This window comes from Peromyscus eremicus, chromosome 17 (genome assembly GCF_949786415.1).
Source record: "Peromyscus eremicus chromosome 17, PerEre_H2_v1, whole genome shotgun sequence".
Lineage (NCBI taxonomy): Eukaryota > Metazoa > Chordata > Mammalia > Rodentia > Cricetidae > Peromyscus > Peromyscus eremicus.
Window position 1 is genome coordinate 53,069,141 of NC_081433.1, and position 71,640 is coordinate 53,140,780.

At 45.4% G+C, this 71,640-nt stretch overlaps 3 protein-coding genes across 4 annotated transcripts; 1 reads left to right on the top strand and 2 right to left on the bottom strand.

Moving 5' to 3' along the window:
• Positions 1–19,862: 19,862 nt before the first annotated feature.
• Tmem192 (transmembrane protein 192) lies at positions 19,863–38,432 on the top strand. 2 transcript variants are annotated; one of them, XM_059244602.1, is made up of 6 exons: positions 19,863–19,995; positions 26,628–26,774; positions 29,094–29,358; positions 33,135–33,269; positions 34,505–34,607; positions 38,253–38,432. In XM_059244602.1, the coding sequence occupies exons 1-6, from the start codon at positions 19,969–19,971 to the stop codon at positions 38,374–38,376; spliced, it is 801 nt and encodes a 266-aa protein (XP_059100585.1). In that variant the 5' UTR covers positions 19,863–19,968; the 3' UTR covers positions 38,377–38,432. The 2 variants fall into 2 exon arrangements, with proteins under 2 accessions (XP_059100585.1, XP_059100586.1); XM_059244603.1 differs by lacking the exon at positions 33,135–33,269.
• A 6,509-nt stretch (positions 38,433–44,941) lies between these two features.
• Positions 44,942–46,327, bottom strand: Trim75 (tripartite motif containing 75). The gene has a single exon (XM_059244466.1). The coding sequence runs from the start codon at positions 46,325–46,327 to the stop codon at positions 44,942–44,944; it is 1,386 nt and encodes a 461-aa protein (XP_059100449.1).
• Positions 46,328–60,278: 13,951 nt separating this feature from the next.
• On the bottom strand, positions 60,279–61,712 carry Trim60 (tripartite motif containing 60). Its single transcript, XM_059244467.1, has one exon. The coding sequence runs from the start codon at positions 61,710–61,712 to the stop codon at positions 60,279–60,281; it is 1,434 nt and encodes a 477-aa protein (XP_059100450.1).
• Between the last annotated feature and the right edge of the window lie 9,928 nt (positions 61,713–71,640).

Genomic DNA, 71,640 nt, shown 5'->3' on the forward strand with positions numbered 1-71,640 from the left:
TGTATACCCCGGATAACTTTATCTTCTGCCAGCATCCTGCCAGGTCCAGGTGTTCTCTCCAAATCTGCATCCCAGACAGCTTCAAAGTGGCTACCCCCAGGTGGTCCAGACTCACAGATTGCTTCAACTAGGCCTGCACTTTCCTAGCACTGGACTGCCCCACAGAGGCTGGACAACAAGTGAAACCACCAGTATCCCAGCACTTGGCCAGCATCCCAGCTTTCTTGGGCCCCCAAAGATACTGACACCCCCCCCCCGCCCCGACAACAGGAAGCAGTCTCCAGAACATGGCGCCCTTGTTCCCACCTCACCTGCTACCCTTTCCTATTTCCTCACCTTTTTATAATCAACAAGGGGAGGAATGTTAGTCCCAGCAGCTTGCCTTGCCCATGGCAGCAGCAGTTACATCATCACCTGCTGATGACATTTCCAACGTCAGCCACTCGACACTTACACCCCTTAAAAGTGCCTGGCCATCACAGTCCTCTCTTGCCTTGTTCTGTCTGTCTGTCTGTCTGTCTGTCTGCTCGCCTGCCTCTCTCATGCCCCCACTCTGAGATGTCCCATCACTCTTTTGCCCTCCTTCTCCCCCCAATAAACCGCTTGCACTAATTCTGTTGACAGGATGTGTTTTAGTGGCATGCCTTGGCAGGGCCCCCTGAAAGTATCCTTTGTGCGGCTTTTTATCTTCCCAATATCCATATTCTCACCCACAATTCTAGTTGAATATGAGCTGAGTATGGCAGCATGCACATATATTCCCAGCACCTGGTATGTGAAGGCAGGAAGAACATGAGTTCAAGGCCAGCCTGGACTATCTGGTAAGACTTTTGTCTCAAGCGCCTTTACCCACCGCCTACTGAGCCCTCTCACCGTGCTGGCTGGCAGTTAGGGGATTACAGAATGACCTCGTGAACCATGGCCTTGTAAACTCCAGAGACAGTTTCGCTCACCCGTTAGTTTTCATCACAACTTTCCAAGATAAACTTGTCCTTCCTTGTCACAGCCTGTGTAAATGGCTGCCTATGATCAATGGCAGGTCCATAAAAATAGCACCGGCTTGAAACAAGGCCCGTCAATTACCAATGGCTATGGCAAAAAGCTACTGCTCTCTCGCTCTCTCTCTCTCTCTCTCTCTCTCTCTCTCTCTCTCTCTCTCTCTCTCTCTTTTGGTTTTTTGAGACAGGGTTTCTCTGTGTAGTTTTGGTGCCTGTCCTGGATCTTGCTCTGTTGACCAGGCTGGCCTCGAACTCACAGAGATCTGCTTGGCTCTGCTTCTTGAGTGCTGGGATTAAAGGCGTGTGCCACCACTGTCGGGCATGGCTGCTGGTCTCTTAATATTAGGTAAGTTTCCTGAGATGGCTACTATGCATGAGGAAAAGTTGTAAGCATCAATTGTGTGCTACTGACTCCTTTAGAATTTCCTACAACTCTGTAAGGTAAATATGATTAACGTTTCCATTTACTAAATGGAAAAAATTCAACGTGCTATCCAGTAAGGACAGCAATACAAACAAAAAAGACATAGGCACACATAGCCATGGTGGCATGAGCCTGTAATCCCAGCACTCAGAAGGCTGAGCCAAGAGTACTGTGAATCCAAGACCAGACTTAGTTCTGTGCAAGTTCAAGGCTAGCTTGGGCTATCTGACAAGACACTGTCTCAAAAAGAATAACTGGGGTAAGGGATTCAGTTGGAGGGGACAGATGGAAGGGCGATCGAAGAAGGAAGGAATAAGAACCAAGTATAGTGACATATATGTATGAAGAGACCATGCTGAAACACTGGATGCTAACCTTAAAATCTAATAAAAGACCCTTATTCCTTTTTAAAAAAAGATATTATTATTACCCCTTAAGACAGACCCATGTTATGTCCTTCAATAGCAAAGTATTTGCCTAGTGTGTGCCCTAGTACCATGGTAGTGGGAGTGGGTGTGGGTGTGGGTTTGGGTGTGAGTGTTGGGAGTGGGTATGGGAGTTGGGGCGGGTGTGAGACTGCCTCAAATTTTAAAGCAGATAGGCTTGGTTAGTTACCTCAGTCTCTCCATTGTCTCCTTTGAAGCTGAAGTGTGGAAGCTTGGGTTTTTTTTTTTTTTCTCGGTAGTCAATTCTAAGGTATGTTACCTTAAATGCCTTATCTGAATGCCCCAGGACTATCATGCCTCTGTAAGAATCCCGTGGGCGGAGAGCTAGAACCTCTCAGACTAAAGTAAGTGATGAAACATCTCATGACCTGAAAGGCCCGGAACAGAGCCTGATTTTATTCAGTGTGAGGGCAAAGCTGCTTGAGCATTTTGAACAAAGGAACATCATAATTTGATTTTCGCTTCTCACTGATCACTGTGACTAATGTATAGAAAACAGGCTGGGATGAGAATTGGGACTGAAACAAAGACATCGCTAACAAAGCCACTGAAATACCCAGGAGCTCTGGGCACTGCGGCACGGGCTGTAATCCCAGCCCTTGGCGCTGCAGGCAGAGATTCAGGCCAGCCTGGGCTGTATGAGAACTTGGCAAAATAAACCACAAGCAAACAACTAAACAGAACTAGTCCAGGTAAGAAGTGGTAATGGCCTGGGCTAGGGTGATAGTAGAGGGGGAGGGGGGAGGGGGATCAATTTTTGATGTATCTTATGACTAGAGCCAATCGGACTATGTGGCTTGGATATAGGCTAGCTCCAAGTTTGTTGACCTTCAGAGCTGTTAGAAAAGTTTTTGCTTTTCTGGTTTTCACCGAAAAGAACATTTATAGTCACATAGTTCACAGATTTTTTTCCAAGTATTTTGAAATTATATGTTAGATGTGGGTCAACTTTGGGGTGACAAAGGTTTTTTTGTTCTTTTAACAAACTCACTAACACATTGTAATTGGTTATTAGGTCCTAAAACTTGAACATGCAGAGAACTACCTAGGTGCTGGGATGCATAGGGAAACACATGTTGCTGGGCTTCATTCCAGTCTCCATCAGATGTGGTACACAGTTGTAATCCTTGTACTTGGGAGGCAGGATCTGCAGGAAGATCGGGAGTTCAAAGTCAGTCTCAGCAAGGGAGCAAGATCCAGGCCAGCCTGGGCTGTGTAAGACATTGTCACAAAACAAAACCCCACCCCTGCCTCCCGCCCATTTCCATCTCCCCTCTCCCCCCACCCCCACCCCCAAGAAAGAAAGAATACCAAGTTTCTAAGCTGAGAAATTCTGAAGCAGAACCCAAGAATTCCTGTCTCTGACAAATTTCCAAGCAGTGCAGCTGCTACTTTTGTTTCTGCTGGACCAAAGTCTTGGAGAATGAAGTTTGAGGGGAGACAGCCCATCATGGCATGGCAGCAGGTCACATCACACCTGGGAAGTCAGGATGCAGAGAGCAAAGGGCAACTTTTCTATCTAATGATACAGAGAAATCTGCAGGAAAGAAGGGTAGAAAGTAAGGGGCTGAGAAATGGTCCAGCAGTGAAGAGCACTTAGTGCTCTTGCAGAGGACCGGGGTTCAGTGTCAGCACCCACATGGCATCTCACAACCTTCTGTAACTCCAGCTCTAGGGCATGTGATACCTCTTCTGACCTCCCCCAATTCCTGTGTGTATGTGATGTACATTCACACTCAAGAATACACATACATATTATATATATATAAAAATAGAAAGTTGAAGGATTTTTGTGCTTTTTTAATCATTTGGAGCAACAGAAACTAGCTAACTCTTCCCCCTAAACCATAGAAACTGCAGAAATGTGAGCTCCAGCCCTAAACTAAATATAAACACCATGTTTCAAATACTTGCAAATCACTTCCCTTTCCTTCCTCTTTTGGAAACAGATGACAGGAAATCTTAAACATTGTTTCAAAAGTAGATGGAGCAAGCCAGTGTTTATAATACGAGAGTCCAAACAATTCTGCTCTTGATTCTTCTTGTCACTGTTATCTAATTATGAGGGGTAAGTATTGGAAAAGCTCCTCAGGATTGCTCTGGGTGGGGCTGGGCTGGCTTGCTTGCTAACTTGTTAAGGGCATTTGCTGCTCTTTCAGAGGACTTGGGTTTGATTCCCAGCACCCACATAGGGCAGTTCACAACTGCCTGTATCTCCAGGTCCAGGGGATCCAACACCCTGTTCTGGACTTCACCGGTACACACACACACACACAGTCTCTGAAACAGGTAAGGATATCTAGAGAGGTGCTATGTATACCAAGTATGTCAAACACCAAACTTTGAAGTAGGATTGGAAGAGGACAGGAAACTGTAATAGTTCTACTCCCATCTTAAACTTTTTTTTTTTAGTTTATGTGTATGTCTGTGTACCACATGTGTACCTGACATTCTCAAGGGCAGAAGAAGGTTTTGGGGACCCCTGGAACTGGAATTTCAGATGGTTGTGAGCCACTATATGGGCACTGGGAATCAAACCCATGTCCTCTGTAAGAGCAGCCAGTGCTTTTAACTGCTAAGCCCTCTCTTCTCTCCAGCCCCCCTATGTTTTTTGGGTTTTTTCTTTTTTTCTTTATTCTTCTCTCATATAAAACATTCTGATCAACATTTTCCCTCCCTTCTCTCCTCCCAGCCCCCTCCCCTCACGCACACCTCCCCTCTCTCCCAGATCCACTCCTCCATTTCCCTTCAGAGAAGAGCAGGACTCCCAGGGATATCGACCAAACATGACATAACAAGTTGCAATCGAACTAGGCACCTCCCCTCATATTAAGGCTGGATGAGGCAACCTAGTAGGAGGAAAAGGGTCCCAAAGGCGGGCAAAAGAGTCAGAGATAGCCCTTGCTCTGACTGTTAGGAGCCCCCAAGAACTCCAAGCTGCACAACCATCACAGACATGCAGAGGATCTAGATCAGACCCCTGCAGGCTCCCTGATTGTTGGGTCAGTCTCTGTGAGCTCCTATGAGCCCTGCTTAGTTGATTCTGTGGCTGTGTTCTTAACCCTTCTGGCTCCTACAATCCTTCCTCCCCCTCTTCCACAGGATTCCCCTAGCTCTGTCTAATGCTTGGCAGCAGTTCTCTGTATCTGCTCCCCCTCAGTTGCTGGATGAATCCTCTCTGATGATGATTATGCTAAGTTCCAATCTGTAAGTATAATAGAGTATCATTAGGAATCATTTCATTGACTGTTGGTTATTTTGTTTTGTTTGTTTGTTTTGTTTGTTTGTTTTGTTTTTTGTTTGATCATGTTTGGTTTTATCCTAGGTCTCTGAGCAATCCAGGCAGGGCTTAGGCATGGGTTCCCTCTCATGGCAGGGGGCTCAAAAGTTGGACTAGTAATTGGTTGGTGACTCCCACAATTTCTGTGCCATCTTTACCCCAGCATATCTTGCAGGCAGGACAAATTGTAGGTTGAAGTTTTTGTGGCTGGGCTGGTGTTCAAATCCCTCCACCAAAAGCCTTGCCTGGTTACAGAAGATGGGCCACTTCAGGCTCCATATCCCCCATGACTAGGAGTCTTTGCTGAGGTCACCCTCATGGATTCCTAGGAGTTTCCATTACACTAGATTTGTACCTTGACCCTGAAATGCCTTCCAATTTCAGTAATCTCAGTACTCTCTCCCTCCAGCCCCCACCTGATCCCATCTGTTCCCATCCCCACCTGCCCCTAGTCTACCTGCAAAATCTGTTCTAGTTCCCATTCCCAGAGAGATCCATGCATCCTTCTTGAGCCCTCCTTTTTACTTAGCCTCGCTGGGTCTGTGGATTATAGCATGATTATCCTTTACTTTATAGCTAATATCCACTTATACGTGAGTACATACCATGTTTGTCTTTCTGGTCTGGGTTACCTCACTCAGGATGATCTTTCTAATTTCATGCATTTGCCTGAAAATTTCATGGTGTCATTGTTTTTAACAGATGAATAATACTCCATTGTGCAAATGAATCACATTTTCTTTATCCATCCTTTGGTTGAGAGACATCTAGGTTGTTTCCAGTTTCTGGCTACTGTGAATGAAGCTGAAATGAATATGGTTGAGCAAATATCCTTGTGGTATGATTGAGCATCCTTTGGGTATATGCCCAAGATTGCTATAGCTTGGTCTTGAGCTAGATTGAGTCCCAATTTTCTGACAAACTGCCATATTAATTTCCAAAGTGACTGTACAAGTTTGCACTCTCACCAGCAATGAAGGAGTGTTCCCCTTGCTCCACATCCTCTCCAGCATGAGCTGTCACTTGTGGTTTTGATCTTAGCCATTCTGACAGGTGTAAGTTGTAATCTCAGAGTCATTTTGATTTGCATTTCCCTGATGGCTAAGGAAGTTGAATATTTTTTTAAGTGTTTCTCAGCCATTTGAGATTCCTCTGTTGAGAATTCTGTTTAGATCTGTACCCCATTTTTAAATTGGATTATTTAGTTTGTTAATGTCTAGTTTCTTGAGTTCTTTATGTGTTTTGGAGATCAGCCCTCTGTCAGATGTGGAGCTGGTGAAGATCTTTTCCCATTCTATAAGCTGTTTTTTCTATTGACAATGTCCTTTGCCTTACGGAAGCTTTTCAGTTTCATGAGGTCCCATTTATTGTCAGTTTTGCACCTGAACTGTCGATGTTCTGTTCAGGAAGTTGTCTCCTGGGCCCACACATTCAAGGGTATTCCCCCTTTCTCTTCTATCAGGTTCAGTGCATCTGCTTTTATGTTGAGGTCTTTGGTCCACTTGGCCTTGAGTTTTGTGCAGGGTGATAGATATGGATTGTGGTTCTCCTTCTTTTTGGGGGATCATTGGCCACTGGTCCATGAAGGGAGAGAGAGCAGAAGTGAATGAACAGGGTTGGGTCAGGAGGCATGTGAGTCAATGGAGATAGCTCTCTGAGGAGACAGTTTAAGTGTTACAGCTCCACTTTATTCTAGAAAGACAGAGGGATATAAAGGATGGGGACAGTGGCTGGGGCATCACCTAATTCACATTAAACAGCGTGTTCCTATCATCAAGCTCCTAGTACAAGTCCTAGTTACCATATGGGCAGCAGGGGGAGAGCTCTAACAGGGAACAACACCAAGGGTGACACTAGAGATAAATCGGCCTCCAGGCTTAGGGACAGCTTTCAGATAAGGTCAGGCCTCCAGACCTAGAGACACTCCTCAAATAAGGGCAGGTAGAGAGCAGGAAGTCTCACTGGGGAAGAACTCATCCATGTTGCCAAGCTTGGAGAGAACTGTCAGACATGGTAGACTGCGACCTTTGACCAGTAGGCCCTCCCAACATGGATCTATTTGCATTCTTCTACATACCAACATCCAGTTACACCAGCACCATTTGTTGAAGATGCCTTCTTTTTTCCATTGTATATTTCTGGCTTCTTTACCAAAACTCAGATGTCCATGGGTGGGCGGATTTATGTCTGGGTCTTAGATGTTATTCCATTGATCAACCTATCTGTTTTTATGTCAATTCCATGTCATTTTTATTACTATAGTTCTGTAGTACTGCGTGAAGTCAGGGATGGTGATTCCTCCAGAAGTTCTTTTATTGTACAGGATTGTTTTGGCTATCCTGGATTTTTGTTTGCCCATATGAAGCTGAGTATTGTTCCTTCTAGGTCTGTAAAGAATTGTTTTGGAATTTTGATGGGGATTGCATTGAATCTGTAGAGTGCTTTTGGTAAGATGGCCATTTTTTACTATGTTAATCCTGCCGATCCATGAGCATGGGAGATCTTTCCGTCTTCTGATATCTGAAGTTCTTGTCATATAGGTCTTTCACTTTCTTGGTCAGAGTTACACTAAGATGTTTTATATTACTTGTGGCTATTGTGAAGAGTGTTGTTTTCCTGATTTTTTCCTCAGCCTGTTTGTCATTTGTGTATAGAAAGGTTATTGATTTTCTTGAATTAATCTTGTATCCAGCCACTTTCATGAAGGTGTTTATCAGCTGTAGAAGTTCTCTGGTAAAATTTTTGGGGTCACTTATGTATACTACCATATCATCTACAAGTAGTGATACTTTGACTTCTTCCTTTCCAATTTGTATCCCCCAATCTCCTTTTGTTGCCTTATTGCTCTAGCTAGAACTTCAAGTACTATATTGAATAGATATGAAGAAAGTGGACAGCCTTTTCTTGTTCTTAATTTTAGCGGATTTGCTTTGAGTTTCTCTCCATTTAATTTGATGTTGACTATAGGCTTGCTGTAAATTGCCTGATCTCTCCAAGACTTTTATCATGAAGGGGTGTTGGATTTTGTCAAAGGCTTTTTCAGCGTCTAATGAGATGATTGCATGTTTTTTCTTTCAGTTTGTTTATGTGGTGAATTACATTGACAGATTTTTGTTGAACTATCCCTGTATCTCTGAGATCAATCCTACTTGATCATGGCAGATGATCTTTTTGATATGTTCTTGGCTTCAGATTGTCTGTATTTTATTGAATTTTTTTCATTCGTGTTCATGGGGGAAATTGGTCTGTTTATTCTCTTTCTTTGTTGAATCTTTGTGGGTTTTGGATATCAGGGTGACTGTGGACTCATAAAATGAATTTGGTGATGTTCTTTCTGTTTCTATTTTGTGGAATAATTTGAGGAGTATTAGTATTAGCTCTCCTTTGAAAGTCTGGTAGAATTCTGCTCTAAAATCATCTAGCCCTGGGCTTTTTGTTTGGAAGACTTTTAATGACTGTTCTATTTCATTAAGGGTTATAGTTTTATTTAAATTGTTTTCTGATCTTAATTTAACTTTGGTAAGTGGTATCTATCAAGAAAATTGTCCATTTCTTTTAGATTTTTCCAATTTTGTGGAGTACAAGTTTTTGACACATGGCCTAATGATTCTTTGGATTTCTTCTGTATCTGTTGTTACATTCCCTTTTTTATGTCTCAGTTTGTTAATTTGGATATTCTCTCTCTGTCTTCTAGTTAGTTTGGATAAGGGCTTGTCTATCTTGTTGATTTTTCTCAAAGAACCAACTCTTTGTTTCATTGATTCTTTGTATTGTTCTCTTTATTTCTATTTTATTGATTTCAGCCCTCAGTTTGATTATTTCCTGTCATCTACTCCTCTTGGGTGTGTTTGCTTCTTTATGTTCTAGAGCTTTCAGGTATGCTGTTAAGTTGCTAGGATGAGATTTTTCCAAACTCTTTATGAAGGCACTTAGTGCTGTGAACTTTCCTGTTAGCATGGCTCTCAGTGTGTCCCGTAAGTTTGAATATATTGTGCATTCATTTTCATTGAATTCTAGGAAGTCTTTAATTTCTTTATTTATTCTGCTTTGACCCAGTAGTCATTCATAGAGAGTTGTTCAATTTCCCTGAGTTTGCAGGTTTTCTGTTGTTGCTTTTGTTGAAATCCAGCTTTAATCCGTGGTGGTCTGATAGGATACAGGGGATTATTTCAATTTTCTTATATCTGTTGAGACTTGCTTTGTGACTGAGTATGTGGTCAGTTTTGAAGAAAGTTCAGTGAGGTGCTGAGAGGAAGGTGTATTCTTTTTAGTTTGGGTGAAATGTTCTGTAGATATCTGTTAGGTCTATTTGATTCATCATGTCTGTTAGTTCCATTATTTCTGTTTAGTTTTTGTCTGGATAACACCTGTCCATTGGTGTGAGTGGGGTGTTGAAGTCTCCAACTATTAATGTGTGAGGTTTCATGTGTGATTTAAGCTTTAGTAATGTTTCTTTTACAAATGTGAGTGTTTTTGTGTTTGGGGCATAGATGTTGAGAATTGAGACATCATCTTGGTGGATTTGTGATCTGCTAGAGCATGTGAAGGGGCCAGTCCTGCTGACCTAAAACAGCAGGGTCTCCATGATACAGGACAACAGGATATCCAAGAGGAGCCCCAATGAGAGCCCATTATCAGTGGTGTAGCAGAAACCAAAGGCCTCAAGCCAGATCAATGACTTGTGGAACACTTGCAGTAAAGATGAATGGACTAAAGGGTAAAATGTGTGACTCGACGGGCCATACTGCAGCTTCCAAGACAAAATTCTTCTTCTTCTTCTTCTTCTTCTTCTTCTTCTTCTTCTTCTTCTTCTTCTTCTTCTTCTTCTTCCTCTCCTTCTTGTTCTTGTTCTTGTTCTTGTTCTTGTTCTTGTTCTTGTTGTTGTTGTTGTTGTTGTTGTTGTTCTTCTTCTTCTTCTTCTTCTTCTTCTTCTTCTTCTTCTTCTTCTTCTTCCCCCTCCTCCTCCTTTTTTTCTTCTTCATTTTGTTAGTTTGTTTGGTTTGGTTTTTGGTTTTTCTTTTAAGTTTGATTTTGATTTGGGGAGGAGGTTTCAAGGGCAAAGGGATTAGAATGCATGATGCAAAACCCACAAAGAATCAATAAAAGTTAAAAAAATAAGTCATCTAAGATTTCTCTATAAAGGCAGTGGGTTGAAGAAAATGTTAAATCCACAAAATTCTTAACACAAAACATCTGGGAAATCTGGGACACCATGAAAAGACCAAACCTAACAATAATAGGGATAGAAGAAGGAGAAGAACCCCAGCTCATAGGTCTTTAATCCCAGTACTCGGGAGGCAGAAGCAGGTGGATCTCTGAATTCGAGGCCAGCCTGATCTACAAAAGGAGTTCCAGGACAGCCAGAGCTATGTAGGGAGACTATGTCTCAAAAATAAGCAAACAAAACACACACACACAGAGTGTGTGTCATAATTAAACCTATTATTTTGCCTGGTGTGGTGATGTACACCTGTAATTCCAACACTCGGGAGGATGAAGCGGGAGGCTTGGCACAAATTTAATGCCAGCGTGCATCGTGCAGTAAGGTTTTTGTTTTGTTTTTCCAGTTTGAGTTATATAGTGAGACTCTATCTCAAAAAAACAAAGCAGAGGGCTGGAGAGAGGGCTCAGTGGTTAAGAGCACCGGCTGCTCTCCCAGAGGACTGAGGTTTGGTTCCCAGCATCCCTACGGTTGTACACAAACAGACCAAGACTCCAGTTTAAGGGGATCCAACCACCTCTTCTGGTCTCCATGAGTACCAGGCCACACAGAATGCAGGGATATACATACAGACAAAAACTACTCACATACATATAATTAAATAAATCTTAAAAAAAAAAACCCAAAAACCCAAGATGGACATGGTGGTACACACCTTTAGTCACAACATTGGGGAGGCAGAGGCAGGTGGATCTCTGTGAGTTTGAGGCCAGCCTGGTCTACAGAGTGAGTTCCAGGACAGCCAGTGCTACCTGTCTCAAAAAATAACAAACAAAAATAATAATAATAAAATAACATCAAATAGCAATAAAAATTGCTTCAAACAATTACTATGTGCTAATTAAAACACAAAGTCTGGAGAGACAGCTCTATCAGTGAAGGACCTGAACTGGATCCCCAGAGCCCACGTAAAAATGCTGGACATAAGCCGGGTGGTGGTGGTGCACGCCTTTAATCCCAGCACTTGGGAGGCTGACATGGTGGCATGCACTATAAACTCAATACTTGGGGACACAGAGACATGAGGATCCTGGGTCTTGTGTGCCAGCCAGTCTAAACTAGTTGATAAGCTTCGGTCCAAGTTGTCCTCTGACCTACATATACACACACAGACACAGACACACATTTAAAAAAAAAGGAAGAAAAATTCACCTTTTCTATTGGTGTGATAAGACAGTATGACCAAGACAACTTATAGAAGGAAGGGTTTCTACAGGGCTTACAGTTCCAGAAGGGTGGCAGCAGGCAGGTGGATGAGGCATTGGAACAGCTGCAGAGAGCTTACATCCAGATCCACAAACAGGAAACACACAAAGAGAGAGCACCCTGGGAATGGTGCTAGTCTTCTGAAACCTCAAGGTCAGCCCCCAGTGACACACCTCCTCCAACAAGGCCACTCCTCTTAATCCTTCCCGAACAATTCCACCAACTGCTGACCTAGGATTCTAACATGAGCTTGTGGGGGCCATTCTCAGTATATCACCACACCTTCTCAGAGGTGGAGAAAGCCCAGGATGTGGCTTTCACATGAGCTCACGCTTTGCTAGAGCTCTGAGTGTTCAAAGCGTCTACTTTATCTGAGTCTGGCTTTCTTTTCTGCAAAATGAGTGTAATGTCCCTTACTTTCGTATCAGCACTTGGTATTAGTGTGTGTACAATGAACATCAACTCTCTTTTCCGGTTCTTCTTGTTAAAGGGAAAGTCAAAGACCTAGACTTTCTTTTCTCAAAGCCACAGTTAAAGAATTTTGGTCGCTCTCCCTGGTTTCATGCTTCTGCACCCTCACCTGCACCTGGCAGACATAGTGACCGCTAATAGGATACTCAAAAGTCTGGCCTTGGCGACCTGTTGATGGTGAGATTGGGGCCAATAGTTGAAGTCTCCCCCTCTTAAGGGGTGTGATGTACAGCTCACTATATTGCACAGAGTGGTCTCTTTTAGACTGAAATGATCCTCCTGCCTCAGCTTCCCCATTGCCTGGGCTTTTGAGTCTATGTTACTCTGTTCCTTGGAACACTTACATTTTTTAATTCCGTCTTCGGGCGTAGTAGTGAAGCTGCAGTTCCAGCATTTGGCAGGCAGAGGCAGGAGGATCGCCCAAGTTTGAGGCCAGCTTTGTCTGCCTAGTGAGTTCCCCGCCAGACAGGGCTACATAGCAGAAAGATTGAAATTGATTAAATTCTGTCGATAGACGTTTCGATGTATCTACCTCCTATAGCTAAGGGCGACACTAAATTCTTCTCGAAGCATAGCTCGCTTCGCTTTCATAGGAGTCACTCAAAAGCCTCTTCAAATATACCACCAAAAGGAAGCCTGAACATCCACCTCAAAGGCTTAGCCAGAAATTGAATTTTTGATACAGTTTACAGCGGCGTTATCTGCGTCCGACTAACAGGGGAACAGCGCCGCTCAGTGGGTAGAGTGGAAACTGCACCACTAAACACCAGCGGGCTCTGGGCAAATTTAAAATGGTCATAGCTTCAGGCCAGTCACCTCCTGGAAGCTTACGCATAGTTCTCAGTCCCAAATGACACCATGTGAATCACAGCTTTCCCTGGCTCCATTGCTGGAACCCAGGGAGCAGCTACTGGTGTGGTGGAGGGGCGCAGAGCTCTATAGGAGGCGATGTAAAGAGGTGGAGAAACGGTATCATCACAGGGCCTGGGAGATAGTTCAGCTGGAAGGGTCAGAAGACCTGAGTTGGATCTGCCGACCCACATGGGCGGGAGAGACCTGGTCCCAGAGGTTGTCCTCTAATCTCGACATGTGCACCATGATACTCATGACTCCTCCACCTCACCCCACACGTGCACCATAATTAAAACAAAAACAAAAACAAAAAACAGTTTTTTGTTTCTGTTTTTGCTTCTCTTTGTAGCATCCCTGGCTTGTCCTAGCTCTGTTGACCAGGTTGGCCTTGAACTCACAGAGATCTGCCTGCCTCTGCTTCCTGAGTGCTGGGGGATTAAAGGCGTGTGGCACCAGGGCAGGCAAGAAAAAATGTTTTTAAAAATACAAAGAGGAAGGAAAAGAACAGGAACACTCACAGTGTGAGTACACACACACACACACACACACACACACACACCCATGAAAGTAAAAGGTGATCAGTTGGGAAAAGTAAGGGAATAGAAGAGGCGGGAGGAGACAACGCTAGTGGGAAGGTGTGATCTAATACATTACGTTCGTGCACGAAAATGTCATGATGACACATGATTATGCACAATTAATATATAATAAAAGAAAAAAGAGTTCTTTGTTTGTAGAGAAGAAGTATTTTGGAGGAGTGCGAAGGGCTTGGTGACACACAACTGCAATCCCAGAACTTTCTGGGGAGGTGGAGGCAGGAGGATCAGAAGTTCAGTGTTACCCTTGGCCACAGAATCAGGTGGAGTCCAACCTGGACTACACGAGACCCTGTCTCAACAAAGGTATATATATATATATATATATATATATATATATATATATATAGAGAGAGAGAGAGAGAGAGAGAGAATATATATATATATATATATATATATATATATATATATATATATATATAGAGAGAGAGAGAGAGAGAGAGAGAGAGAGAGAGAGAGAGAGAGGTGTGTGTAAGCTATTTGGGGAAGAGTTAGGGCATCGAGGAATTGCTCAGACAACAAACTGTGAGCTACACACCTATACTGAAAATAAGGAGAAATGTTCCTTTGGGTTTTTAGCAAATGAGAGAAACATGGAGGAAAGAAAAGGACAGAGCCAGCGAGACAGAAGCTGGAGAAGGCCCTGCACTCCGGCCCTCGCCCCTCAGGAAATTCTACAGAATCAATAAACATCTGGTGTAGACTGGCTTCTTGCAGGAGAGTAATGGCAGGAGGGAAATGTGGGCTCCTTCTGAAAGTTTCTTCCACAGCGCTATCTGCTCACCCTCTGCTGTGAGGTGGTTGGTGACCATGATGAGCCACAGGACACTCACCAGTCTCGCCCATGAGCCTCCATTTCTCAGCCTCCTAGGCTCTAGGTTGCGTAACTGGATGATTATGATGATTAATCTTGAGTGTCAACTTGATGGGACTTAGAATCACCATGGAAACAACCTCTGGGGATGTGTAAAGGAAGCTTTTAGACTAGATGGAGATAGAAAGACCTACCGTAAACATGGACAGCACCATTCCATGGCCTGGGATCTTGAACTGAATACAAAGAGCAAAGGACCTGAGCACGGCACTCACCCCCTGTGACCTGAGCACCAGCTCCATCCCTGAGACCTGAGCACCAGCTCCATCCCTGTGACCTGAGCACCAGCTCCATCCCTGTGACCTGAGCACCAGCTCCATCCCTGTGACCTGAGCACCAGCTCCATCCCTGTGACCTGAACACCAGCTCCATCCCTGAGACCCGAACACCAGCTCCATCCCTGTGACCTGAACACCAGCTCCATTCCTGAGACCTGAGCACCAGCTCCATCCCTGTGACCTGAGTACCAGCTCCATCCCTCTGACCTGAGCACCAGCTCCATCCTCCTGTGCTTTCTGATTGGAGACAATGTAACAGACTGCCTGGAACTCCTGCTGTCTGAGTATCCTCCACAGTGGACTGTGCACATGAACTATGAACCTAAACCTTTCTTCTTTAAGTTACTTTTGCCTGATAGTCTGTCCCCAAAACAAGAAAATAATCGATACATTGACCAAAGGCTGGATCTCAGATTGTAGGCATGTGACTGTCCAAAAGCCTACTTAGAGGTGGGGCTATGAGACAGGTGTGAGGGTGATCACCCCATCTCAAGGAGTGATGAGCCAAAACTTCATTATGCCATTTGCTAAAGCAATGCACTGAATTTAGCACCGGCAGGGAGAATCATCTAATCAGGGAGATTGAGCAGAGTGGTTTTCGCCTGCTTAGGATGATGCTGAACTTAATCAAAAGGCATTTATTAAGTACTTAATTGCACTCAGTGCAGTGCTGGATGCCCAGAAAGAGCATTGCATGCACCTGGCCCCTCCTCCCTAGCAATGTATAATATGGAGAAGTCGAGAGACTGGGTGGAGGGGGCAGGAAGGAAGCCAGCATTTCATGAGTTCCTCAAGTGTAGCAGTCTTACGCAAAGGAAGAGATTTCTTTTTCAGCGTTGGAGATTGAAGTCACTCTACCTCAAGCCCGTGAGGCAAGCATCTACCACTAATCTACCTGTCAGCCCTCACCCTCCTTTTAGAAATATCACTTTGTCCGTTTTACAGATAAGGAAAAGTGCTGGATCGCAAATTCTAGCTGAGTTTGGTGATTCCAAGGCTCTTCACTCAACATTGATTTGCCCTGGAAGGAGGGCAGATTGACCAGAAAACATGTGCTTAGAATAAAAGGCCTCTTTAAAACTGCAAGACATGGCTGAGGAGATGGCTAGGCCAGGAAAAGCACTCGCCATACAAGCTGATGGCCTGAGTTTGGTCGCTGGAACCCACGGTGGAAGAAGAAAAACTGTTGTGAGTTGTTCTCTGACCTCCACACACTGTGTGTCATGCATATACCCATGCGTTCACACATTCATGAGTGCACACACACACACACACAATAATAACACATACAGATGATAATGAACTATACAATAAAAGCTGGTACAGCGGCTCATGCCCATAATCCCAGTGCCTGTGTGATAGAAACAGAAACACCTGGAGTTCAAGGTCATCCTCTCAACTGCATAGCAAATTCAAGGCCAACTTGAACTTCATGAGACTCCATTTGAAAAAGAAAAGAAAAATCGAACGAGAGAACAAAATAAAGAGAAAGATGCCATGCTGTGGCGGCATACGTCTTTAATCCCAGCACTCAGGGGGTAGAGGCAGGCGGATCTCTGAGTTTGAGGCCAGCCTGGTCTACAGAGTGAGTTCCCAGACAGCCAAGGCTGCTACACAGAGAAACCCTGTCTTGAAAAACCAAAAAAAAGAAAGAAAGAAAGAAAGAAAGAAAGAAAAAGAAAAAAGAAAAAGGAAGAAAGGAAGAGAAAAAAAGGAAAGATGGCAATGAGAGAGAGAGAGAAAGGGAAAGAAAGAGGAAGGAAGGGAGGGACGGAGGGAGGAAGGGGGTAGTGGCCCAGGTCTGTAATCTTAGCACTGGGGAGAAGGAAGTAGGAAGATCAGGAGGTCAAGGTCATCTCTGGTTACAGAATGAATTGGAAGGCAGCCTTGGCTACACAAGACTCGGCCTCTAAAAACAAAAGAAAAGAAGTCCAACAGTGTGGTGGTATTGTGCTCCCCAAAATATTGTACACTCTAATAAACTTATCTGGGGTCAGAGACAGAACAGCCACAATATTAAACATAGAGGTTAGGCAGTGGTAGCACACGCCTTTAATCCTAGCATTCCAGAGGCAGAAATTTGTCTGGATCTCTGTGAGTTCAAGGCCACAAGGATACAGCCAGGCATGGTGACACACGCCTTTAATCCCAGAAAGTGAGCCTTTAATCCCAGGGAGTGATGGCAGAAAGCAGAAAGATATATAAGGCGTGAAGACCAGAAACTAGAAGCATTTGGCTGGTTAAGCTTTTGGGTTTTGAGCAGCAGTTCAGCTGAGATTCATTCTGGATGAGGACTCAGAGGCTTCCAGTCTGAGGAAACAGGATCAGCTGAGGAACTGTCGAGGTGAGGAAGCTGTGGTTGGTTCTGCTTCTCTGATCTTCCAGCATTCACCCCAATAACTGGCCTCAGGTTCGATTTTATTAATAAGAACTTTTAAGATCCCTGCTACACAACAGCTAAACTAGAACTCTGGATTTAAGTTTTCTTATTTTTAAAATGTATTTAAATGTTTGTCTTACTTGTTATTATTCTGTGGGGTGGGGATACCCTTGGCATGCTTCTAGAAGGTCAGAGGACAACATTGTGGAGTAGCAGGTTCTCTCCTGCTCCCTTTACAGGGGTTTGGGGGATTGAACTCAAGGCCTCAGGTGAGGCTAGCAAAGCATGCACCTTTATCTGCTGAACCACTACAGTCTAACTTTCCTTATCCTTATCAAATATAAAATATTCTTCCTTATAAAAAATAAAAGTCAAAGATGGGCGGGGGTGGTGCACACTTTTAGTCCCTGCACTAGGGAGGCAGAGGCAGGCGGATCTCTGTGAGTTCAAGGCCAGCCTGGGCTACTGTGTGAATCTAGGACAGCCAGGGCTACACAGAGAAACAACGTCTTGAAAACAAGACAAAACAAAAGAATAAAAAATAAAGGAGAGAGAGAGATTGATTCTTCAGGAGTGGAGGAATTGGTAAGTGACACATGCTCCGGTAAGTGTGTGATCCTAAACTCATGGCACACACACACACACACACACACACACTCACCACACACACTCACACACACACACACTCACCACACACACTCACACACACACACTCACCACACACACTCACACACACACACACTCACACACACTCACACACACACACACTCACCACACACACTCACACACACCACACACACTCACCACACACCACACACCACACTCACACACACACACCCACACACACACCACACTCACACCCCCACCACACACCCCCACACACACCACACTCACACATACACACACCACACTCACCACACACACTCACACACACACACACACACTCACCACACACACTCACACACACTCACACACACACACACTCACCACACACACTCACACACACACACACTCACCACACACACTCACACACACACTCACACACACTCACACACACACACACACACACACACACGCACAGACACACAGACACACACACACACACACACAGACGCACAGACGCACCACATCACAGACGTGAAAGCAGAAATGGGACTACTTGGGGAAAGACCCCTCCTTCAGTGGGAGAGGACAAGAGAAGGCATGCGTGATACTATGATCAGAATATATTATACACATATATGAAAATGTCATAATGAAACCTATTATTACATACAATTAACAGGCGCCAGTAAAAGCTTTTTTTTTTTTTTTTTTTTTTTTTTTTTTTTTTTTTTAAGAATAAAGGCCAATTAAAACTATGCAGTACATAAGGAAGAATGCTTTGAGGTCTTGGGGGTTATTTCTTTCCAGTGCCTGCAGAGAGGCCTCAGAGGGAGAGAAGGAAGCAACACGCTTCAGCTAGTTTTTCCAGGACATATGGAGGCATTCTTTCCGATGGACAAGTCCAGTCGGCGTCAATGACCTTTACCCTCTAATTCTTCTTCACCCACAGTCCTTGAGCACTCTTCTTTATTTCTTCATGAGATAGTCTCACAGAACCCAGGCTTGCCTCTAACTCATTAAAAGCCTGGCCTTGAACTCATGATCCTCCCGCCTCTACCAAGTCCTAGGGCTAGAGATGTGTGCCACCACACCCAGTTTGATTCCATAAATATAACTAAAACTCAGGCTGCAGAGGTGGCTCAGCGCTTAAAATGCACTAACCCAGAGGACCTGGGTTTCATTCCCAGCACCCACATGGCAGCTCACAACTGTCTCTAACTTCGGTGCCAGAGGATCCAATGACCTCTTCTGGCCTCCCTGGGCAACAGGCATGCACTTGGTGCACAGATACACACAGATTCTAAAGTAAAACACTCATACACATACAATAAAAACAATTAAAAATAAACACTTCGTATATAAAACAAAACAACTCATCAGGCGTGACGGCACACACTCGTAATGCCAGGTGTCAGTGGGCGAAGGCCGGAGGACCAGGGATTCAAGGTCAGTTTCAGAGCACATCAATTCCTAGGTCAGCATGAGTAACAGGAGACCTTGTTTTAATAAAAAATTGAGGGCTGGCAAATGGCCCTTGCTACCAAGCCTGGGACTCATATGGTGGAAGAAAAGAACTGACTCAATCTTGGGCCAAGGATGGTGGCGCACGCCTTTAATCAGAGCAGTCGGGAGACAGAGACAGGAGAATCTCTGAGAGTTCAAGGCCAGTCTGGTCTGCATGGTGAGTTCCAGGACAGTCAGGACCCTGTCTCAAGAAAGTGTGGGGTGGGGTCGGGTGGGGTGGGGTGGGGTGGGGAACGACGATGACAGATACAAAACCCCTAAGCCCCTAAAACATCTAACTGCTTTGCTTCTCTGTGGAGACACCTGTGAATCATGTTACAGAAACCGGAATCTTTATTCCAGTGCGGTCCCTCTACAGGTGGAGTTACGATTTTACTGCGTCTTTTTCCAAGTCATGGCTGCAAACAAATACTGCGCCATAGAAATAACGTTTTAAAGGGAAGCATTTGCCGATCATGTTCAAACGGCTCCACTAGAAATTCGTCCTTCAATTGCTAAATCTCTGATCCACAGGTCAAGCAACGGTCTAGGGGAGATCCACCACCAACCATCCCCCGCCCCAAGAAACGCCTGGGCCAGAACGACGCCCGAGCTGGAGACTGGCGGGGGAAGGCCACGCCCCCTGACTGCTGATCGGCTGATTTCGATAGAGGGGCGTGGCCTTGGGCAGTCGGGGCGGGGCGAGCGCAGAAGTGGGTGTGTCCGGGGCGGGGGCGCGCAGGTCCCCGAAGGTGCGACTGTCCCGGGCCCTGGGTGCCCGGGCGCCGGTGGAGAGGTCAGGCTGGCGGGGTATCGGCCCGCGACGGCGGGGCATGGCGGCGGGCGGCAGGCTGGAGGACGTGAGTGAGGCGCCGAGCCCTGTCCCCGCCATCCCCGCTTCCTGTGCTGGGCTCAGCGGGGCGGAGACTGCGGGCTGCGAGCGACCCAGAGCCGCAGCGGCCTGGACCGTAGGGGACGCTGGGTGCGGGGGTGGGGGTGGGAGGATCGCGGGCCCGGGGATCCTTTCCGGATCGAAGTCGGAGGGACGCGTCCCGGTGGCCGCCAGGGTCCCTTCGGTCGGCGGCTCACGTGCACCGCGCGTCTTTGGTTCCGGAACTGGGAGCTTCACGTGATGCGCGCTGGCCTGACAGTCCTTCCTGAGGGAGGCTGGCAGGCCGGTGGCGGCTTGCAAACCCCCCCCGCGAGCCCGACTCCTATCTGTGGGTCCTGTGGGTCTTCCTGCGGTGGCTGGAGAGAGGACCCGGGACCTGGAGTGGCTGTGGTGCGGGGCTGAACTCCAGCATCCCTCGGGGACGACCTGTAGCTCTCATCTCCCAGAAACCCAGATTGGAGGGGGGAAAAAAAAAAACAATATCATGTGCTGTTTTGAATGTAGGCATGGTAGGAACAGAAAGATGTTTTAATCTTAGATAGATGCAAACTTAATTGGTTTTTGTTTTTGTTTTTGTTTTTTCTAAAGTACGCGGTGGCCCAGTTCACGGTGTAGCCGGTATAGAACGATAATACAATTGCAAAAATCTTGTGTTTGAAAGTTTATTAAGACACTATGATTAAATGTTGATTTGAAATTGGATGGGGGGGACACTTGGGGAGGAAACATGCGTTTGAAAATTCCTGCCCTTGAGAAATGCAAGGCTGACATTTCGTGAGCACACTGACCCGAGCTAATAACTAAAAAGAACATCACCTTGGTCTTAGTTCTAAAGTCCATCCAGAAAAGCAAGGTACCAGACGTATCAGAGCTTAGATTCTTGTGTCCGTGGTTCCTGCAGTCATTTATTTTAGACTTACTGTGTAGCCCTAGCTGGCTTGGTACTTACTATTTAGCCTAATCTGACCTCAAATTTGCCAAACTGTTCCCCAACTCAACCTCTTTAGTGCTGGGAAAGCAGGAGTGCCTCACCACACCTAGCTAGTTAAATTCCCCCACCCCCAGCTGAGGACCAAACCCTGACCCTGGGGTCAGCTTTAACCCCTCTGCTAGTTAAATTTTCTGGATGAAATAAATATGTTTCTAACAGTAAGACTGGAAAAAAAAAACTAGTTTTATTTTTCAATTGAGAAAATGGAAAACTAATACATGGAAACTCAAGACTCATGTATTAAAGCAAAGCCCGTTGCTTTTGAAATTTTAAGAATGAGATTTCATGGGCTGGCAATTACAGAGGAAATAAATATCTAAGAGGAAAAGTGAATGGTTTAGAAAAAAAACAAGCAGCAAGTGTTTCTTGGGGCTGAGCTGCCCTGGAGTTCTTGGATACGTCAGTTTCAGGGGTACAGTCCTGATGTTTCCTTCAACAGACAGTTGGTGATGATTATTTTGCCAACAGTTAAATAGCTGAATGACTATGGACCTGAGTAGGTTGCCTGCTTTGGGTATTTTGTAGATAACAAAGCGCACATTTAATGAGCTAAGTGCATGGACTGTGTTGCAAGCCCAGACACTCAAGTGAGTTGGCGAACTAATGGTTCATTTATATAGACACTCAAGTGAGTCAGTGAACTAATGGCTCATTTATAACGAACAGGACTTGGTGCAGATTCGGGTGAATTAACACCCAGGGCTCTGCGAGGACCCAAACGAGGGCAGCTCAGAGTGTCTGCAATGACAGGAGTCACTTTGGAGTCTACCCTGGGGTCAGCGTGCAGCTGTCAACTTACCTAGTGTCTGTCTTTGCTTCGCACTTCTTGTGGAGAGTAGGTTGGACAAACCATCTTTGGTTCTTTGACTACGCCCAGACCAGGAGAGAGAGAGGGAAAAGAGTTAAAGATATTCCCTCAGGGTTTTTGTTTTGTTTTTTTACAGGCTCACACTAACTCAGGCTCACAGGAATCCTTCTGCTGAAGCCTCACATATGCTGAGGTTATAAACAAGCATGCGCCACCATACCTGGGTCCCAGTAAGGCTTAATGCAACATTGTCATCGGGTCCCCAAAGGAAGCAGTTACTGGGGGGGGGGGGGAGTGAAGAGAGAGTGTTTGGGCCAAAACAATAAAAACAATAGGTCAGTTCTTTTGGTAGTAGTAATTCACTCAGTTGTAAGTAGTGGAATGGGCTGGGCCTACTTGGTAGAGTTCTTACTTCCCTAGCTTGCACATAGCCCAGAACTCAACGCCACATAAACCAGGCATGGCAGCACACATCTATAAGCCCAGCACTGAGGAGGTAAGGGCTAGAGCATCGTAAGTTCAAGGTCACCCTTGGCTTTAGGGAGCTATAGGGAGTTCATAGAAGAAACGAAGGAATAATTTATAGTTCTGAGGATGCAGCTCAGTGTTAGAGCACTTGCTTCATATGTGTGAGGTCCTAGGTTTGGAAAAATAAAAATAAAAATAAAAATAAAAATAAAAAAACCAGACTTGTAAGAAGACAGATAAAATGGGACTAATGATGAGCAGATTGAAACTGATTCAGAAACAACACAGAAATAGGTAGAAAGAGCAAAGAGAAAATAGAACTGTTCTAATGTTCAAAAGCTTGAAGTTGACCTGCTTGTCAGGTGACGAGCTAGGAATGACCAGGAGAAGGTGAGGGTGTGTTGTGAGAGGCAGGGAGCTGGGGAAGAACAGGGAGGAGCCACAGCTCTTACTACCTCTGGTCAGAGTTGGTCCCGCCTCCTTATGTCCTTATTGCTTCTCCTGATGAGCGACTGATGCCCGTGAGTGAGTTGTGGAAACCCGCAAAGACAGATGTGGAGCGTACACTGATTCCTGCACCAGTGTTTGCTGAGTGTGTCCGTAAGACAGACAAGTAAGAGGTGGGAATTGGTAAATCCAATATAGTCTACCAGGAAAGGTGGATAAATAGGCAGGCTTTGGAAAAAATAAAGAAGGGGGAAAGTCATTAGTGGACAGTATGACAGGGGAGTTACACATAATGCTTTGGAAACAGAGATAGAGATGTGGCATGCTCCAGATCTCAGGTATCCAGGAAGGCTCCCTGGTGGGAATTGCCCTATCTGAGCACATAAGCATGCTTAGACATTAGCTGAGGGGCAAATTGGCAAGGTCCCATGTTCTTCAGATAGAGAAAATGCTCAAGGAAGACGGTGTTGGGAACAGAAACAACCAGAATTGTAAGCTAGCCTGTGATGCATGCTTGCTATCACAATACTCAGAGGCAAGAGATTCACCACAAGTTGAGTTTAAGTTAGGAAGTTCTTCGTCAGCCAGACCTACCTAGAGGGAGCCCCTCTCAAAACACAAACAAAATCGTCAGAATTGTACCATAGATTTCAGTAAATAAAGTGGACGCTTCTAAGCGATTGAATACACAGGGCACTGTAGCAGCATTAGGTGCCCGAGTCTGAAAACTGAGCAGCACCCCAGACCTGGGTCACACTTTAGATTTCCACATGTAAATCTAGTATTGAGTTTTGACCCCAGGGCCTCACACATGTGAGCCAAGAGCTCTACCCTTGAGGTATTATCACCCCTCATATTCCTTCACTCTTTAAAAATAAGCGTGTGTGTGTGTGTGTGTGTGTGTGTGTGTATGTGTGAATTTATTGTATCTATATGAGTGTTAGACTGCATGCTTCTATGTGTGCCATGTACATGCCCGAGGAAGTCAGGAGAAAGACCGGGTCCCCTGGAAGTCGGGATCTAGGTTTACAGATGGTTGTGAGCCATCATGTTGGTGCTGGGAACCAAACTCAGATCCTCTAGAAAAGCAACAAGTACTCTTAACTGCTGAGCCATGGCTCGCTCCGGCCTTCATTATTCTTTTTGAGATAGGATCTCACTAACTTGCCAGCCTAGAACTCACTATGTAGTCCAGGCTAGCCTTCAATGGCCCTCGATCTTATGGCCTCTGCTTCCCAAGTGCTGAGATTCTGGGCAGGTGACACTGTCCCCATACATACCAGTGTCCACTAAGAGTCTGAGATTGAGACACGCCTCATTTGTATGCAGCAGAGAATGGGAAGTAATGTGACTGCAGACACAGCACCTTTAAACATGGCTGGAATAGCACCCAGGACTCGACTGACAGCTAGACATTTTTGTGGAGACTAATTCCTATAAACTCATGTCTCCCTAATGGTTCCACGGAGTGATGTTCCTACTGGCACTTAGAATATTTCTGTTAAAATCAAAAACTTGTTTTAGTCACTTTTGGAAGAAATGAGGTGGTGGGTGCTGGGGATAGACCCCAGTTTCTCAGACATGCTAGGTGAACACTGACCACTGAGCCACACCCCCCCAGGCTCTCTTTAAGGCATTCTTAGTAAGGCCGATTTTCAAAGTATTGTAGAACACCAGGCAGTTTAATAATTGCATCTGTGGCCTAGTGTGGTGGTGCATGCCTACAGTTCCAGTGGGTACAGACAGGAGGATCAGGTTCAAGGCTAGCTTCGACTGTACGTGTATGTAATGTATGAATTGATCACATCCGCCCCTCACCTTCCCTCTGAGTTCACTCTTTCCCATCAGTGGTCCCCTAACCACCTTCATGTCCTCCCCCTCGTCTTCCTCCTCCTCTTCTTTTTATATAACCCACTGAGCCTTAATTAGTGCTCTCTGCCCGTGCATGGGTGTAAGCACATCTACTTGAGCATGGTCAGTCTACCAGTAGCTATCCTCCCGAACAAAAATGACTTTCCCTCTCTCCCCAAGCCGAGCTCTTTGGCTCGGATGAGGCTTACATTTTGAAGGCTTAATGAAATAGGTTGAAGCCGGACACGGTGGCATATACCTATAATCTCAGTACATGAAGTGTGGAGACTAGAGGATTGCTTTAGCACAGGAGTTTGAGACCAGCCTGAGCAAATTAGGGAGACCTTATTGCAATTTAAAAAAAATAGGTTGCTTAAATTATACCATGTATTACTTTGTTCTGGAATTATAGAAATTAATGAAATAGTGGACATGGTGGTGTACATTTTTAATTCTGGTACTCTGGAGGCAGAGACACATGGATCTCTGTGTTTCAGGCTAGCCTGGTCTCTATAGTGAGTTCTAGGACATCGAGGGCTATGTAGAAAGAGACTCTGTCTCAAAAAAAAAAAAAAAAAAAGAAAGAAAAAAAGAAAAAGAAAAAGAAAAGGAAAGGAAAAAATGAAATGAAATAAAACTACTTCTAGTCGGGCGGTGGTGGCGCACGCCTTTAATCCCAGCACTCGGAGGCAGAGCCAGGTGGATCTCTGTGAGTTCGAGGCCAGCCTGGGCTACCAAGTGAGTTCCAGGAAAGGCGCAAAGCTACACAGAGAAACCCTGTCTCGAAAAACAAAAAAAAAAAAAAAAAAAAAAAAAAAAAAAACAAACAAAAAAAAAACTACTTCTATGGGACTAAGTGTAGTAACACATTTTTTTAATCCCAGCACTTGGGAGTTAGAAGCAGATCTCTGTGAGCTGGAGGCTATCTGGTCTACAGAGCAAGTCCATTCTAGCCAGAGCTAAATAGTGAGACCCTGTCTTAAAAAAAAAAGGTTCTTTCATGGCTTCCAAAGCATGAGTTGGAAGCCAGTCTGGCCTACACAGTGAGTTCAAAGTCAGCATGGGGTGTAGCGAGGGTAAGAAAGACCCTGTCTCAAGCCTCACAACTTTAATCCCTATGCTCGGGAAGCAGATGAACCTCTGTGAAAGATTGTTTTAATAAAAGTTTTGCCAGCCGGGCAGTGGTGGTTGCACACCTTTAATCCCAACACTCTGGAGGCAGATCTCTGTGGGTTCAAGGCCAGCTTGGTCTACAGAGTGAGTTGGACAGCCAGGGATACACAGAGAAACCCTGTCTCGAAACAAATAAAAACCAAATAAATAAGATAAAATTTTTGACAACTCATATGGCATTACCTAAAGGGTAGTAATTTTTCAAAGTTTAGTTTAGGTGGGGTAGTTCTGCCTCTGGTGTGTGCAGTGTTTTTTGTTGTTGATTTTGTGTGTGTGTGTGTGTGTGTGTGTGTGTGTGTGTGTGTGTGGTGTTAAGCATTGGAGCCAGGACCTCATTGTGTGGAGGAAGCTCTCTACCACTAAGCTACACCCCAGGCCCTTGGGGTTTTTGTTGGTTGGTTTGTTTTGTTTTGTTTTGTTTTTGCAGTGCAGGGAACCAAAGCCAGGGTGTCACATATGCTGGCCGAGCACTCTACTCCTGAGCTATCTCCCCAGCTCATTTTGTCTTTGTAGAAAAAGCGACTGCTCAGTATCCTAGGCTGGTACTAGACTCAAGTTCTGGGTTACTCTGTCTTAGCCTCCCAAGTACTGAGGTCATAGTTGTGTGTCACAAACAATACAAAAATCATACAAAGTAGTTTTAAAAGTTCCAGGTGTGACGGCTCATACCTGGAATCCCAGCACTCAAGAGGCAGAGGCAGGTGGATCCCTGTGAGTTCAAGGCCAGCCTGGTCTACAGAGCAAGTTCCAGGATAGCCAGGGCTACACAGAGAAACCTTGTCTTGAAAAACCTAAAGAAAGAACAGAAAGAGAAACATGACCCAGAAAGTCTTGCTGTAACTTGTGTGTTTTTGCCTCACAGGGTTCCTTGGAGATCCTTCAAAGTATTGATGATGACCCGCTTCTGGACACCCAGCCTCTCCCACACCACTCCTTACATGCTCACTTTAGACCCAGATTCCACCCTCTTCCTACGGTCATCATAGCGAATCTTCTGTTGTTTATACATGTGAGTTTAGTGCAGCGCTGCTCTTTCTAAAAGCACACCAGCATGGAGGTGGCGAGATGGCCCAGTCATAAGATATGCTTGAGGAGCTGGGTCCCCCCTCCAACGGGAGGACTACGCTCCCAACAATGGGGAGGTGGACACAGGAGGAACCCTGGGACTCTGGCAAGCCTCATCTAATAGGAGGTGAGCCCCAGATCCTCCTGAGAGACTCCATCTCCAAAACCAAACAAGGCAGATGTCTCCCAAAGAACAACACCTGCATTGTCCTCTGACCCCACCCCCCACCCACCCCCCACCCCACCCCACCCCCGCATACACACGTGTGCACACACAGCGGGTGTAAGCTCTTTGGGGGAGGGTATTTGGGGTATATCTATCAACTTTTAAACTGTATTTTATATATATTTTATATATATATATATATGTTGGGTTTTTTTTTTGAGATAGGGTTTCTCTGTGCAGCTTTGGTGCCTGTCCTGGATCTCACTCTGTAGATCAGGCTGGCCTCAGACTCACAGAGATCTACCTGGCTCTGCCTCTCGAGTGCTGGGATATGTGTATTTTTGTACAAATTTTTGTGCCCATACTTCAAAGAATGGATTGTAGAGATGTTTGCATGGCAGTGTGATTGTCATACTAAGAAATCACAAAGTACCTGGTATTCTGCATTCCAGGCTAGCTGATCTATGAATAAAAACACTGCCTCCAAACAGGGTAGAAGGAGAGAATCCACTCTAGAAAAATTGTCCTCTGATGTCCATATTTATGTCCTAGAAAAGTGCACACACACATGCACAATAAATTCATAAGTTAAAGCCAAGCTTAGTGACACACGCCTGTAATTCCAGCACTTGGAAGCAGAGGCAGGCAGTCTCTGTGAGTTTAAGGCTAGCCTGAGCTACAAATCAAGTTCAGGCCAGTCAGGGCTGTACAGTGAGACCCTGTCTCAAAAAAAAAAAAAAAACCAACAACAACAACAAAAAAAAACATGCCTGTAATGTTGACAATTAGCAGGCCGAGATCAAAGAAGAAGTCAGTCTGGGCTGCATACTAAGACCTTAGCCTTTTGATAAATTCATGTGAATTCGTTCATTAGCATATATGCAGGTCCATGTTAATTTAAATTGATTACCTATTTAATTTTAATACTCTGTCATTCCTTTTCTAAGTTCCCCATTCATCAGACTTCATTAGAAGGTGGACTGTGCCCCAAGAGACCGGCTCTGGAGGACAGGATGATACATTCTAGCAAGCTCTGAGTTCTGCTGACTGCTGACAGATCTCCCATGTCACAGCCGAGACTCATTGCTGCACAGCTTTCTCATTTGACTATGTTATGGTCCTCTGTCCAATCAGTAGAGGCCAGCTTATGGGCCAGCGGGTGATAATGCCTTCAAGTATTTGGACATGCACATGGAATGCTTTTTTCCCCCTTTTTTTAAAGTCAAGGTCTCAATTTGTAGAATTCAGAGATCTTCTGTATATAATTTTATTAGTTCGTAATTTTTTTATTTTTAATTATGTGGGGAGGGGGAGTGCAGATGTCCTTGGAGGCTAGAAGAGAGTATCTGATCCTCCGGGGCTTGACATGGGTGCTGGGGACCGAACCCTTGAGGTCCTCTGCCAGAGCTGTTTGCACTCTTAGCTGCTGACCCATCTCTCCAGTCCTTATTAATTGCCTCTGAGATAACCAACTCCTTTTATACCTCTTTTTTTTTTTTAATAAAAGAGAGAAAGGCATGAAAGTTCAACATTCCGTGATCATCTTAAATGGGATTTAGGGCGATTTTATTTTCTTATTTGTGATTTTGTCTGTGTTCTAGATTTCTTGCATTTTTCTCTTTCAAATTGGCCGTGGGATCTCCCTGTATAGCCCAGGCTGACCTCGAATTCTCCAGCCTCCTGAGTGTTCGGATGACAGACATATGTCTCTGTGCCCAGCTCCTACAGTTCTTCAGAGTGCTTTTGGTAAAAAGCTTGTACAATCATTTGTCAGAGTAGGATGGCCTAAGTCACACAGCCTTTTAGGAAATGGCAGTTCCTGTTTCCTAAACCCATATATTTATGCTAATTTTTTATTACACTGATGTGTGAGAGTGTACGTTCACACCCGTGTGCATGCAGGTACGTGTGCCACAGCACACGCTGAAGTCAGGACAGCTGGCAGGAGTCAGTTCTCTCCTCCCACCGTGTAGATCCGGGGAGTCACACTCAGGTTGTCAGTCATGGTGACAAGTCCCTTGGCCCACCGAGTCATCTCACTGGTCCTGACCGCATCCTACACATTGACTGTGAATCCTCCTGCTTTTCTTCCCACAGGTTGTGTTTGTTACTTTGGCGTTTTTAACAGGCGTGCTGTGTTCGTACCCTAATCCGAATGAAGACAAGTGTCCAGAAAACTACACCAGCCCACTGAAAGTCCAGACGGTCATCATCCTTGGGAAAGTCAGCCTGTGGGTTCTGCATGTGCTTCTTGACCGCTACCTCCACTACCACCACAGCAAAGTCAGAGGCCGCGGCTATTCCCAGATCTACCGGTCTACGAGGCGTCTCAAAACACTCCCCCTCATGGTCCACTCTTCTGGTAAGCCTTGCGTCTCTCAGCTGCTCTGCAGCTTGAGTGCCAAAGGTGATAAAAGGACATGTGGAATTAGACTTTATTGATTTTAGAATCAAATATAGTCTCTTTTTGCGAGTGATACATATTGTAGCCGCTATCCTGAAGTTTTCTTTTGGTGGGAAGAGGGACTGAACCCAAAGCTTGGGGCATCTCCGCAAGCACTCTCCGACTGTGCTCTGTCCCACCTGCCTCTTGAAGCTTTTCCTCCAGTCTCTGCTGTTTTGATATAGGAGCTCACTGTGTCTTGTAGGCTGGCATTCCCAGAGCTCTCTTTTCCATCAGGCTAGCCTCCAACTAATGGCAATCCTCCCGGAGTCTCTGCCTCCCAAGTCAGTGCTAGAATTACAAATTTTGTGTCACCATGCTGGGCAGATAGCCTTAATTTTCGTTTGAAATTTCTATTTGCTGTGGATGTGATATGAGTGCATCCCTTTTCCAAATGTAGAATTTTCCACCTTTTTGGAACCAGCCAGCTGACTTGCTCCAGGAGGAAGGATGCTGCCTGCTGCTGTTGATATTTCTGAGGATTAGAAAAGGTCTCTGTACTTACAAGGTGGAGGCAGGAGGCCCCGGAGTTCAAGGCCAGCCTGGGCTACATGAGAGACCTTATCTTAAACAAACAAACAAACAAACAAACAAACAAACAAAAACCTCACCCCATAAAAGGATTTTTAAAATGAAGTTCAGTGATTTTTTTTTGTGCTATAGGAAATAATGATAACAATTTGCTAGGAGATAGACAAATAAGCTATATTATTCAAAACAGAAAACTCAAAACCACCTGTGTCTTAAGCCTGGCCTCACCAGGCCTAGGCCTGCCACCTGGGAGACCGAGCAGGAGAATCACAGTGTTAAGGCTTGCTTGGGCTACAGGGTGTGTGAAGGTTACCCCGGGTAACTTAGTGTCGAGGAGCAGCAACTCCAGTGCTTCTGGAATAGGCACTCCTACCCCGAGGAGAGTGGAAGAGAGGAGCTGTCAGCAGGGGACCAAAGTGGGCACAGCTCCTGAAAGGCCTCCGTCCTGGGTCCAGTTTGCATTCCTGTTTTATACTCTAAAAACGACAAGGCGATTTTCCAGAGGCGTACATGGCAGTCAGCAGGTTGTTAAAGACAACAAGCCATGGTTTCAGCTGTTTCTCCAGGTCGTCATGTCCCAGGTAGCAAGGGAAGTTGTGCTTGGCATATAGGCAGGACAAGCAGTGCTTTAAATAAGTCCCTAAATAAATCAGTGAGTCAATATCTAATGATCGGTCTTTTCTACCTTATTCTACTTCATTAGTGTCTTAGGGTTCTGTTGCTGTAAAGAGACACCATGACCGTGGCAACTCTTATAAAAGAAAACATTTCATTGGGGCTGGCTTACAGGTTCAGAGGTTTAGTCCATTGTCATCATGGCAGGAAGCATGGCAGCTCACAGGCAAACATGGTGCTGGAGAAGGAGCCTAGAGTTCTACGTCCAGATTGGCAGGCAGCAGGAAGAGAGAGATACATTGGGTCTGGCTTGAGCATCTGAAACCTCAAAGCCCATCCCCAGTGACACATTCCTCCAACAAGACCACACCTACTCCAACAAGCTCACACCTCCTAATAGTACCACTCCCTGTGAGCCTATGGGGGCTATTGTCATTCAAACCATCACAATTAGTAAGACCCTACCACAAAACAAAACGTAAAAATCGGATTCAGAATACACTTGTGATGAAGTACTTGCTTATCTTGCACAAGGCCCTAGGTTGAATCCCTGGTACCCCACACATACAGGAGACAGACAACAGAAGTCTCATGGGTCCTGACTCAAGGCGTGATCAGTAGCAGCACACATGGTTTGGCCTGCTTCTCTCTATTGTTGTGGGGCTTTCAGAGGTTTAATAGAATTAAGTTGAACTGACCTAGGGACTTTTGACTCTGTCAAATTTTGTCCTTAGAAAGAACTTTTCAGTTCTACAGAATTGAAGTTTTCTTCTGTATTCTATCAGTATATTTACCCTAAGCAGTGGTTCTCAACCTTCCTAATGCAGTGACCCTTTAGTAGTTCCTCATGTGATGACCCCCAACGATAAAATTATTTTTGTTTCCTAACTAATTTTGCTACTGTTCTGAATCATAATGCAAATGTTTTTGGAGATACAGATTGGTTTGTTGAAGGGGTCTTGACCCACAGGTCGAGAACTGTTGTGAAGGGTAACCCACAAGCTCATCCACTCACCAGGGGTCTTAGTGGAGGTTCAAGGAATATACTTCAGCAGAGAAAGAACACCGTAAAGTGGGTCACCTTGACTGAGCCTGGGTGAGTGGGTAGAGGTTATTGCTTCTGGACTCTCCTGGGGGATGAACACGAGTTCTAACGGATGTGTAGCCACTATGTGACCAGAAGGTGTCACCATAACACAAAAATAAATCAGGAACTTTTTAACCACTTTATCTACCTTATATGGGACAAGAGTAAAGAATACTCTCAGTAATGATCTAGAAATAACTGTTTGTTTCAAAATCTGAAAATAATAGTTTTGAAATTCATGAAGAAATTATTTTGTCTTTACCTTCTTAAAATCTGACTTTCAGCTAGGTATGATGCCACCTGAGCCCTCAGGAGGCTGAGGCAGGAGAAGGATCAATGAATTCAAGGCCAGCCTACACAGTGTTGAGACCCTGTGTCAATAAATATTTTTTTCACATGTGCAGAAGAACCAAATAAGCCAATTTAGTATTTCTCTAAAGCGAAGAAATCATCCCTTAGTTTTAAAACAAGGTCAGATTGTAGTGAGTCTTTCTCTGTCCCGCCAGCCAGCTCCCAAATCATGACATAGAGACTTATTATTAATTATGAAAGCTTGGCAAATAGCTTAGGCTTGTTTCTGACTAGCTCTTAAAACTTAAATTAACCCATATCTTTGAATCTGTGTTCTTTTTCATGGCTCAGTGTAATGCCCATGCTGCTTGCTCTGCATCCTTCCTGACTCCCTCCCCCTTCTTCCCAGTGTCCTCTGTGCCTGGAGATCCTGCCTAGCTATTTAGAGTTCAGCTTTTTATTAAAGCAATCAGTGTACAAAAAGATTATTCCACAACATCAGATTCTTTGGGTGTTGTGTTTTTTTATTTTTCCTTTTCTGTTTTTGTTTTTGGTGCTTAGGAGCCAAACCCAAGGCTTCAAACTTCCCCAGCAAACATCTTGCCACTGAGCTAAATCTTTAAGTCCTTGAGTTTTGGAGATGAGGTCTCATGTAGTCCAGGATGGTCTCAAACTCGCTATGTAGGCTTCGTCCTCCTGCGTCTACCTTTTGAATTCCAGGGATACAAGCCTGATCCTTGATTTTATGTGGTTCTGAGGACTGACCCCAGGTTGTCATCCATGCTGGGCAAGCGTTTTACAGGCCAAACTATTGCCCTCCAGATTATTTTTTTTTTTTTTAAGAATTTAAATTTCTAACCTCTTGAGCTTCCCCAACTGTGGCCATTCGGGGCAGAAGTTCCAACCCTCTAATTGCTGGTCCTTCTGGTGTCTGGACCCATGCTTAGGCTACGTAGAGCCCACCCTTATTAGCATAAATGCTGTCTTGACCTTAAGGGTTTGTCATATATAACAGCACAGTTCATTCTTTCATTTAGGAAATCACAAGGGCTTAAGGAAGTGGGATACATAAGTAAACAGGCAAGCAGGTTATGGACAGCAAACCAGAAGGAACTTGGTGCTGCCTTGGAGACCAGCGTCCCATCTCTGCCTGTCCTCCTTCCTTCCTCAGGCAACACGGCACTGCTCCTCCTCCTGTGCGTACAGCATTCCTTCCCTGAGCCCGGCAGGCTGTACCTGGAGCTGATGCTGGCCGTCCTGGCCCTGGAGCTGATCTGCTCCCTGAGCTGTCTGCTGCTGTATGCAGGTGAGAGCGGAAGCCGCTGTCCTGGGACCTCTGCCTGCCTCTGCCCTGCGCACTGGGAAGCATAGCCTGTCCCTTTAGTGAGACGCCTCCCTGTCTCCCTGTCAGCTGGGGACTCCTTTAGTACCCCTGTCTCTCACTTCTGACCACTTCCGGTCTTCTCTCCTTTCACACTAACAGAAGAGACAACCACTACCCATGAGTCAGTTTCCTACATTTGTGTCATCCATAGATGGGGGGAGCCTTTGAGTCATGTCATGAGTCTCACAGCTGCCAGTGACTCCACTCCAGGGGATCCAGTGCCTCTGGCTTCTTGAAAGCACAGGCACATACCCTTAGACACACAATTTACAGTTTTTAAATAAGAAAGAATGTTCAGCTAACTAAAGTAAAGCTTTTATAGGAAACAAATCAACAAACATGTTTCCTATAAGGTAGTGGTTCTCAACTTTCCCAGTGCTGTGACCCTTTAATACAATTCCTCACATTGTGGTGACCACATTCATAAACTTATTTTCCTTGCTACTTCATAGCTGTAATTTTGATACTGTTGTGAATTGTAATGTAAATATCTGATATGCAGGATATCTGATATGTGACCTCTGTGAAAGAGTCATTCAACCTCCAGGGGAGTCGTGACCCACAGTTTGAAAACTGCTGCAACGTAACCAGAATGACCCTGGATTTATAGCCAACCCCCTGCCTTTGCCTTCCAAGCTCTGGGATTATAACCAAGTCAGTAAGCTAGGCCCTGCATGTAAATTTGGCATCTAAATTAAAAACAAAGGCCAGGCCAAGCACACACACAATCTAATATTTGTAGGGCAGACCCACATGGGTCTCTTCTGAGTTTCAGGCCAGCCTTGTCTACACAGTGAGACTCTGTCTCAAGAAAAAAAAAAAAATGAGTACTCACTTCATGATGTGGTCTTGAGAATGGAATGAGGTCATCCTCTAGGACACTCAAGCTGTGCTCATGTGTTGTAAATGTTATTGCTATTATTGTTATTGTTGTTACTGATGATAATCTCGACATTCCCTGTTACTAGTCCTTGCTTAGTAGATTGAAATGTGTAAGTTTGTTGATAAACAATTGTATTCAAACTGTTTACTCATTATGAAATCTCATATATATTATCTATGCAAAAAGAGTAACCAATTAGTATCACTTGAATAAACGAACATAGGAATTTCTTCAGAAATAGGTAATCTAATTAAAAACTATTTTATTATTTCAGTGAAAGTTAGGAGATTCAATAGAGCCAAACCACAGCCTGACGTACTTGAAGAAGAAAAAATCTCTGCTTACCCCAGCAATACAGCCTCCGAGACTGGCTTCAGGTAAGGCTTGAACAGGCAGTGAAAAGTCAGAAAGAATTAACTTTTTCCCTTCAGTTACCTGATGGTGCGTGCCTCTGATTCTGTCTACTGGGGCTGCCTCCAAGGAGGCAGGGTGGATCCCTAGCCAGGGCAATTTAGCAAAGTCTTGACCCAAAGTAATTTTTAGTCAGTTTTTATAAAGGCTAAGAATGTAGTCAGAGGCTCTGTGTATGAGTCTCAGGGTTCATCCCTAGTTTCTGTCTGTCTGTCTGTCTCTCTCTCTCTGTCTCTCTCTCTCCCTCTCTTTCTCTCTCTCCCTCTCTCTCTCTCTCTCTTTCTCTCTCTCTCTCTCTCTCTCTCTTTCTCTCTCTCTCTCTCTCTTTCTCTCTCTCTCTCTCTCTCTCTCTCTCTCTCTCTCTCTCTCTCTCTCTCTCTCTCTCACACACACACACACACACACACACACACACACAGACCCAGGAGACTGAGATGGGAGGACCCCAAGTTGGAGGCCAGCAGACAGAATTTTTTCTCAGAAAAGTAAGCATTTTCTTCCCATATAACTTTCCTCTGTACTGTAATGTATCCAGTCATAGCACTTTTTGGTTTGTTTGGAAACATCTCACTATGTAGTCCTGGCTGGCCTTGAATTCACAGAGAGCCACCTTCCTCTACCCATTAGGATCAGAGGCATGCTCCACAACTCTAGATCTATCGTGTTTTTAAAGAGCCTTCTTCATTACTGAATAATCAGATGGTTTATAATTGTTTCTGTTATAAATAATATTCATTCAAGAACAAAATCCTTATAAATTTTAAAATGAGCAAGTATTACTCCTGGGAAAATAGAAGTTTGTATATGAAATATAATAAATAGTAGACCTTACCTTAGCTTAGCTTAGATGTGAAAACTAATTTGATTCTGAATACAGACTTAACATAAAATTGTCATGTCATTCACTGGATTGAGGGGATAGACACGTGTGATGTGAATATGGAGTTGGGGAAAGTAGGAGCTAAGTCCTGATGTTTGTTTGTTTGTCTGGGGTTTGGGGTCGGGTCTCGCTATGGGTTTGAGGCTAGTCTCTTGCTTGCTGTGTTGCTCTGTAGCCCAGGGTAGACACTAGACTCTTCCTTGCTGTGTTGCTCTGTAGCCCAGGGTAGACACTAGACTCTTGCTTGCTGTGTTGCTCTATAGCCCAGGGTAGACACTAGACTCTTGCTTGCTGTGTTGCTCTGTAGCCCATGGTAGACACTAGACTCCTGCTTGCTGTGTTGCTCTGTAGCCCAGGGTAGACTCAGACTCTTGACTCTTCCCTTGGCTTCCTTAGTGCTGGAACTCACTATGTAGACCAGGCTAGCCTCCAACTCACAGAGATCCACCTGCCTCTTGCTGTGTTTTATGTAGTTCAGGGTGTGAGTTCCACAACACCCAGAGTTACTTAAGAGAGAAACCCTGTATTTATGTATGTAGTGTGTGTGTGTGTGTGTGTGTGTGTGTGTGTGTGTGTGTAGCTTTCCTGTACCGACTGCCTACTCCCAAATAACTGACTTGGAGACTAAATATTAATTGTAAATGCTTGGCCGATAGCTCAGGCTTGTTACCAGCTAACCCTTACACTTAAATTAACCCCTATTTCTTATCTATGCTCTGCCACATGGCTCATGGCGTGTTACCTCATTTTCTACACATCCTGCTTCCTCGGCAGCTGGCATCTCCTCTGACTCCACCTTTCTTCTTCCCATCATTCTCCTAGTTTGGTTGTCCTGCCTGTAATTCCTGCCTGGTTACCGGTCAGTCAGCTTTTTATTAAACCAATCCGAGAAACAAATCTTCACAGTGTACAAAGGAATTATTCCACAGCATGTGTATATATGTGTATGTGTGTATGTATATCTGTGTGTATGTATGTATGTATGTATCTGTGTGTATATATGTATGTATGTATGTATGTGTGTGTGTATGTATGTATTTTTTATTAGAGTGGCTTACAGGCTGTGGTCTATGTAGGCAGTAATGGCTGTCTCTGGACACAAAGGTCGAGGATCTGGTAGTTGTTCAGCCTACGGGACTGGCTGTCTCAGCAGTCCTAATCTGGTGCTGGAGTCCCAGAGGAGTGCTGGAGAGCTGCCTGTTTTCAGTCCACACTGGGACCCTGGGGAAGGCCGTTCCAACACCAGGAAGGAGGGGCTCCAGAGCGGGACAGGTGGACTTGCCAGTGAGAGTGAGGGCACAAGCAGAAAGCAGAGCTTCCTCATCCACCTCCTTTCTGTGCGCAGCCACCAGGAGGTGTGGCCCAGAGCCAACCAAGAGGAATCCCTCCCAGGAGTGCCCAGGGATTGAGTTTCAGTTAATCCCAGATGCAGTCAAGTTGACAACCAAGATTAGCCATTGTAGCACGAATCTTAGAAGGTCTTATTAATAATAAAAACAAACCCAAGGCCAGTTATTGGGGTGAACGCTGAAAGATCAGAGAAGCAGAACAAGCCACAGCTACCTCACCTTGCCAATTCCTCAGCCGATCCTGTTTCCTCAGACTGGAAGCTAAATGGATCTCAGCTGAACTGCTGCTCAAAAGCCTGAAAGCTTAACCAGCTCTAGTTCCTGGTCCTCATGCCTTCTATACCTTTCTGCTTTCTGCCATCACTTCCTGGGATTATAGGCATGACACCATGCCTGGCTGTTTCCAGTGTGGCTTTGAACTCACAGAGATACAGACAGATCTCTGCCTTCGGAATGCTAGGATTAAAGGTGTGAGTGCCACCATTTTCTGGCCTCTGTATCTAGTGGCTGTTCTGTTCTCTGACCCCAGTATTAGGGTGCACAATATTTTGGGGAGCACAATACCACCACAAGCTATCATAGTCACCCCTGTCAAATTAGGAGGATACTGCTTTTGGGGGTTGTGGGGTGTTGAGACAGGCTCTCACTGTTTATCCCTGACTGTCCTGGAAGCTGCTAGGTAGACCAGGCTGGCCTTGAACTCACAGGGATCTGCCTGGCTCTGCTTCCTGAGTGCTGGGATGAAAGGCGTGCACCACACATTGACTTTACATGTTTTTAAAATTAATTTTATTTTTCTTTCCTTATTTATTTTTGGTTTTTCAAGACAGTGTTTCTCTGTGTAACCCTGGCTGTCTTGGATCTCAGAGCTCCAACTGCTTCAGGATACTGGGATTAAAGGCTGGGCCACCATCACCTGGCTCATGTGTTGACTTTAAATTGTAAAAACTTTTTTTTTTTTCAGGATAGTGTTTCTCTGTGTAGCCCTGGCTGTCCTGGAACTCAATCTGTAGACCATTGTGACTTCAAACTCAAAGATATCCACCTGCCTTTGCCTCCTGAGTGCTGTGATTAAAAGCATGTGCCACCACCACCCAGTTTAAATTATAAAAAATTTTAGCAACTTTTCTGGGCAAAAAAAAAAAAAAAAGCCTAAAATAAGTAAAAGTAAAGGCAATATGTGCAAAACAGATTGATTTCCAGAGCGGAAATCACTAAGTTCGTTCATGAAAGACTGATTTTGGAATATCCCTGGTGTATAAAACCCAAGGGAAAATACTGGGCACAATGTGCCTTACTGAATACCACTGAGGACTCATTTGAAATGATGTCAAAGAATGCTGGTGAATTTGTGTAACCTGTTTATGTCTTGACTTCTGCAGGACTATGTCAAGCCTAGAAGAAATTGTTGAAAAGCAAGGAGACATAATAGCGTACCTGAAACGACACAATGCCCTCCTGAGTAAGCGGTTGCTGGAACTGGCCTCTCAGCCAGCTAGAACATGAGAGGCTCCTGGGCGTGACAGCTGTGGAGTCCACAGTCGTCACTTCAGACTGCCCGGCTGCCATGGTCGGGACCTGCAGCCTTTGCCGAAGTCACAGTGTGTGCTGGGAACGTGAGCCCCTGGTGGTTAAAGCACTGGAAAACTTGAGAATGTTTCGCATAGTTTGAAATAATTTAACTTGACTTTTCTGGAATCCAAGCTATAGTTTAAGAACCCTGGGATAATTTGGCTGTTTGGAAAGCAAGTGTGACATGACAATCTGCTGTAAACGTGGTTTAAAAACCAGTGAGATCTTGCCACAGTTAAGCTGCTGAGAGAAGGCATTATTTCCTGTGGTTGATGTTTGCTTCTGAAGAGGCTCCCATGCATTTTATATATGTGTGGACGAGAGAAAAGTCAAATAACTTGGTTTTTGTTTGCTTGCTTGTTTTCAGGTGCTGGGGATCAAACCTAGATGCCTCACACATAGTAAGCAAACACTCTGCCACTGAGTCAGCTTTTACAAAGAATTTCCTTCAGCCATTTGTGGTGACTCACACCTGTAATCCCAGCACCTGAAGAGCTGAGGCAGGGGCATCACCACTAGCTTGAGGTCAGCCCATTGCCCAGTCCTTAGAATGAGACCTTGCTCCAAAAGCACAAAACAGTTTCCTCACTATAGGACCGATCTCACAGGACATACGCTGTGCCAGTTCTGCAGTGTGTTGTCGAGAAATAGAATGCCAAGAACTCCTGGGGCAATGGGAGCCCAAGTGGTAACGTGGTGACACCTGTAACACGGTGAGACCTTCCATGGGCCAGAGTTGAGAGACTCGGGAAATAGTCTGCTGCTTTCACTTCAGTTTGCCCTTCTTCAAGGAGTTGCCGTGTATCTGTCTATTACACTGTGATTTCACCAGTGCGTTTAATGAGCTGAGCGTGGTGGCTCAGACCTGTCATCCTCCTCTTTGCGAGGCAGACATAGGAAGGTCAAGACTGATCAGGTCCACAGAATGAGTTTCAGGCCAGCCGGGGCTACAAAGAGATCCCGTCCCCTCCAAAAAACACCCCACAAAAAATAAAAATGTGTTAAAGTATAGGAATAAGACCGCCTGTGGGTTAAAATTTGACCAAACGGTGCTGGTGAAATGGCCCAGTAGGAAAAGTACTAGTTATACAAGCCTGGTGACCTGAGTCACCAGGAACCGTTGGTGGAGGAGAAGCCAACTCTTGAAAGTTGTGCTCTGGCCTTTAAATTCTCAACATGGCTCTCTTGTGTGTGTACCGACACACGTCACATGCACACCACACAAATACACACAATACTACAGGTTTTCATTGTCCAAATAGGAAAAAGATTCTTGTTGGTCTTGGATTATAGTTCAGAATTGTCATGGGATTCAAATGTCAAGTCCATTTATCTCTAGGTATTATTAAACAGATTAATTCTTGCAATGAAAATGAAGTGTTTTCATGTGGCAATACTTCTCCTAGAGCTCCTTTTGATCAATTGGTACCTTTGTTTTTGGTTTTTGAGATAGGACCTCATGTTGCTAGGGCTGGCCTTGGAATCTCTTGCTTCCATCTCCCAGTTGGTGAGATCATGAGTCAGGTCTCTCTGCCTAAAATTAGAAAGACTTTTCCCTGAGGGCTTATGAGTGCCATCTCTGTTCTGCAGGTTGCAGTCTGTAGCCCTGCAGAATTATAACATAATTATATCGGGATATGATGGATGCAACCTGACAGGCAAGGACTGTTCATTCGATCCTACAAACTCTTGCTTGTGGACAGTAAATTCCCATTTCCTTTAGATACAGCCACTGCAGGGGCATTCTAAAAGTTTTCCTCCCCCAAGATAAACATATACATGCCTTCTGCCAGTAATGTGGTGGAGTCCCCAAACAGTAATAACATTCACATATTGAAACCACATCGTACTTAAGAGTTGGCAGGGGCTGGAAAGATGGCTCAGTGGTTAGGTGCGCAGACGGAGCCTGCGGAAGAGGGAGTTCAGTTCCCAGACCCAGCTTGCCGTTTCTTCTATGAATGAAATTGGTGTCAATCCCAGATCTGTGGCCTTTCATTACTCTCTTGTGACATGCACCCCAAATCCTTTGCTCATCCTTCTCCTGGAATATTCTTGGGATTTTTGTTGTTGTTGTTCTTAAGGCAAGGTCTCAGGTAGCCCAGGCTGGCCTCGAACTCCCTATGTACTCAAGAATGACCTTGAACTTGTGATCCTTCTCCCTGCATCTCTCAAGTGCTGGGATTGCAGGCATCCCCATCCCTGTCCCCTTTATGGGACAGGAAGTGAGCTCCGCCCTTCGTGCGTGCTACCAACCGAGCTTCATCTCCAGCTCCTTTGTTCTTTTCCCTTTTTTTGTAAATCTTTAACATGCTTATTTTTAATTTAATGACTTTAATAAAATTATTGTTTAGTGTACCTACACAGAATAGAATTCCTTGAAATATGTGTTTTTATTAAATCTTATTCTTTTTCTTTTAAATAGGTTTTTAATTTTACTGTGTATAAATGTTTTCCCTGCTTATATGCCTGTGTAGTGTGTGTGCCTGGTGCCCGTGGATACTAGAAGAGAGCATCAGATCACCTAGACCTGGGGTTACAGGTGGTTGGGAGCCATCATGTGAGTGCTGGGAATGAAACCCAGGTCCTTTGGAGGAGCATCCAGCATGGTAACCACTGAGCCATAACTCTGGCCCCAGGGCATCTGATTCTGATCAACTCCCTTCTTCTCCAAACATTTATATTTTAACTCAGCAGTCAGAGATCTTTCTTCCTTGTACATTATTGTTTTATGTGTGTGAGTGTTTTGCCTGCATGTATGTCCATGGATCATGTGCATATCTGCTGCCTGAGAAGGCCGGAAGAGGGCATTCAACACACTGGAACTGACGTTACTGAGGGGTGGGTCACCATGGGGTGACAAGGCATCAAACCTGGATCCTCTGGAAGAGCAGCCAGTACCCTTTAACCACCGAGCCATCTGTCTAGCCCGAGATCTAAACCACAAGTTAGGTCATGTGACCGTGCACACACTTCCTTCTCAAAACCAAAGGGCTGACAGTGAAAGTCCTCCGGAAATCAACTCCTCTCCCGACTCCACCGTTTCCCCTAGTTCTCTGCTGGCGCTGCTTTACTCCTGCTTCGGTGGTTCGGACTGCCAACCACGCTTCCACCTCAGGACCTTTGCACCTGCTGTTCCCTTGGCCTAGAGTGATCAACTCTCACATCTTCTTCATCTCCTTTGTGTCGCTGAATGAGGAAGTCGCACATCCTGGAAAAGTGGCTCGTTCGTGCCTGTCATCCTAGCACTTGGGCAGCCAAGGCAGGAAGATCAAGTCTGGGGCTGTCTTGGTTACACATGGAGTTCAAGGGCGGCTGGGGCTGCACGACACCCCATCTCAATAGCAGCCACCTGCAGCCTCGGTGTTGGGTCTGCGGCTCAGGGGCATAGTGTTTGCCTAGAGTAGTCGACCTCGAAGCTGGATTCTATCCCAGCACCCAAAATCAGTCGTCAGTCAAAACCACAGCCTCCTCCGAATGCTGGCGCGTGCTCACCCTCAGGACTGTAGCGGTCCCCAGCACCCATGGCAAGTGGCTCACAACTGCCTGACTACCTCCAGCTCCAGGGGATCTCACACCCTCTTCTGGCCTGGCACACGCAGATTCCTAAACGCAGACATGTACACATACAGCTAAATCAGAGAAATCTTTTATAACGAGAGAAATTCACAGGGAGCAGCTGGGCATGGCGGCTCATCTCAGTAACCGCAATACCCAGGAAGCTGGAACAGGACTGCTTCAGATCTGGGGCTAGCCTTTGCTGGAGGGAGACCCCGTCTCAAAAACAAAAAGTCGTAACTAACTACTCTTCTAGCCCAGCCTTGTGGTCCAGGCCTGTCATGTCAGCGTGTGGAGAATCAACAGTTGGGATCACCCTCAGCTATATAGTGAATCAGAGGACAGCCTGGAACAACAAAAGACGCTATTGTATGCTAACTGAAAATGTGACTGATTCACCTCTGCCCATCCGACTGCACCAGTGCTTGGGCCATTGGGGCAGAAGGCAGATCCAGACTAGAACACCAGGGTACAGAGTGTTGCTACTGATGACATCATTGGGGAGGCCCTGGGGTCCTTTAATGAATGAGGAAGAGTATACATTTTAAAAATTAATTTTATGCATCTGAGTGTTTTGCCTGCATATATGTATGCGTGTGCACCTGTACATGCCTAATCCCCGAGGCCAGAAGAGGGCATCCTATTTCCTGGAACCCACAAGGTTTAGGGAGAGAACCAACTCCAGCACATTGTCCTGTGTCTTCCACTTGACTGTCGTGGTACAGGTGCCCAACCATAAACACACACAATAAATGTAATTTTGATGAAAGGTCCCTTCTGGACCTGAGAAACAGCTCAGTTGGTAGACTGCCTGCCTGTTATGCGTGAAGCCCTGGGTTCCGTTCTTCACAGTGCATACAGCTGGGGATGGTAGCACATGCCTATAATTCCAGCACTTGGGAGGTGGAGGAAGTGCAAAAAGCCGCCACCACCCCTACCCCCCAAAAGCAAAAAAACAGATTTTCCTGCTTCCGTCTCCTAAGTGCAGAAATACGGCCACAAGCCACCAAGCCTGGACATTTAAGAATTAAGTGAAGGAAGCTGAAGAGATAGTTCTCAGTTAAGAGCACCAGCTGCTGTTCCAGAGGTCCTGAGTTCAATTCCCAGCAACTTCTTGGTGGCTCAACCATCTATAGTGGGATCTGATGCCCTCTTCAGGCATAAAGGCATACATGCAGATAGAGCACTCATAGATAAAATCAATCTTAAAAAAAAAAAAAGGATTAAGTGAAAAACTATGAGAAGACAATAGTGATAACTCCAGACCATGAGGAACAACCTTTACATATAGAATCATTTTTCTTTTATTAAAATTAAATTTAATGGATAAAAACGGTACGTTAAAAGGAACCTTGTCACATTCCAACATGTGTACATTTGTAGTGTGTAACTATCAGGTGACAATTACCTTTTCAAACATTTGTCTCCCTTTCTGGTGACAACTTCCCAAAGGCTTTCCTGTGGCTTTTTGAAATAGAAAGTACATTATCACTGTCTATAATCACCCCACTTTGCAAACGGACAAGGTACTTTGTGTTTGCTCTAACTGTAACTTGGTGTCATTTAGTAGTCCCTTTCTCTCCCTTGTTCACTTCTCTGTCAAGGACCAATTTGAGGGCCTGAGTTGGCTCCACGGGCAAAAGGGCTGGCCATGCAACTGTTTCCTAAATACTAAATGCTATCCTGGGACATATGATGAAGAAGAGAAGTGTCTCCTGACCTCCACACCCTCAATCTGTCTCTCTCTCTCTCTCTCTCTCTCTCTCTCTCTCTCTCTCTCTTTCACACACACACAATAATTTTTAAAAATTGCTTTAAAAACCCCACAAAATTTATCGAGACATAAAGGCATTTGCCTGCAATCCCAGCTACTGGAGAAGTGGGGGCGGGGGCGAAGTGTGAGAATAACAAATTCAGGATTAGCCTGGACAACTTAAGACCACATCAGAGTCAGACATGGTTGATGATGTTAGTTCAGTGTGGAGCACTTTCATAGCATGCTCAAGGCCCTGAACCCAGTCCCTCGTAGTGGACCTGGAAGGGAGGGAGGGAGGGGAGAAGAAAATGGGGAGAGACAGAGGGTAACACCGAGATTTGATGACTAAAATGAAAACCCGGGAACATTTTTCAACTTTAGAACTCTGCTATTGTTAATCCAATTCCTTATTAATATTTAAAATGTTTCTGAGATTATAAGGAAACTAGGCTATCTTCAAATACAAATTTCAAAGGCTGGGTATCTGTGGGACACAGGTTGGACTGTCAGGAATCCAATGTCAGCCAAGGTGAGCCTCTACTATGTATCAAGTTTGAAACTAGCCTAGACTACATAAGACCCTCTCAGATATAAAATAAATACATTCTTAAAACTCCTATCTCTTTCTGAGGTGGGTTGGGCTGGTGATGCAAGGCTGTAACGCCAGCCCCTTGGGAGTGCTGAGCCAGGATGGGCTGCAGAGTTAGTTGCGTCCAGCCCGGTTGACTCACCAAGACTCTCTCACAGATGGAAAGGTTGAAGTATATAGCTCGATAGTGTATCATTTGCTAGGCATGGGGTTTAATAGCAAAACTTTCGTCAGATTAAGACTTAGAAGTTTAAAAATGCATCTGTTGCCTGACATGTTGATCCATGCCTGTAAACCCAGAGTACAGGAAGCTGAGATAGGGTTGTGTACAGTAGCCAGACTGGTCAGCATATCCAGTTCCAGGCCAGTCGGGGCTAGCAAAAACTTGCCTCAAAAAAATAAAATAAAATAAAAAATAGAAGAAGAAGAATGTAGGGCTGAGAAGCTCACACCTATAATCCTAGCAAGAAGTAGTTTAGAGGAGCACAAATTCAAAGTTCTTCTCAGCTGTATAACAGCCTTGGGGCCAACCTGGGTTGGGGGCAAGGGAGTATTGCCCATGAGCAAACCTGTTCTAGTTAAGGCTACGCTGTGAGTTTTCACTCAGCATCTGTGGCAGAGCAGAGGCTAAGAGGTTCGGAATTATTTCCTACGTAGAAATAAGGGCAAACAGGCTCAGTAAAAGTGTCCCTGATAGTACAGATGTGAGATTTCTCAGGCATCCTATAAAAGGAGACCTCTCCCAGCTCATAGTCCAGGAAAATGCCAATGACTCTGGGCCTTGTGGCTTTCAGCTGAGAACACTTTGGGGCTGCTCCTCCTGAGACCTCGAAGCAGTCACCCTTCCAGACAATCATCCAGCACCCGGGAGGGATCAAGGACTGCCTTGCCCCAATGGAAAGATTGGCTTTGCAGATTCCAACAGCCCACTCGGACTTCTCTCCTACCTTTACCGCCCAGAAATGTCTCCCAGAACTAAAATACGGAGACCCCAACACAACATGGCTCTTGGTAAACCTTTTTAAAGAACCAGGAACACGTTGTTTTTTCTGTGAAAATGTAACACATTTTTTATCCTCAGAAACAAGCAGGTTTCGATGGGCTGTGTCCGGGTCTAGAGTTACTTGAACTGTAAATTGCTGTATAATTTTTTGTAGCGCTGAATACTGGAGAGGAAAGGTGTATGCTTCTCTTCTTAACTGAGGTGAAAAGATGTCTGGGTTACTCACACTCTCGTAATCCTTGTAGAAATTCTTGACTGTCGACAGCAGATCTACTTCTGAGGACGTCTTGCCTGCCACCGCAAGGTTCAGGAGACTTTTGAGTGTAGAAATCCGTTTTTCAAATGCCTCTATATTTGTGCTCAGTTTCTGCCTGATATCCCTCTCTTCCTCCTTTAGCCTGGAGAAAGCCGCATGCTGTTCCCGATCCAAATACCGGTTGAGCCGCTCAAACTCAGAGTTCAGTTTACACCTCTGGGCTTCTGCCTGCTCCCTCAAGGCCTGGGTCCCGTCATCTTGAATGCGTCTTAACTCTTCAGCCTGTCTCATTTCCCTCTTCAGAAGCTTGCGTAAGCCCCAAAGCCTTTCTCTGTGATGAGAGGCAGCCCGTGCAATGGATGTTACGTGGTGGCTGTTGTGGCTCTGTGGCCCGACGCACCGGTCACACAGCAGCTGCAGGTCATCTTCACAGAAGAGGGTCAAGACCTGGTTGTGCCTCTCACAGCTGGTTCTGGTCTCCTCAATCTGGCTTGCCCTGTTTTGGAACTGCTGGACCATTTTAACCATCTCCCCAAGCTGAGCATTGCTTGTGATGTTCTGCTTTTGGCAATCACTTCTACAGACGGGACAGGGTACGACTTCCTGTTCCCCAAAGAAGTTATAGGCACAAGAGTGACAGAAGTTATGTCCACATTCTGTGGTGTCTGGTTCGGTCAGAGCATCCAGACAGATGTGGCACTTGCTCTCTCCTTGGAGTCTGACCATGTTAAATGCCCGTGACATCAGGCTGGAGAGAAAGGTCTGGACCTGGGTGGGCTGTCTTCTGAAAGTTGGCTCTGGGGTACTCTGCAGGGACAAGTGGACTCACTTGTCCTGCCGTTTTCACAGTCCCTCCTGGAATGAGCTGTGGCCCCACTGATGTCTCCCGGGCTGCCTACAGTGGTAGAAGCCTCGAGTCCTTCGTGTTTTTAGACTCTGAGTTGCAGCTGCCAACGAGGTCCTTTGCATGGGCCCACAGCTCAAGTGGACAGCTACTTTTCTGGATTCTGGCAACTCACAGATGGTTTGAGTAAAAAGAAATTTCTTTAAAAAAAAAAAAAAAGTTACTTCAGATGGTCCTAGGTCCCACTCAGTACCTGACTCCCGTTAAACTTAGAGTGGCATCACACATCCCAGTCTGTCATTCCCAAGCCTGGAACGCTGAGCTCTAGCCCCTCTGACCACTTGACACCCCAGCCCATCTGTTTACCAGTCCCTCCAGCCAGGGCTGACAGAGCCTGGGCTAGACTGACAATAAACAATGCATGAGGCAGCCTTGATTAAATGTCCCTCCCTGTGAGATCCTCTGGCTTCCACCTCCCAAGTGCTGAAATTAGAGAACTGGGGTCACAGGAGTCCTGATGGGGATCGAACTCGGGGCCTCAAGGAGGCTAGGCAAACACTATACAAACTGAGCTATATCCCTAGCCCATATTTTTTGTTGTTTGGTTTTGTTGTTATTGTTTTGATTTGTTTTGTTTTGTTTTCTTGAGCAAGGTCTCACTGTGCAGCTCAGGCTGTCCTGGAACTCACTCTGTAGATCAGACTGACCTCGAATTCACAGAGAGCCTGGACTTCTGCCTCTGAGTGCTGGGCTGAAAGGTGTGTATTCAGTTTGGATCTTTTGACACAGTCTCATCCTGTGGCAAGGGATGGCCTGGGACCCCTCCCCCTCCCCTGGGTACACATACAGCCTAGGCTGGCCTTGAACTGGAAACAATGCTCTTTGTTTCCAGCTCCTAAATGCTGGGGTTACAGCCAAGTAATATCGGTTGGGGGCTTTTGTTTTAATGTTGCCAGAGATGAAATCCAGCTTGGGGGAAGCAGGAGTTACATCCAGAATGCAGTTACATCCCAACCACCAACCAAACTTTTGGAATCAGGCAAATAAGGATCGTCTTGCTATATAACCTTTCACCTTTCTCTACTCTTTCTAAATGAAAAAAAAAAACATGCCAAGTTTGATTTTCATTTTTTACATTTGTTTCTTTATAAGTGAATGTACCACAGAAGACCTTATGGAATAAAAACCCAGAAGACAGATAACCTTAGAACACACACAAATTCAATAAAAATAAAGCCCTGCAGGGTGTGATGAGATGTACCTTTAATCTTAGGTAGAGGTGGAGACAAAGGCCATCCTGCTCAAGGTCCTCTTCTGATACATAGCTGAATTTGAGGCCAGCCTACCTCAAAACACTAACTGCTCGGGAGGAAAAGGAACTTGCTGGCAAGCCTTATGACCTGAGTTTGATCCTAGGGACCCACATTTTGTCCTGGGACCAACAAACCACACGTGTACCAGGGCACACATACACGTGAATGATCAAATAAATGTAATTAAAAAGAACAAGCAAGCCTACACAAATTTTCAGTGTTCACTCTCTGTTTTTCTTTGAGACAGGTTCTCACTAACCCCTGCTTCCTTGCCTGAAGCTTACAGTGTAGACCAGGTTGGCCTCTGCCTCTACAGTGCTGATATTAAAATGCATGTCACCTGGGCTGGAGAGATGGCTTAGAGGTTAAGAGCATTGGCTGCTCTTCCTGAGGACCTAGCTTCGGTTTCCCAGCACCCACATGGCAGCTCACAATTATCTGTAACTCCAGTTCCAGGGGATCCAACACCCTTCACACAGACATGCAAGCAAGCAAAATACCAATGCACACAAAAAAATCATCAAAAAAATAAATTAAAAATAAAATGAAAAAAAAAAAAAGGTATATGTCACCGTGCCCAGCCTCAGTGTTTACTATTAAAATATCACTACTTGGAGGATGTAGCTTCATAGAGGGAAAAAAATTGTAAGGGTAACCTTGGCTGTTTATGAAACTTGAGGCTAACCTGGACTGCTTGAGACCCTGTCACTCCCCCCACCCAAGCAAAAAGTGGTGGTGTCCAAATGTAATATCAGGACTTACGAGGCAAAGGCAACCTTGTGTTCACATAGTGTCCCTGACCAGTCAGGCCAACAGAGGAGACCTTGTCCCCAACACCAACCCACAAAAAATGTTTATGAAGCCCATGAGAAGAGAATACCTTCAAGTGGATAAGGTGCTTGCTTTGGAGCCTAATGACTTGAGTTCAACCCCTAGGATCCACATGATGGGAAAAAAAAAATGACTCTTACAAGTGGTTCTCTGATTTCCATAAGTGTGCAATCCTACCAAGCATGGAGAACAGGATGCTGGGGATGTAGGTCAGTGGTGGAGCCTTGGCGTAGCATGTACAAAGCTCTGGGCCCCCCATTTCCAGCACCTAAGAAATTCATTGAGACAGAAGCCCTCTATGTTGTCCCAATCTCCTGCAACTCCCTGCGTAGCCCAGGCTGGTCTGGGTGCTGGGATTACAGGCAGATGGCCCCCAATCAGCTTGCTATATTACCTTACATCCTCCTGAAGAGTCAGGGGAGACCTTCCTAACCAAACAGAAGTAGTAACAGCAGAATGTAGGCATGCTGCTTCAGCCCCAAGGCTTAAATCCAGCTGGACCTGGCTCCCCAGCTCCTTTCTGTCCTCCCCCAGTTCAGATGTCATTCATCCGGGTTCCCCTTTTATCCCTAAGGTGGAATCATCAGTGTGCTGGCTAGTTTTATGTCAATGTAACACACGCTAGAGTCTTCGAAAGGAGGGGGCCTCAATTGAGAAAATGCCTCCATAAGATCCAGCTGTAAGGCATTTTCTTAATTAGTGATGGATGGGGGAGGGCCCAGACCATGATGGGTGGTACCAGCCCTGGGCAGGTGGGTCCTGGATTCTATCAGAAAGCAGGTTGAGCAAGCCATGAGGTCAAGGAAGCAGCATTCCTCCATGGCCCCTGCATCGGCTCCTGCCTCCAGGATCCTGCCCCATGTGAGTTCCTGTCCTGACTTCCTTCGATGATGAATTGTGATATGGAAGCATAAGTCAAATAAACCCTTTCCTCCCCAAGTTGCTTTTGACCATGGTTTATTATAGCAACAGAAACCCTAAGATAATCAGACACCCATTTTGTAAAAAATAACCCTCTTTGAGTTCAGATCTGTTTCTTCACGAACTATCCAAACAGCAATAGATCCTGTCTCATAGTCAAATTCACAAGCAATCAGTTCAAGGCCTGACTTCTGGTAGGCACCAGTTCAACATTTTTTAACCTAGCATGGTCAGCATGGTCACACAAGCCAGTGCTTGGGAGGCTGATGCAGGGGGATCATAAGCTTGAACACAATTAGGCTGGCTATACAGCAAAAGACAGTCTCAAAACTAAATGGCTGAACACATATTTGTTGAGTTTGACTTGGTGAATTAAGTTTTTGCATTCTATGGGTTGTGTGACCTAGGGCAAGCCACTAGCTAGCTTCTACAGGCTTTAGTCTGCCCTTTGTAGGTGACCAGAACAATTACACTCAGAGAAACGAAGAATCGAGAATGTTCAGGCTCTGCGGACATTAGCACCGTATCAATAAGCACCATTACTAGGACTCTGATCAAACCCCCAGCCCGTCTCTTCCCAGCTTTGAACAGAAATCATGCCTCTCTGTAACATCTGGGAGGAGGGGTCCAGACTTCCTTCACAGCACCCCCAGGTCTGCCAGACGCAGTCATTAGTCCTTTCTGACCCCGTGAGGATGTCTTTTAAGTATCGTGATGCCAAAAGCCACAACAGACAGCGTAAGATTTAAATAGCCCAATCTGTTCAGGTTCCCTCGAGAGGCAGAGCTCCCCCTTGACACACAGGAACCTCAGAAGATCCCCGGTCTTATTTCAACCCGGCCTCCACCTCCCGCTTCACCCTCAGCTCCCCGCTTGCTTTGAGCAATCGGCTCTAGGCAGTGCCTCTCAGCAGCAGAAGCTATGCCCTGGGCTTTCCACACACATTTATGCCGAAGAGGCAAGCAGGGAAAACTGCACCCAGACAAAAGCAGTGTTTCCCGGGCGCGCGGGAGGCGCGGGAATAAAGAAGTTGGTGAGTTTTCTTCTAGGAGTTCTTGTCTAACCTAGAAGTTGTGTTCTTCGAACCCCACTAGGATTACAGGCAGGTTTATGCAATGGCGGGAATCAAACCGTGGCTTCTTCTATAGGTACATGATGCTAGGCAAGCATTTTACCAATTGAGGTGCATCCCTACTCCCCTCTAAGAAATAAGCGTGCTGCATGCCTGTAATCCCAGCAGAAGGCAGATCGCGGAGTTCCGGAACGTCCAGGGATACACAGAGAAACCCTGTCTTGGAGAGAAGGCTAGGATGTAAATGCTAAAGCCAGGCATCGTGGCCCACAACTTTGATCCCAGGCCTCGGGAGGCAGAGACAGGAGGATCTCTGTGAGTTCAAGGCTCCAGGCCATCTAGAGCTACGTACATAGTGAGACCCTCTCTCAAAACAAACAAATGTTAAGTGTTAATAGTAAAACCAGCAATTGGGAGCTGCTTTTGTGGAGGGCCCTGAGTCCTCCCTTGAGGGCATAGGTATATAAATGAAGAAAAGGAGGCTGCCTTTCTATCTTCCTTTTCTGTCTGTCCCTTTTTTTTTTTTTTGGCTCAAGGCATAAATATAAATCTTTGCCCTAAACGTGCAAAGATCACCTTGGATCCCAGGAAGAACAAACCCAAGACAGAAGCCCCCAACTCACACACATACCCCATGAGGACCACCCCTACCGTGATGATGAGGCTGCACCCTGAAGCTTGAGTGATCATCTGCCAAGAGCCAGATTCGATCCCTTCAAGAGTGACAGTGAAGAGGGCCTGTGACCGTATCACGCAACCAAGGCTGAGGTCAACCGACCAGACGCTCGCACTTCAGCCAGGACCAATTAATTAGAATGCCTATGCCCCACCCTAAGTTTGCCGGTACTTAAACCTGGAGCTCACACCAGTAGCCCAGGGCTCCCCAGGTGATCAGCCAACACTCTGCCAACTCAGTTATATGCTCAGACCCACGTAGTTGAGTTAATTTATTGAGCCTTGTAGCAGAAGGATGGCCTTGAAATCTGGATTCTTCTGCCTCCACCTTTCTAGGAACTGGAGTAAACTCTACCACCCCTGGCTTCAATCTCCATCCTTATTCTTCAGCTTTACTGGTCTCTTTCATTTGTATATGGTGGACACTTAGTGGGACCAGCCTGCTGGCCCTACCTAGGTCAGGCTTTTCTTCTGAAAACCTAGGCGGCAACAGCTGAACATTTCTCTCTAGCTGGGATAGTTCTAGCAGTCAGACTGTTGGCACCTGTGTGCTGAAGGGGTCTTGTTTGCACCTGTAGCCGACATCTCCGCATTCACAGTTCCAGAAACAAAATCAAGGTTCAGGTCTAACTCGTGGAGCTCAGGACTGCACCTGCTCCCCCCTCACCGGCTCATTCACCACCACCCCACCCCCACTTCTGTCGTCCCCCCTCTCCCCCTGCAGCCAACCTCCCCGCTCCTTCCCAGAGCAGCATTGGCTTTTTTTTTTTTTTTTTTTTTTGGTTTTTCAAGACAGGGTTTCTCTGTGTAGCTTTGCGCCTTTCCTGGAACTCGCTTTGGAGACCAGGCTGGCCTCGAACTCACAGAGATCCACCTGCCTCTGCCTCCCAAGTGCTGGGATTAAAGGCGTGCGCCACCACCGCCCGGCAGCATTGGCTTCTTAGCTCTAGCAAAACTCCTTAGCTGTTAGGCATCTGTCCTTGGCCTCATTCCTTTACTCAAGAGCCCGGTGGGCCCTCCACACTGTCCTTAAAAGTCACACCCTTCTCCGAGGACACATAGGTTGACTGACTGACTCCCCACCCCCACCCCCCAACCCCCACCCCCACCCCGCCTCCTCATGGCATGTGTTACTGTGGGGAGTGTATTTGGCTTCATTTAGGTTCTACTGAGGCACAGGCAGATCACAGATCACTAGCCTGGGGGCAGACCTTATGAAGGAAGGAGAACATAAGAGATAGTACAGGAAGAGGTGTCTCTTCCAGAGAGGCCGAGTGGCTGGCAGGAGCAGGAAGCGTCGACATTCGACAGAGATCCTGAAATTCTCCAAGGCACTTTTAGATTTGAGCCATAGTGTCCTGGAGAGTTCTCTGTGCTGTGACTGTTTTGAAGTCACCGAAGTATGATGAGTTATTTTGAGACAGGAGTCTCCGGAATGCATCTAGTCCTAGTAAGTCGTTAGGGAGGCTGAGCGGGGAGGGCTGCTAGAGCCTCTGGCACTGAGATTTCTAACTCTCCTGTTACCCACAGTCCTCGGGCTCTGTCGCAGGCACAGGCATCATGGCACATATATGGGGCCAGGTGGGAGGTGTCAGAGGGCAATTTTTGTGAAGTTGGTTCCTCCTTCGACCTTCACATGGCCACCTGAGATCAAACTCAGGTCCTCTGGCTTGGACTGGCATGGCAAGCCCCTTTTCCTGCTAAACCATCTTGCTGGTCCATTATTATCGTTTTAAAAGAGCCCTTATGTTTCAGAGATAGACTTTGAAGGATCTCTGTAGCCCAAGCTGGCCAGGGACTATTTTACCCCCTTTTAGCTCAACTTGACCTTGAATTTAGTCTTCCTGCCTCAGCCTCTGAGGAATGGGATTGCAGGTGTGAGCCACCACACACGGACGATGCTCACTGTAGCTAAAGGTGATTTTGAGCTGCCTTGTGGGGAACCGAACCCAGGTCATCCGAAGTGTTTCGACCACTGAGCCATGGCTCCAGCTCCCACGTCTTTTTACTATAGAATATGAAAGTGTCCCAACATGTCCCTCCTGCCTCATCACAGTCTCAGCCTCCTGCCTGTCTAGAAACATAAGCCTGAGCCACCAAGCCAGGTGTGGCCACCCTTTAGCATGATTTGTAGTAAGAAGCCAGGAACACCCTGTTCCTAGGATCACTCAGCAGCACCTGAGCCTCCTTCAGTTACTGGGTTAAAAAAAAAAAAAAATCAATAAACAATCAAGAAATAAATCAACCTCAACACATTGGGAAGAATTCAGTTTATTCTAAATACTTAACTCCTGGTACCCCTTAAGAAAGCTTACCACTAAGAAAGAATCCCTCCTCTATTCCTTTGATACCTCTGTGGATGTTTCTCCCCAACCCCCTGGACCCATGGGTTCTGAGTTCACAGATCTAACCGACCTCAGATGTAAAACATTTGGAGGAAGCTAGGCTTGACGGTTTATTATGCCGTAGAATCGCGGTGCTCAGCAGGCTGAGGTGGCAGTCCCGCCAAGAGGCCCAGGCCAGTGTGGCGACCAACCTCGGAAGCACAAAAACAGAAGCAAGGAAAATATTTGGAGGCGTGTAAAGTCACAGGCTCCTCACATGTGCTTTACTAGCAGGCCGGCTCTGGCTTTCCCGTCACTTACATTGCGTTCGTTGTTAGAAGTCATGTTGAAATGTTTTAGAAGGTTATTAGAAATTCCTCGCAAATCCTTCATTTGTGTAGCCGACCTGCCTTCGAGTTCCCGATCTTCCCACTGGCTGGGATAGAAACGCTGGCTTCATGCCTGTTTCACTCTGTCATTTTACCTAAGGGCCTCGTATATCCACAGATCTGAGTACTGGGGGGAGGTCCTGCACTCATTTCCTTGGGAACTCCTCTAGATCACTCTTTCTAGATCTCACAGTCTGGAAGTGGCTTCTTGGTTCTTCGCGGAAGCCCAGAATCCTAACCTCCATAACCCGTAGCTAACAGAAATGACTGGTCGCTTGCCTTTTACATCAGTCAATGTTGAGTGATTTTTTTTTCCCCCATGTCACTGACTCTGGTTAGTTCTAGCTCATTCCTCTCTAGACTTCCTCATTTCCTTTTAAAACATATTATCACAGAAATCACTGCCGTGAAGCGCACTTGTCATTCCAGCTGTTCGGGAGACAGGAAGATCCTTAGTTCAAGGCGAGAGGCAGCTTGTTTCCAAAATAAAACAAGGGTGGGATAGATGATGGCTCAGTGAATAAAGACGCTCACCAGCAAAGCCTGATGAAGGCGTCTGATCCCGGGAACCCACATCAAGGTGAAGGAAAGAACTGTCTCCACGAGGCTGGCTTTGAACTCATGATAACTTAGATCAGCATGTGCTTAAGAGTATGCTGCAAATGTTCATGTGCAAACATTAGCTAGACCATGGAATCTATCTGAATGATAAACAGGAGCTCTGCGTATCTTGAAATTTTCTGTAAATTTAAATTTATTTTGCTTAATTGTTTAAATAATTTTATTGAGAGCAGCATGATGTGGCCTGTCTTTAGCTAACAGATCAATTTGGAGACACAAGGCTGAAAAGGCACAAATTTCTCACTCAACTTTTATTTATTTATTTTTAACTTTCTTGCTGTGTAGCCTGTGCTAGCCTAGTAATCAAAATCCTGCTGCCTCAGCCTTCAGAGTACTAAAGGTTACAGTGATGAGTCACTGTGGCTGGCCTGGCTGTGGATGTATGGGTAGAAATGTCTGCACAGCTGGTAGCCCAGACTCAACAGTGAGAGCTGAGCCTGTGTTGTGATGACGGATGATGGGACTGACTTTAGAGAAAAAAATAGCCCCTCTCTCTCTCTCTCCCTCTCTTTTTGGGGTGTGGGGGAGGGGAGGGGACAGATGGGTCTCATGTCTTCCGGGCAGACCTAGAGTTTATGTACTTCAGGATGACCTTGACCTTCCTTCCAGTCCTCCTGCTCCATCTGTCTATTCCTGAGATTATGCGCATGCACCATCACATCTGTCTGATGGGTCCCTAGAGACTGAACCCAGTGTCTCCTGAATGCTAGACGAGCACTCTACCAAAAGATCCACATCCCCAGCACCCGAACCACAGTTTAGCTACATGTATTTCAAACACCTGATACCTTATAATTTAATTCACTTTGACACTAACAGGAAAAAGTTAGATCCCACCAAGAACGCAGACCCAGAAGAGCCCCACTAGGGATGTTCATTGTAAATCCACACCTCTTATGCTGACCAACCGGCTATAGGTCAACTGTGGGGTTTGGTGATCTCCTACTGTGTAACTTCTAGGACACTCGTGGGGGTTATGTTAGCAGGGGTGAGGTCTGCCTGAGCTAGGGAATCACTTTACTTACACTTCCTGGGTCCTGATACAGGTTCCTGGAGTTAGCACAGAACTTTACTGATCCATGTCACTTTTGTTTGAGACAGTCTCCCAGGCTGACCTGGAACTCTGAGCAATCTTCCTGCCGAGCGCCAAGGCAGGACGCGTGCGCTGTCCTACCTGGCCTTTCATTCTGCTTCTGCTCTATGTCCATGGGTCCTGGTTCCCTTAAAAATATCAACAGGCCGGGCGGTGGTGGCGCACGCCTTTAATCCCAGCACTCGGGAGGCAGAGGCAGGTGGATCTCTGTGAGTTCGAGGCCAGCTTGGGCTACCAAGTGAGTTCCAGGAAAGGCGCAAAGCTACACAGAGAAACCCTGTCTCAAAAAAAAAAAACCAAAAAAAAAAAAAAAAAAAAAAAAAAAAAATATCAACAGGCAGACCTGTCCGTGGTGAATGACTAGGAGGTGGTAAGAGGGAACGTTAATGTTTTGTCTTCTGTCCCAGATTTTGGGTGTGTTAGCTTTTCCCGATGGGAAGTGAACCGACACATCTTCAACCCAGACAGGCCAAAGAATTCATCTCACCCAAGTCTTGCTTGGAGAACCAATTAGTCGGATGGGAGTTATAGGCGAAGCACATGTAACCCATGAGCAGATACGCCACCAAAAAGAATAAGTCAACCAAAAAAAAAAAAGTCATCATTCCAGCAACAGTTCATCACTGGTAGACACTGGAGAGCAGCAGGGCCTTGTGGGTTTACAGAGTCGCCCTGAGGTTTTCATGTGACCACGTGAGTCCCCGCCCCCACCAAGAGAGAACATTAGTGGGCTGTGTCTTATGGTCTCCTAGAGGTAACCCTGATTGCTTTGATTTTCACACAGCAACGGCCACATCACGCTTAAAGGCCACTTTCACAGTATTGCATGCTGGGGTGTTTTGTATAGCTCAATTTGGGAACACAAAATACATTATGTGCTTTAACGTTTTTTTACATTTATGTGTATGTATGTTTGTGAGTATGTGCGGGAGTGCTGTGGATTACCTTCGGAGGCCAAAGGTTGTCTTCTATGATCTGTATATGCACAACATGGAATGTGCGTGCCCTCATACCACACACATTTATATGAGACCCTGCATGAAACAATGCTCCAGACACAAGTCTGGGTTGAGGTTGGAGTGAAACAAGCCATGCATGATGATTCATGTGATCTCAGCAAATGGGAGTCAGAGGCAGGAGGATCATCACCTGTTCAAGGCCAGCCTGGCCTACAGAGCAAATCCAAACTTGCTACACTTGTAACTCTAGTAAGACCTGATCTAAGAAAAAAAAAGTGTCCATGTGCGTGCGTTTATTTTATTTGAGTCACAAGAACATTAGAGCTTAAAAGAAAAGCTTTGGAGCAGGTGAGGTGTAAATCATGGATGGCTACCTGGAGGAGGCAAATGGAGGCAAGAAAGGAGAAGCCACACTACTGAAGCTATCGTGGAGATCAGATTCATGGCTGGCAAGCAGCCAAATAATGGGGAGGGCCGTTTTAAAAACAGCATAAGGAAGCCCAAAACATTGGAAGGGCTGGGGGAGGACCCAAACTGTTAGGGAAAGCTTGCTTACAATATAGAAGAAATGAAGTTACACTTTTCAGAATAATTCAGAAAATTGGACAGACTTACAACCCTATAGCCTTGTAAGCTTTCACCTGTGTATAGTATTTTTTTTTATATGAAGAGGAGTTGGGGTTTAATTATGATATTTTAAGGGACCAGAAAGACGGTTTGGTGGTTAAGAATGCTCACTGCTCTTCCAGGAGAACTCGAGTTTGGTTCCCAGCACCTTCCTCTGGTGGCTCATACTCACCTGTAATTACAGCTCCAGAGGATCTGACACACACACACGTCTTCTAGGCTCGATACACACATAGGCGCGCGCACACACCCAAACACACATTCATGCACATGGACACACACATGTAGAGTGTTACAAGGCACTCAGAAGTGACACGGACTTCTCAAGGAAGTCAGATAACATAACACACGCCAAGTTTGGTTTCGAGCCCCTGAAGTGAGAGGTGCCCATATGAACTGCTTGTTTTCAGACTTTCAGACAGGATCTTCTGTGTAGCCCAGGCTGTGCTGGAACTTGCAGCAATCCCCCTGCTTCTGTCTAAGTGCTGGATTTAGATGTGGGGGCACCATGTCCAACCCATACGCTTGCCACAAATATTTTTTTTTTTTTTTTGGTTTTTTGAGACCATGTTTCTCTGTGTAGCCTTGGCTGTTCTGGAATTTGCTTTGTAGACCAGGCTGGCCTCAAACTCAGAGATCCGCCTGCCTCTGCCTCCCAAGTGCTGGGATTTAAGGTGTGCGCCACCACTGCCCAGCACAAATTCATTTCTTAATATTTACCTATGAGGTAAATATGGACAGAAAACAAGAGCCTGACATATTTGCACTTTTTTAAAATTTTACTTTTATTTAGCTCCCTATGTAGACCAAGCTGGCCTCTAACTCAGAAATCTACTTGCCTCTGCTTCCCAGACGCTGGCATGTTTGTCTTTTTAATAAACATTTCCCCCATCAAAGTCTTACATATGTGTTGAGACATGAAGAATACATCTGACAACAGCTAATTTATCACAGAAGACCTAAGTCTGAGGTCACCACCAAAGTTCAGAAGGAACCAGAATTACCAGCACTTTCTGACATACTTCAGTCTCCAACTGCAGGATCGAAATATTTATCCAAACAATTACAGATGGGTTTTCTGTCTCTTTTTTTGGAGACTGGGTCTCACGTAGCCCAGGATGACTTGGAACTGGCTATGTGTCTGAGGACGGTCTTCAACTTTGGATCCTCCTGCCTCCAACTCCCTGAGTGCTGGGAATATAGGCTTTTATTTTATTGTATGTATTGTATTTTATAGGATGTTGCTCTATAGCCCAGACTGGTCTGTAACCCACAATCCTCTTGCCTCGGCTTCTGAAGCACTGGGATTATGGGCCTGTACCACCACAGGCTAACCGAAGCTTAAGAGACGGCTCAGTTGTTAAAGAGCACAAGGAGCAGAGTTCAATCTCTAGAAGACACATAAAAATGACAGGTAGTGTAGCCCACATCTGTCATCCCAAAGCTGGGAAGGGAGAGACAGGGTACCTGGGACTCATTGGCTAGCCACTCTAGTGCAAGCAGCTGCAGACCAGTAAGTGCCTCAAAGGAGGTGAACAGAATCACTGGGGATGACAGCTGAGGTTGTCCTCTGGCTTCTACACGTGCGTGTGCGCCCACACACAAGCGCACATTCCCCCCCCCACACACACACACAATAAAAACATATGTCAGAGGACAGAATATGGAGGAAGAAGAGGCCCTGACTGAACCAGTTAGGGCAAGAAAACAGTGACGTAAGTGAGAGATGCTGCTGTCTCATCTAGGAAACAAACTGAGGATGAAATGGACTGATCTACGGGGATGGAGGTTTCACTCACTGAAACAATCACTGTAAGTTAAGATGCGAGCAGAGTGTATGCACTGTGTGAGCATGAGTGATGGAGAAGACGGGTTAAAAACAACCAGCAAGAGCTAGGGTGGAGCTCAGGCGTAGAGTGCTTGGCTACCTGGTGCCCTGGGTCCAATCCTCAGTACAGGGGTAGAAAACAAGAGGTCAAGTTTTGTTAGGCTAGATGGCATCCCAGAACTTAGAACACTGAGGAGAGTGCTTCAGGTTGGCCAAACTAGTTACAGAGGGAGAGCCTGTCTCAAAAATAAAAGGCTGGTAAGGTGGTTCAGAGGGCAAAGGCACCTGCCATCAAGTCTGAAGACCTGAGTTTGATATCTAGAACCGTTTTGGGGAGGAGAGAACCAACCCCTCGGAAGTGAGTTCTCTGACCACCCTGAGTGTGCTATGATGTTCTCCAAGCCCCAATGCACAAATAAATGTAAAATAAAAACAACTCTCATGTGCACATGCCTTTTCTCCCAGAGATTAGGAGGCAAAGGCAGGAAAATCAGGAGTTCAAGGTCATTGTCAACCATTAGTGAGTTAGATGCCAATGTCTCAGCTATATGAAACTGTCTCCAAAACAGACAAAATGAGACAGAAGGCTAGGGAGATGGCCCAGTGAGAATGGTGCTCGCTCTGATCCCCAGAGCTGACATAGTGTCAGCCAGTAATGTGAATCTGTAATCCCGGGAGATAGGAGGCAGACAGGATTCCCAGAAACTCACCAACGAGAGACCCTCACACACACCTCAAACAAGTGGTGCTCTCCACTCTACATATGCACTGCAGCACGTCCTTGCCCATCCTCCCACACAAGAACACACACACACACACATACACATCATATACACATACCAAAAAGTAAAAAGGGAGGTCTAGCCATGTACTTCAGACAGCCTGATCTTAGAAAAAAAAAAGTTAAAAAAAGACGACAACTAACTCATTCTAATACTTCTAGGAAGCTGACAGGTCCTAGGCTGGTCCTGGCTTCCTGTTGTCTGTCTTCCTGTGGCTACTTCAATCTCCCACGTGCTTTGATGGGCAGGTGTGTGTCATACTTGTGGCAACCACCATGTCTCTTAGAGTTACTGAAAACAACAGAACAATGCAGTCTGGTTTTCAGTGGCTAAATTTAGAAGATGTGTTTTTGTTCATTTTGTTTACTTAAGAGCTTAAATATACTGGCTAAATTAACTTAAGAACTAAGACCCTTCGTCCGTACTATGCCCGAGATTTTAAGAGGTTCAGAATCTGTTTCTGTACAGAAATAAGGCCAAATGGTGCTGGTAAAAGAATTACTGAAAGTGTAGAGAAGAGACCTGTCGTTCATATTATAGAAGGAGAGCTCACCCAATTCATAATCCAAAAAGATGCCGATGGCGCTGGGCTGAACCACTGGGAGAAGCTCTGTTCTTTTAGGCCCATACGTGACATAGCCACTCTCACTGTGTCTCCCAATTGCCCAGAAGCCCTCAGCAACCGAGGGCTGATTGCTCCAGTCCCCAGGAAGGCAGTCTTGACACACCCCCAGTGTCCACATGGGCTTGTTTCCCACTTTTACCTCCCAGTAACAACGACCCGAATGAAATCCTTGACACCCCAGGAGAGCAGGCCAGAGGCAAAATCTCCGAGGGCTAACAGGAACACATCCTTCTTGTCTTGCTTCTCCATAAAACACAGATTTCCTGTCCTTAGAAATAACAAGCTGAGGGTGTGCTGTGTCAAGATCAAAAGTCACATCTATTTGAAATTGCTTGATGATTCTGTCCAGGCCAGAATACTGCGGAGGGAGACTGAGACCATATTGCTTTGCCCTGAATGACCAGGGTTCGGGGCGCCTCAGGTGTTTGAAGCTGTGGTAGGTTCTCGGAACACATGTCAGGAGTGTGACATCTGACTGAACATCCTCGGCCTCTGCTTTCTTCAACAGATCTTCTAATGTGGAAATATGGTCTGACAGGGCCCCAACATATTTCTTCAGTTCTGACAAAGCCACCAACTCCTCAATACGTATCTTGTTTAGAAGTGCCTCATGCTCATTCTGCAGAAACAGTTTGACTTGCTCAAATTCAACACTTATCTCTTTGTTTTTATAATACCTGAACTTCTTCCTTAGTTCAAGAGCTCTTCTGTGCTGCTGAGTCAGTGCTTTTTCAGTTACTTTCACTTTGTACTGCAAAGGCTCAATGTGGCCTTCTAGAATTCTCCTGTGTCGAGAGGCGGCTCTCTTCACAGCCCAGGTGTAATGTGTCCGGTGTTCTTTAGAGAAGCTACACTGGATACATAAGACTTCCAGATCCTGCACACAGAACAGGGCCAGAGGCTGATTGTGCTTCTGACACACAGTGCATTTTTCCTGCCTCCTACGCTTCCTCTGTGTCCTCTGCAGGTCTTTAGTGATATCGACCAAGTTCTGGATCTGGGTGTTCTTGTAGAATCTTCTCTGTGGAAAGCTAATCTGGCAGACAGGGCAGGGGAAGGTGTCATTTAGACCTTTCCAGAACAAACAGATGCAGGACCGGCAGAAGTTGTGCCCACAGGGAATGGTCACGGCATTTTTAAAGAGATCGAAGCAAAGGAAACAGGCACACTTGTCCTGCAAGTCTGCAAGGGCTGTGAAGAACGCCATTAGCCTGTAAGCGAAGTCAGCGGAGAAGTTCTCTTAGCAGGGCTTGCCTCCCACCCAGGAACTCAAGACACCGTGAGCCGTGGGTGTCCTTCCAAGTCGTTGCAGAAAGACCAGCTGCAGGTTTCACTGGCCTGGTAGGGTGATGGTCGTCGAGGACATTTAACCAAAGTGCCTTAAGGCAGTTCAGAAGTTGAGATGAATTCAAAGCCTGTCGCTGTCTCACAGGCTAAGGCGTGAGCGTTCGAAAGCACTCAGAGGGGTGATGAACCTCACACTCCTGTGGATGAGGGAAAACATGGTTTTAGTTTGTTTTTATAATTTTCAATTATGTGCATGTAAACATTAGTGCAGGTGCCCAGGAGGCCAGCGGCATTGGATCTCCCTGGAGCTAGAGTTTTAGACGGATGTGAGGCCAACAAAGCATGCCCAGATGGGAGGAGGAGGAGAGCCAGCAAGATGGGCAAATGGGTCAAGGTACCTGAGGCCAACCATGATGGCCTGAGGTCTATCCCCAGAACCCCATGATGGAAAGAAGGAACAATTCTGTAAACTATTGCCGAGCTACCACGTGTGGCCTATGGTATGCACTTGGGTGTACACACACACACACACACACACACACACACACACACACCAAAAAAACTACTTAAAGATAGGAGGGAACCAACTCCTTAAAGTTGTCCTCTGACCTCCAAATGCACACTGAGCACCCATATGTATGTATGTGTGTGTGTGTGTGTGTGTGTGTGTGTGTGTGTGTGACTGTTTTGGAGAAACCCACACCCATGCTCTTGGTGGCTTTGCTTTCTTCCTGAACACATCTTTCCTCCCCTTAACATAAAAAAAAAATCTATATTAAAAAAAAAAACAAACAAACAAACCTCAAGGCCGAGGTTGAAGCTTAGCAGATTGAGTGCTCACTCTGCAGGCTGGATTTGATCTGGATTTGGTCCCAAGTACAGCATATACTGTGTGAACCCTGTAATGGCAGCACTTGGAGTGGGAGATAAGGGATGGTAAATCAAAGGCCAGCCCAGGCCAAACTGAGAGAACTTGTCTCAAAGTAAAGCAAAATACAACTCAGTACATCACCAACCAACCAACCAACCAACCAACCAACCAACCAACCAACCACAGTCCACAGTTCATGGTCATTCTAGACTACATAGGGAATTTGGGGTCAGCTTGCGATATATGACACCTTGCCTCAAAAATAGACAGAAAGACAGATCGGTTGCAATACTAGTTGGTATTGATGATACTGAAATACTGGGCTCACTGTCATTTTATGTACTCACACATTTCTGTGCAGCCTTCAAAATTATATTGAGTCGGGCGGTGGTGGCACACACCTTTAATCCCCACACTCAGGAGGCAGAGGCAGGCAGATCTCTGAGTTCAAGGCCAGTCTGGTCTACTGAGCAACTTCCCAGACAGCTAAGGCTACACAGAGAAACCCTGTCTTGAAAAACCTAAAAAACAAAACAAAGCAAACAAACAAAACAACCAGAATGTCCAGTTCATGCTATAAATTCTTGTCTATACAGCCCAACATTTCTAACAGCTTCCTTTCATGCCCAACACTCTAGATGCAGAGACAGGCTGATTCCCCTGAGTTCCAGGCCAGCCAGGATACTAAGTGTGATATGGTCTCAAAAACAAGACCAACCACCCACTCCACCACCCAGGCCCACTGAGGCCATCATCCTCTACCTAACCAACCAGCATTAGTAACATCAACAACCTCTAGAGGCACAGGTTCCACTTACAGCAGTTGGAAGAATAGCAGCCCCTATAGGCACAAGCACCACTTACACCATTTGGAAGAACAGACTCACTCCGCTGCCCAATCCCAGCTACCTCAGCACCCTCCCTGTGAACAGCCCTTTCCAACATCAGCAGACCCTACAGACACAAGCATCCCACACACTAGTTGGAAGAACAGGCACAGGCAAAATCTACACCAGTTGGAAGAACAGACCCCATAGGCACAAGTAAAGCCCAGACCAGCCATAAGAACTGGTGGTGATGATACACTGGATCTGGGCACTCAAACCCCCACAACCCCTAGCTGAGACGACCCTACTCAACCAGACAACAGGCCATTCACCAGAATCCTTGGCCATTCAGGACAAAAGACAATAAAGGGAACAGACAATAAAGAAACAAAAGACTCAACCAACAAGACATCACAAGACATCAACACCTGTACCTATAATTATCCCAAACCCAGATGGGTAAATGACAGTGTAAGAATAAATTCAACAACATAAAGGGCAATATGGCACCAACAGAACCCTATGGTCCTACAACAGCAAGACCAGAATATCCCAATGCAGATGAAGCAGAAGAATATGACCTTAAAAATAACTTTACAAAGATGATAGAGGCCCTTAAAGAGGAAATGAAAATTTCCCTTAAAGAAATCAAGGAAAAAAACAAAGAGAAATTTGGAAGACATCAATAAATCCCTTAAAGAAAGCCAAGAAAAGACAAACAGGTGAAGCACTTTCAAAACTTGAAAACTGAAATAGTGGCAATAAAAAAAAAAACCCACAAACCGAGAGAATTCTAGAAATGGAAAATATGGGCAAATGAACACAACAGAATACAAGAGATGGAAGAGATAATCTCAGGCATTGAAGATACAACAGGGGGAATAGCTTCATCAGTCAAAGAAAATGTTAAATCCAACAAATCCTTAACACAAAACACCCAGGAAATCTGGGACACCATGAAAAGACCAAACCTAAGAATAATAGGAGCCGGGCGGTGGTGGCGCATGCCTTTAATCCCAGCACTCGGGAGGCAGAGCCAGGCAGATCTCTGTGAGTTTGAGACCAGCCTGGTCTACCAAGTGAGTTCCAGGAAAGGCACAAAGCTACACAGAGAAACCCTGTCTCGAAAAACCAAAAAAAAAAAAAAAAAAAAAAAGAATAATAGGAATAGAAGGAGAATTCTAGCTCAAAGGCACAAAAATATATTCAACAAAATCATAGAAGAAAACTTGCCTAACCTAAAGAAAGACAGGCCTATGAAGGTACAAAAAGCTTACAGAACACCAAGTAGACTGAACCAAAAAAAAAAAAATCCTTGCCACATAAAAAGAAAATACTAAACAAACAGAATAAAGAAAAAATATTAAGAACTGCAAAGGAAAAAGGCCAAGTAACATATAAAGGCAGATCCATCAGAATAACACCTGACCACATATATTATTAAAAATGGGCTACAGTCTAAACAGAGAATTCTCCACAGAAAAATCTCAAATGGCCAAAAGAAATTTAAGGAATTGCTCAACATCCTTAGCTATCAGGGAAATGCAAATCAAAATGACTCTGAGATACCATCTTACACCTGTCAGAATAGCTAAGATAAAAAACACTGATAACAGCTTAAGTTGGAAAGGATGTGGAACAAGGGGAACTCTCCTCCACTGCTGGTGGGAGTGCAAACTTATACAGCACTTTGGAAATCAGTATGGTGGTTTCTCAGAAGATTGGGAATCAATCTCCCTCCAGACCCAGCTATACCACTCTTAGGCATATAGCCAAAGGATGCTCAATCATACCACAAGGACACTTGCTCAAGTATGTTCATAGCAGTGTTATTCGTAATAGCCAGAACCTGGAAACAATCTAGATATCCCTCAACTGAAGAATGGATAAAGAAAATGTGGTACATATACACAATGGAGTACTACTCAGTAGTAAAAAAAAAAACAAAAAAACAAAAAAAACAAAAAAAAAAAACACATCATGAAATTTGCAGGCAAATGGATGGAACTAGAAAAAATCATCCTGAGTGAGGTAACCCAGACTAAGAAAAACAAACATGTTATATATTCATTCATAAGTGCATGTTAGATGTAAAGCAAAGGGTAACCAGGCTACAATCCACAGCCCCAGAGAAAGTAAGTAACAAGGGGGACCCTAAGAGGGATGCATGGATCACCCTGGGAAGGAGAAATAGATGAGATCTCCTGGGAAAACTAGGGACAGGACAGAGAGGGAGACGAACAAAAGAGATATCTTGATAGAGGGGGCCATTTTGGGTTTAGGGAGAAATCTGGTACCAGGGAAACTCCCAGGAATCCACAAGGGTGACCCCAGCTAAGACTCCTAGCAATAGTGGAGACGGTGCTGAACTGGCCATCTACTATAGGAGGTGTGGGGCAACTGTGGCTCAGGTATGGAAAATAAATTTTAAATTTTAATTAAAAAAAAAAACAAAACAGAAAACCAACCAACCAGCTAAAAAGGGTGTATTAAATTGGACAGGCTGGGCAGGGAGATAGCTGAGTAAGTAAAAGTGTTTTCAGGCAGATGATGAACAGGACCACCTGAATTCAATCCCCAAGACCCACCGGAAAGCTCTTAGGAGAAACTCTACAAAGATGTCTTTTGACCCCCCCCCCCCACAGGCACCATGATATGCCCATACCCCCACACACATCTCACAGATAGAATAATAACGTGGTTTGGTTTTGTTTTTAAAGTTGTACAGGCTAGCCTTGAATTCATTATGTGTAATTCAAGCAGGCCTTAAACTTTGGATCCTCCTGCCTCAGCCTCCCAAGGAGTTGGGATCTGACCTGTAGGCCTGCATGAGGATCCAGAAGCAATCGTGTCTTTTTTGATTAATTAACAATTACTTCTGAGACCACGTCTCACTATGTATCCCTGGCTGGCCTGAAACTTGTTATATAGACTAGGCTGGCCTCGAACTTCCAGAGATACATTGCCTCTGCCTCCAAGGGGTGGGATATAAGGCATGGGCCACCATGTCCGATTTGATTCCGTTTTTCTTAAAAGAGGCTTCAGAATCTAAAGAGACCACACAGCACACAATCTGTGCTCCTACGGTTTCCGCACTTAGCTATGCCCCCATCCACCCCAGTTTACCTGTACCAGGCACGCGGGCAGCCCTACAACCAGGCAGAGCTCAGGACAGAACGCACAGACCTGTCAATTGCAAAGAGATTAGATATCTGGAAGTGGGAGGGGAAAGGACCCGCGCATGCCCAAATGGTCCTGGATGAAGAGGAGCACCTGTTTTGATGACGAGGTCCTTGTTTGCATTAACAACCCCCGCCCCCCCTAAAAGAAAATAGTTGTCTTCTGGTCTCCACAAGCATCATGGTATGTACCTGCCCACACACACGTCTCACACCAGCAGGATAACCAAGTTTTTTGTTTTTGTTTTTGTTTTTGTTTTGTTTTGTTGAAATAATTCTGTAGCTCAGGCAGGCTCTTACCCTTTAGATTTCCCTGCCTCAGCCTACCAACTAGTTGGGATACGTGGCTCTGCCACACGGATCAAAAAATGATCCTGTGTTTCTTTTCTTAATACTTTAAATTTTATTTTTGTGTATGGGGTAGTTTCCCTATGTGTATGTCGGTATGCCGTGTGCATGAATTCCCTGCAGAAGCTAGAAGAGGTTGTAAGGGCCTCTGGGACTGTAGTGACAGACTGTTTGGGGCTACCATGTGGATGGTAGGAATTGAACTTTTGTCTCAAATAACAACAAATTACTACTCCTCCTCCTCCTCCTCCTCCTCCTCCTCCTCCTCCTCCTCACAGGCCCTCATTGGATATCTTGAAACAGCTAGAAGATACAATTCTGAACCTTCCCAACACAAACAAATGATAAGGGTCTGGGGATACAGTTCATACGGTAGAGTGCTTGCCTTGAAGGTGTAAAGGTCTGGTTTGATCTCTAGCAGAGGAAAAAAAAAAAAAAAAAAGCATGCCTGGTGCAACCTGATCCTTACACATGGACACTGAAATATCATGTTGTATACTATAAGTTTTGTGCAATTACTACATGTCAATTAAAAATAATGGAGAGATGGCCCAGTAGCTAAGTGTATTTGCTACTCAGTCAGGAAGATCAAGTACTGTTAAGAGGGCTGGCCACTCTTCCAGGGAAACGAGTTCAATTCCCCATGACCCGTGACAGGTAGCTCACAAATGCTTGTAACTCAAGCTCCAAGGGATCTAACACCCTCTGGACTCCTAGAGCAACGCATGCGCGCGCGCGCGCGCGCACACACACACACACACACACACACTAAAATCTAAATAAATAAAGCATCACTTTAAGAAGAAAGAGGAGTCAAGCTGGTAGCGTCTGGGCCCACAGCTGCAGAGGATGTGGGATGAGGCGCATCCACAATCAACATTTTAATGATTTGAAGGGAGTCCTTGGTGATCTGGGTGAGACCTGCCAACTCTTGTCCAAAATAGATACCACTGGATGCCTGCTAGAAGCTCCTAAAGCTTGGAGAACACGTCAGAGCCACAAGTCCAAAAAGACGAGCCTCCATTGTTAATGATTGTCACTTTCGGCTCTCGAAGTAACACAAGGAAAGACACCTGGGAAGAAGGAATCTCAGTTAAGGCATTGCCTCTATCTGACTAGTCTGTGGGCATGTCTGTGGGGCATTTTCTTGATTACTAATTGATGTAGGAGACAGCCCTACATCAATTGGAACTTAGTGATTAGTTACTCAGTGGCAGTGAGACAGTGTCTCATTGGGATTGCCTCACCAGGCTGTCTTCTGACCACTTGAGGGGCCACAGCACTCGCCTATCTACATTCACAGACATTGCACACCCTGGCACACACGATAAAATAAAATTTAAAACCAAGCAAAGGGGCTAGAGAGAGAGTTCAGTGGCTAAGAGCGCTTACAACTCTTGCAGAGGACACAGGTTTGGTTCCTGGGACCTACATAGGGTGGCTCACAACTCCAGTTTGTGGGGATCCAACACATCTTCTGGACCCCGCAGGCTCCTTGCACTCATGTGGTGCACATAAATTCGTACAGACACATACACATAAATGAAAAAACTCTTTCAAAAAAAAAAGAGAAGACAAAGCAAGATGGGGTAAAAGTGGGTAAGGTGCTGGCTGCCAAGCCTGGTGATGCCAGTTTAATCACCAGGACCCACAGAGTGGAAACAGAGCTGATGCCTGCAAGTTGTCCTCTGACCTCCACAGCAGAACGTGGTGCTGACCCACAGACTCAAATGAATAAATGGAAGTGTTCCTTTCAAATTGCAAAATTATTTTTAAAGGGACCAGTAAGGCAAGGAGCTAAACTCCATTCCAATTCCAGAGGCGTCTCAGCATTGTTTATCATTTGTTTTTGAGACAGGGTCTCCCTCCTTTGCCGAGGCTGGTCTTGAACTCAAGATCCTCTTGGCTGAGATTGTAAGTGTGCTTCATGGTACTGAGCTCTGTGATTAAATGTTTAAAAGGAAAATTAAAGTTTTGAAATGAGCTGGAGCTCACAGAGTCAGAGACATGAACAACATTGCAAAGCCCTGGTAAAAGCCAGGGGAGTTATTTCTGCTAGCTGCCAGTTATGGAAATTACCATTCCATTCTTACACAAAGACTTGAGAGGACACTTCTAGTTGTGAGATTCAAATAGAGCGATATGAGGGGATCTGCAGGAAGTGATTGCAGGACCTCCCACCAAATCCAGGGATACATACAAGGCTCTTATATAAAATGACAGTGGCTGTGGCTGGTGGTACTGGAGAAGTCTCATCATTCTTGAGGCAGAGACCAGTGGATCTGGATCTTTGTGAGTTCAAGATCTGCTTTGGCTACTTATTGGCATTCCAGACCAGCCAGAGTTACATGGCAAGACCTTGCTCAAAAATAATATAAAGAGAGTGACTTGGACATGATAGCTCATGTTTATCAGCTAGATTCATTCAGTTGAAGTTTTTTTACTGTTCAGGTGAGACATGGATGTGTTGGTGTTGAGTGTGTAGTGTAGAAAATAATTACTCAGACCAGGAGTTCGTGGTGCCTTTTATTACTAACAAAGGGTACAAGCCCATTATTCCTTGAGTTGGATAATAACTGAGAGAGCAACCACAGATGTTTGGTATTACCACCATGGACTTGTCCTACTAGCCAACTGATAACAGTAACCCCTTAGACTTCTAAAATTACTGGAGAGCAAACAACAAAGGATTGTATGGAGTGTACTCAGATTTTAGTTAATAATATTAGGGATAGGTCATGAACCAGCTTGCCTTCATCTTAGGCTTAAAAGCCATCTTATAGTCAAGGCAAACCAGGTTCATTCCTGTTTATGATTAAACCTCTGTTTCTCAAGGATTGGGCTATGTCCCACCTGTAACTTTAATTACAAATGGTTCTGGAATGCCTGTTCCAGGAAATGGCAACCATGTTTTTGTTTCACTGCCTTTCAACCCTACCTTTGTTTCAAAAGGTTAAGACTACCTTGTTATGACCACCTGTTGTTATAATGACCTTGTTATGACCACCTTACAATCATGTCCTTGTTTCAGGAGGTCATTATTGACTAACTTGGTATGCTTATGTTCTGCACCTGTAACCCTACCTATTTTGCCCACCAAAACCCCTATTTGGAAACCCCCTACCCCTGAGCTATTAAAAACTTTGTCTTCCTTACATCCAGTGATGATCTCTTAAACCCCACTTTTAGGGAGCAGCAGTCCATGTATATGAGTTAAAAAGCTTAATTTAATTAGATTGGCCATGATGATTTGGGTTGAAGGTAGTCTTCCTCCTGCATTCTTTGGGATTCACATAGGAAGGAAGTAGGGTGAGTGAGGACGAGGATTTAAGTATTAGATCAACTCTGAAGAAAGAAAATGTTAAGATGCGTAAAGCACCTCAGAAGGGAAGACTGAGACATTGTTAGCACCTGGGGATTCTAAGGTTTGTTAAAGTTATGGAAGGTAATAGTTAAGAAGAAAATGGGGGAGGGGAAAAGGATGAAAGAGCAAAGAGAAGACTAAAAAGTGTGGGGTATGAAAGGAAAAATGTCAGCCCAGTACCCCCAAGACCAAGTTCTCAGCACAAGGGAGATTTATATGCCCCAGAGGGAGAGAAGACAGGAAGTAAGAGACAGAGACCAGAGGTAGAGGATGAGGGATAAGGGAGAAAGAATGAGAAAAAGGGAGCAGGGATATTTGTCCTGGGCATGGGGCATGGCCACAAAGGACTGCCTCTGGATAGAGAGGAGACAGACATAGCCCATAGGCAGATGGCAGTTTATCAAGGTAAAGGGGGAACTTCCGAGTTAGGATGAGGTGTTTGATTTTAAATTGGGAATGTTAATTAGTAGAGCCAAAGAGGGTTTTTGATTGCTGGACTTTAATACTTTGATAGCTGGACCTCGGTAGTCAGCCTCAGGAGGAGGAAGTGGCCGAATAAGGCAATAGACCTTGGTGGCTAGCTTTAGGGATATAATCTAATGGTTTTCAGCAAGGCAGAGGGAACTGGGGAGAAGGGCAAGGCCTGCCAGAGCCATGCTCGCCACACTCAAGCTGGTCAGAGTCCCTTCAGAGTATGAGATGTGACTAAGGTAAAGAATGCTTTAAAATGAATTGGATGAAGAAACAGAAACAGACCTAAAACCTAACTGAACAATATACAAACAGAAGGAAAACCACCTTGAGACGTATATGCAAGAGTTAAAGGTGAATAATAGAAAATAAAAGATAAAAGAATAGGTATGGAGTGAAATGCTGGCACAGCTGAGCTGAGTTGAAAGGTGAAATTGTCAGATCCTCCTGGCTCTAGTAGGTTCTATTCGGTGTTGGGGAGGGTCATTAATCTCTTGCAGCCTCAGTGTTCTTGGGGATCTCTGTAGCTGTGGGAACTGGAGGCCCACTTCACAGGTGTTCTCCAGTGCTGAAGCATTCTCTGATCTCTAGGGGTTTTGTGGTTTTGTTTTAACTTTTGAAACAGTGTCTTATACTGTAGACTAAACTGGTCTGGACATCACTGTGTAGCCCAGATCTTGAACTTACAGTGACCCTCCTGCCTTTGCCTCTCAAGTGCTGTGGTCATAGGCGGGCACCATCATGCCCAGCTTGTGATACCTGTCCTTATGGGAGAGAGCTTACTTCAC

Coding starts and splice junctions, on each gene's coding strand:
- Tmem192 (XM_059244602.1), top strand. CDS start 19,969: ATGGCGGCGGGCGGCAGGCTGGAGGAC. Junction 29,359..33,134: donor CCTCATGGTCCACTCTTCTG/GTAAGCCTTGCG, acceptor TTCCTTCCTCAG/GCAACACGGCACTGCTCCTC. Junction 33,270..34,504: donor CTGTCTGCTGCTGTATGCAG/GTGAGAGCGGAA, acceptor TTATTATTTCAG/TGAAAGTTAGGAGATTCAAT.
- Trim60 (XM_059244467.1), bottom strand. CDS start 61,712: ATGGCGTTCTTCACAGCCCTTGCAGACTTGCAGGACAAGTGTGCCTGT.
- Trim75 (XM_059244466.1), bottom strand. CDS start 46,327: ATGGTCAGACTCCAAGGAGAGAGCAAGTGCCACATCTGTCTGGATGCT.